The sequence below is a fragment of the Plecotus auritus genome, assembly GCF_963455305.1.
Source record: "Plecotus auritus genome assembly, chromosome: X".
Classification (NCBI taxonomy): Eukaryota; Metazoa; Chordata; class Mammalia; order Chiroptera; family Vespertilionidae; genus Plecotus; species Plecotus auritus.
The window spans coordinates 61477924-61550012 of record NC_137784.1 but is presented as its reverse complement, the minus strand read 5'-3'; the positions used below and the strand labels follow the sequence as shown (position 1 = coordinate 61550012).

Here is a 72089-nt window from a genome sequence, read left to right as displayed (position 1 = left end):
AGCTAATAATTTGGGACAGTGTTGAATAAATAACCCAGGTCCCCAAAGAAAGACCTAATATGCAATATAGGGCATGTTTCTATCACTATATGTCATGAAGTTCTGAGGCCTGAATTAAAGTGCAAACCAAATTCAAGCAAAAATACTTTATTTTCCAGTTCATTTTTGTTCTGTGAACTAGACTGCCAACTCATTTTCTTGCATCACTGGCACCTTAATCATTTGTTTCAGACAGCAAAATAAATATTTACATTAAAAGTAGCTCGAGAGCTAAACCAGCCTATTCCTATGTATTAAGCCCCAATAAATCAGAACCTTCTGAGGCTCAAATGCTATAGTCAGGATTGGTTCTGGAATATAAAAATATAGATTTTGGGAGTGAGAAAAAAATGGTGGCAGAATAGGCAGGCATGTCCTGAGCCTTGTCCTGGAGCAGATGGAATGAGCAACTAAGTTGAACAACATCCACCCCGAATTGGCAAGTAGACACAGCTGGTGAGACAATTCGCAGCCAGGAAGGGCAGAAAATGCCTGGATAACGGTAAAATCAGGGATCTGAGCTGGATAGAACTGTGAAAATTCCAAGCCCAGAGGGTCAGAGGGAAACCACATAGCAATGAGGCCATATCCCTTGGGTCAGGCACAGCATCTGACTGTGGAAAGGAGGTCTGCAGGACTGCTGGCAGCAGGGGATTCTATATCTGGGTCCACAGCCAAGAGAGACTGAGCCCAGAGGGAGCAGCCTGGATGGCTGCCCAGGCCACGCTGTGCGGGGGGGGGGGGGGTGGTGGTGGGGGAAAGGGGCTCACAGTGGCACAGCTATCCACCCTCTTTTTGGTCTTTGCTTTTGTTCACTGAACCTAGTTCATGGGACCTTTCAAATACAGACACTCACCCATGGCTGAGGTGCAGGTGGAGGTGTGGACTTGTGGAGTCTGGGGAGAGGCCAGGGAGAGGAGAGTGTTGGGAAGAGGTGGCCACAAGTCTGGCACTGAGCCACACCTGACATGCTGGACCTAGGCAGCCATTTTCTCCTGAAGAGATAGCCCCTCCCTGCAGTCTCCAGGCAACCAATACAGCCACACTCAGACTACACCCTGAGTGGCACAAAGGATACAAAATAAATCTGAGTAGTCCCTGAGAGCCCACAGGGACTGGCCTAAAGAGAGGCCTTCAGTCCCAGCAACAGGAAACTGAGGAGCAGCAGACAGTACAGAAGAGTGGGATCTAAAACCAGCCCCCATCGGGAACTAAACCTTGGCGGAAAGAAACAACACTTCACTTTTTCATTTTTATTTTGTTTTATTATTATTTTGTTATCTCTTTTTTTTTCTTTTTTCTTTATTTTTATTTTTTTGTTTCTTTATTTTCTATTACTTTTTGCATTATTTTTCATCATTCTAATTTTTTTTATTTTATCTTGTTTTTTAAATTATTTTTTCTTCTTTCTCTTTCTTCTTATACACTCATCCTCTTTTTACTTCCTTTATACTGAACTGAGGTCCTCCCCATATTCATCCACTTCCTTAACCTTACTTTCTGTATATAAGCTCGGCCTCTACAGATGCTGCCCCACCCTCTTTATTGAGTATTTGGTGTTTCTATGTTTTGGTTTATCTGTTTGTTCTCTGGTGTTTTCTCCATATGTGTGTGTGTGTGTGTGTGTGTGTGTGTGTGTGTGTGTGTGTGTATATATATATACATATATATATATATATATATATATATATATATATAATTTCCTTTTTCTTACTTTTTCTTTTTCTCTACTCTCATACCATTTTTCTCTCTTTGATATCATTGGTGCTCTCTTTTCTTTCCCCTAATTCTCCTTTCTCTGGTGGTCACTTATATTGGGGTAATCGGTGTTGTGAGTACATTCATGTCTTGTCAAGTTGCATTTTGTCCTGTTTGGCCAATGTGGTAGAGACCAAGCCCCATAACCAGACACCTGGAGAGGACACTCCATCCATGAATGGGTCAATAGCACTCCAGACCCAACTACAGAGGCAGGAAGAAGGCGGCACTGAGGGAGAGAGCGAGAGTAAGTGAGGGAGTTAAAGAGGAGTGTGTGGACATGTGGTGTGTGTATGTGTGTGTGTGTGTGTGTGTATGTGTGTCATAGTTAGATCCCGCAGGACCTTCGGGGGCAGGTTGACTGAGATTGCCTAACCAGGCAGCCTCTGCTACCATTGCAAACTGTCCCAGAGTGGCTAGCATTGCCACACAGGCCATGCCTTTTTGAAGGGGAGAGCTGCTGTGATTGGGAGCCCAGCCTCACCTACACCCAGGAGGCCCTCAGACAGCACCTGGAACTCTACAGCTACCCCTGCCAGGGATCTGCTGCCTTGGCTACAGTCCCACAGTCACCGAGATTCCAGCTACCCTGGGCATGGGCTGCTGTGTGTTTGGAAGTGTGCTCCCCTCTGGATGTCCCAACGCTTTAGCCCAGGGCACCATGACCATTTGAGCAGCAGCCCCATGAGCAGCTCACCCCCTCTGAGGAGCAGAAGCCCTGTGAGCAGACTGCCCTTATCCGAGGACCAGCAGCTGTGTGAGCAGCATGTCCCAGTCCAAGGAACAGTAGCTGCACGAGCAGCACACCCGTGTCCAAGGAACAGCAGCCACGCAAAGCTCACCTCCATCTGAGGAGCAGCAGCAGCAGCACACAGCCCACCGCTATCCAATGAGCTGCAGCTTTGTGAGCAGCCTGCCCCCATCTGAGGAGCAGTAGCTGTGCGAGGAGCCTTCCCCTGCCAGCAAAAGGAGCCACCACTGCTGCGAGCAGCACCCATCAGAGGAGCTACCACCAAATGAAGAGCAGTCACTGCCACGACTGCCTGAGGAACAGTTGCTGCCCCAGGAGCCACTGCCACCCAAGGAGCAGCCCCCGCACTACTCGATACCTAGATCCTTTGGTGAGAGCCAAAATGAGGAGACAAAGAAACCCCCAAAGGAAAGAAAATGAGGAATCACCAGAAAAGGCGCTAAGTGAAATGGAGGCATGCCATATGTCAGAAATAGAATTCAGAATAAGGGTCATAAAATTCATAAACTGGTTGGATGAAAAAATCAACAACTTATGTAAGAATGAAGAAGAAATTAAGAGTGATATAGCTGCAAGACAAAACAATGTGGAAAGTTCCAACAGTAGACTAGGAGAAGCAGAGGACCGAATTAGCGAATTAGAAGACAGGGAAGCAAAACACACGCAAACTGAACTGCAATTGGAGAAAAAACTAAAAGACAGGAGGAGAGCCTAAGGGAGCTTTGGGACAACAGGAAACGAAGCAACATACTAATAATAGGGGTGCGAGAATGACAGGAAGAGAAACAAGGGTTAGAAAACTTATTTGAAGAAATAATGTCAGAAAACTTCCCTGATGTGGGGAAGAAAAAAGTCACACAAGCACAGAGTCTCAAACAAGATGAACCCAAAGAGACCCACACCAAGACAGGTCATAATTAGGATAGCAAATGTTCAGGACAAAGAGAAAATCTTAAAGGCTACGAGAGAGAGACAGAAAGTTACCTATAAGGGATCTCCCATTATATTGTCAAATGATTTATCAACAGAAACACATCAGGTCAGAGAGCAATGGAAGGAAATTTATAAAATGATACAAAGCAAGGGACTGAATCTAAGAATACTCTTTTCAGCAAGGCTATCATTCAAAATTGAAGGGGAAGTAAGGAGCTTCACAGACACAAAAAAAAGGCTAAAGGAGTTTATCTCTACCATGCCAGCAATGAAAGAAATGCAAAAGGGACTGGTGTAAAAATAAGAAATAAAAAGGGAAGAAGGAACACAGGCACAAAAAATAAAAATGGCTAAAAACGAGTACCTATCAGTAATAACTTTAAATGTAAATATACTAAATGCTACAATCAAAAGACATCAAGTAGCTAAATGGATAAAAAAACATGACTTGCCCTGACCAGTTTGGCTCAGTGGATAGAGCGTTGGTCTTTGGACTGAAGGGTCCCAGGTTTGAGTCCGGTCAAGGGCATGTACCTTGGTTGTGGGCACATCCCAAGTAGGAAGTGTTTATGGGGCAGCTGATTGATATTTCTCTCTCATCAATGTCTCTAACTCTCTATCCCTCTTCCTTCCTTTCTGTAAAAAATAAATGAAATATGTTAAAAATACATAAGCCATATATATGCAGTCTACTAGAGACCCACCACAGAAAAAGGGACTCAAACAGACTAAAAATAAAGGGATAGAAAAATATCTTTCAGGCAAATGGAAATGAAAAAAAAGCTGGGGTAGTAATACTTACATCTGACAAAATAGACCTCAAAGTAAATGCCATAACAACATATAAGGAAGGCCACTTCGTAATACTAAATGATTGATACCACAGGAAGATATAACGCTGGTAAACATATATGCACCCAATGCAGGAGCTCCCAAATACATAAAACAACTTCTGGAAGATATCATGGGAGAGATCGACAACAATACAATCATAGTAGGGAACTTTAATACACCACTGACATCACTGGATAAATCCTCTAGACAAAAAATCAGCAAAGAAACAGCAATCCTAAATGACTAACTAGATCAGATGGACTTAATTGACATCTTCAGAACATTTCACCACAAAGCCATGGAATATATATTCTTCTCAAGAGCACATGGGACATTTTCAAAGATAGACCACATACTGGGTCACAGGCAAAGTATCTCTAAAGTCAAGAAGATTGAAATCATATCAAGCATTTTCTCAGACCACAATGGCATAAGATTAGAAATAAACTAGAGTAAAAACAATCAAAAAAATTCAAACACTTGGAGGCTGAATAGCATGCTATTAAACAATAATTGGTTTACCAAAGAGATCAAAGAAGAAATTAAAAACATCCTGGAAATGAATGACAAGGAAAATATAACAATCCAAAATCTATGGGACACTGTGAAAGCAGTCCTGAGAGGGAAGTTTATAGCTCAACTGAAAAAAACAAAACAAAACAAAAGCAAAACAAACAAACAAAAAAACACAAAACAAACAAACAAAAAACAACAAGAAAAATGGTAATAATTTATCTAACTCTACAAGTTAAAGAATTAGAAAGAGAGCAACAAGAAAAGCTCAGAGTGAGTAGATGGAAGGAGATAATAAAGATCAGAGCAGAAATAAATGACATAGAGACAAAAAAAAACACAAAACAAAACAAAACAAAAAAACGAAAACAATACAAAATACCAATGAAACCAAGAGCTGGTCTTTGAAAGGATAAACAAGATTGATGAATCTCTAGCCAGGCTCACCAAGCAGCAAAGAGAGAGGACCCAAATAAACAAAACCAGAAATGAAACAGGCGAAATAACAACAGACACCACAGAAATACAAAATATTGTTAAAACTTACTATGAACAACTCTATTCCAACAAACTAGACAACCTGAAGGAAATGGACACATTCCTAGAAAAATACAACCTTCCAAAACTCAAACATTCAAAGAAGTTCTAAAATCTATCCTCCTCAGACTATTTCAAAAAATTCAAGAGGAAGGAAGACTTCTAAGCTCCTTCTATGAAGCCAGCATCACCCTAATATGAAAACCAGATAAAGACAACACAATGAAAGAGAATTACAGGTCAGTATCCCTCATGAACATAGATGCCAAAATCCGCAACAAAATTCTAGCAAATCAGATGCAGCATTGCATCAGAAAAATCATACATCATGACCAAGTATAATTTATCCCAGGGATGCAAGTTTGGTACTATATCCAAAAATCAATAAACATGATACATCACAAAAAAATTGAGAGATAAAAATCCCATAGTCATATCAATTGATGCAGAAAAAGCATTTGAAAAAATACAACATACTTTCTTGATAAAACCCTTAGCAAAATGGGAATAGAGGGATCATATCTCAAAATATTAAAAGCCTTATATGACAAACCTATAGCCAATATCATACTCAATGGGCAAAAACTAAAACCATTTCACCTAAGAACAAGAACAAGACAAGGAAGCCCACTTTCACCATACCTGTTTGACATACTACTGGAAGTGCTAGCCACAGAAACTAGACAGGAAGAAGAAATAGTAGCAAAAGGTATCCAAATTGTATAAGAAGATGTAAAACTTCCATTATTCGCAGATGACATGATACTGTACAGAGAAAACCCTAAGAAATCCATAAAAAATTATTGGACCCAATAAATGAATTTGGCAATGTAGCAGAATAGAAAATTAACTCCAAGAAATCTATGGCATTTCTGTACACCAGTAGTGAACTCTTAGGAAGACAGATTAAAAAACAATCCCATTTACCATTACATCAACAAAATTATGATACTTGGAACAAACTTAAGTAAGGAGGTAAAAGAAAACTACAGGACACTGAAAAAAAGAGATATAGGAAGACATAAACAGATGGAAGAACATATCATGTTCATGGATTGGTAGAATCAACATAATTAAAATGACCATACTACCCAAAGCAATCTATAGATTCAATGCACTCCCCATTAAAATACCAGTGGCATATTTCACAGACATAGAAAGAACTCACCAAAAGTTCTTCTGGAATAAAAAAAAAAAAGACCCCAAATAGCTAGAGCAATCCTGAGAAAGAAGAACAAAGTAGGAGGGATCTCAATACCAGATATCAAGCTGTATTACAAAGCCACGATTCTCAAAACTGCCTGGTACTGGCACAAGAACAGACATATAGACCGATGGAATAGAATAGAGAACCCAGAATTTTACCCAAAACAGTATGCTCAATTAATATTTGACAAAGAAGGCAAAAACATACAATGGAGTCAAGACAGTTTCTTCAATAAATGGTTTTGGGAAAATTGGACAGATACATGCAAAAAAATGAAACTAGACCACCAACTTACACCATACACAAAAATAAACTCTAAATGGATTCAGGACTTAAACATAAGATGGGAAACAACAAAAACACTAGAGGAATCCATAGGCAGAGAAATCTCAGGCATATGCCAAAGCAATTTCTTCCCTGATACTGCTCTTAGGGCAATGGAAACTAAAGAGAAAATAAACAAATGGGACTACATCAAAATGAAAAGCTTTTGCACAGCAAAAGAAACCATCAACAAAACAACAAGAAAGCCCACTGTATGGGAGAACATATTTGCCAATGTTATCATCAATAAGGGTTTAATCTCCAAAATTTACAGGGAACTCATACAACTTAATAAAAGGGAGATAAACAATGCAATCAAAAAATGGGCAATGGACCTAAATATATACTTTTTGAAAGGGGACATAAGGAAGGCCAAGAGAGACATATGAAAACATGCTCAAAGTCACTAATTATCTGAGAGATGCAAATCAAAACGACAATGTGGTGCCAACTGACACCTGCCAGAATGGCTATCATCAACAAATCAACAAATGACAAGTGCTGGCTAGGATGCAGAGAAAAAGGAAACCTCGTGCAGAGAAAAAGGTAACCTCGTGCACTGCAGGTGGGAATGTAGACTGGTAAAGCCACTGAGGAGAACAGTATGGAATTTCCTCAAAAAAATAAAAATGGAATTCCCATTTGACCCAGTGATCTCACTTCTAGGATTATATCCCAAGAAACTGGAAACACCAATCAGAAAGGGTATATGCACCCCCATGTTCATAGCAGCACAATTTACCATAGCTAAGATTTGGAAACAGCCTATGTGTCCATCTGCAGATGCACGGATTGAAAAACTATAGTACATCTACAAAATGGAATACTATGCTGCGGTAAAAAGAAGGAATTCTTACCATTTGCAACAGTATAGATGGAACTGGAGCGCATTATGCTAAGTGAAATAAGCCAGTCAGATAAATATAAATATCACATGATCTCACTCATTTGTTCAATATAATGAACAACATAAACTGATGAACAAAAATAGATCCAGAGACAGAGAAGCATCAATCAGACCTTCAAATCTAAGAGGAAAAGTTTGGGAGGGTGGGGGTAAGGGGGAGAGATCAACCAAAGGACTTGTATGCTCACATATAAGCCTAACTAATGGACACAGACACCAGAAGTGTGAGGGCCTGAGGGTGGGTGTGGGAGGCAATGGGGGGATAAGGACACATATGTAATACCTTAAATATTAAAATATACTTTGATTTCACCAATCAAGTGATCCAGAATGTATGGCATCCACACATGGATATTCCATTTGGCTAAAATATTTATCTGAAGTCATAATTGAGCATAATTTTATATTTAATAGGTAGTTAAATTGTAGCTTCCTTTTTAAATACATAAATAACCTGCACATTACCAAGTTCTCATCCATTGACAACCCTCATGATAACCCTGTGAGGTGAAGAGGCTAATTATAAATATTATTAGAGTGGCAAAGAAAGGATTTAATATGTTCAACACAGGGCTTTTTGCATTACTAATGTTTTTTCTTTTAATCATGTGTTTCCTTAATATGGTTATAAATCACAAACTTACATTTTCTTGTACTGAAATTATTGAGATTTCCTCTCTACAGAAATTGAAACAATTTGAGTACTACATTGATTAAAGTCTTAATGTGTCAAAGAAATTTAAAGATATAAATTGCCATGTAAGAGTTGAAATTTAGCATAGACCAAAATATATGACTCTGTTTTGTGAACTATCAGAAAGTGAAAATGATTATCTTAATAGTGTAGTAAGGAGGATGAAACCAAGATGGCGGCATAGGTAAACACCTAAACTGCTGCCTCGCACAACAATTTCAAAACAACAACTAAAAGACAAAATGTAAATCATCCAGAACCAGAGGAAGGCTGGAAAAGAGGAAATTCTACAACTAGAAGGAAAGAGAAAAGCACACTGAGACTCAGAGGAGCTGTGGAATGCAGAAGTATGGAGGCATGTGTGTGGAGAGGGCTGGCAACTGAGTACGCAGCTGGCTTTCTCAATTGGGAGGGAGACAAAAGCTCCCGACTGCTCTGAACTCCAGTTCCGGGCAAGACTCTGGGTACCCAGACTCATTCGGGGAGAAACTGCACTGTCTGGCAGCAGGTGAAACTAGACGGTGGCTTTCTCTCAGAGGTGCTGGCAGCAATTACTGCAAGACACTGAGACCCAAGGGCCTCTTAAGGTAGGGCTGATGGGAAGCCATTGCTGTGAGCTCTGCCCTGAGACTCCGCCCCATCCAAGCTGAGCAAAGAGGCTTTTGCAAGTCTTGTCTCATAAGGGTGTCTCCAGCAAAGAAGTTGTCCCAGCGTAGACACAACTGATCCTCACAGCCAATTGGCCTGGAGATCAATTCCTCCCAGTGATATCAACAACAGTCAAGGCTTAACTACAGCAACACTGTGCACACAGCCCACAAAGGAGAGCACCAAGAGTGTCCACATCAAGTCACTGGGGAGGCTGAGCCACTGGGCCCTATAGGACACCTAGCACACAAAGCCACTCTATCAACTCAGGGAAGCAGCCAAAATGCGGAGACAAAGAAACAGGTCACAAATGAAGGAAATGGAGGAAAGCAAACTGCTGGATATAGAGTTCAAAACCACAGTTATAAGGTTTTTCAAGAATTTTCTAGAAAAGGCCAATAAATTTTGCGAAACTCTTGAAGATATAAAAAAGGACTAACTAGAAATTAAGCATACACTGACTGAAAAAAATACATAAAGATCCAACAGCAGGCTAGAGGATCCCAAGAATCAAGTCAAAGATTTGAAATACAAAAAAGCAAAAAACACCCAACTGGAAAAGCAAAAAGAAAAAAGAATCCAAAAATATAAAGATAGTGTAAGGAGACTCTGGGACATCTTCAAGTGTACCAACATCTGAATTATGGAGGTGCCAGAAGAAGAGAGCGAGAAAGATATTGAAAACCTATTTGAAGAAATAGTGACAGAAAACTTCCCCCACCTGGTGAAAGAAATAGACTACAAGTCCAGGAAGCACACAGAACCCCAAACAAAAGGAATCCAAAGAGGACCACAAGAAAGACACATCAAAATTAAAATGCCAAGAGCAAAAGACAAAGAGAGAATATTAAAAGCAGCAAGAGAAAAATAGTTAGTTACCTACAAGCGTGCACCCATATGACTGTCAGCTGATTTCTTAACAGAAACTATGCAGGCCAGAAGGGAGTGGCAAGAAATATTCAAAGTGATGAACAGCAAGTACCTACAACCAAGATTACTCTACCCAGCAAAGCTATCATTCAGAATTGAAGGTCAGATAAAGAGCTTCATAGATAAGAAAAAGCTAAAGGAGTTCATCACTGCCAAACCAGTATTATTTGAAATGCTGAAAGGTATTCTTTAAGAAGAGGAAGAAGAAGAAAAAGGTAAAGATAAGAATTATGAACAACAAATACATATCTATCAACAAGTGAATCTAAAATCAAGTGAATAAAAAATCTGATGAACAGAACAAACTGGTGAATATAATAGAATCAGGGGCATAGAAAGGGAGTGGATTGACAATTCTCAGGGGGAAAGGGGTGTAAGGGGTGCGGGAAGAGACTGGATAAAAATTGTATACCTATGGATGAGGACAGTGTAGGGGGGTAAGGGCAGAGGGTGTGGTGGGAACCGGTGGAGGGGAGCTATGGGGGGGAAAAAAGAGGAACAATTGTAATAATCTGAACAACAAAGATTTATTAAAAAATATAGTGTAGTCAGTTACCTGAAGAATTACAGGGGAATATATGCTGTAAAATCTGTGTTCCAACTTAATATGTTATAAACTAGAGCCTCAGTGCACAAAATACGTGCACTTGGAGCGGGGGGGGGGGGGGGGCGGCGGGGGGAGTCCCTCATCCAGGACTGTACCTTCTTGCAGTTGGGAGCCCTCAGGGAATGTCCCACCACTGCTGCTTCTGGCTGAGTGGCACTCACCCTGTGAGAGCACACTGACCACCAGGGGACAGCTCCTGCATTGAGCATCTGCCCCCTGGTGGTCAGTGCATGTCATAGTGACCAGTCGTTCTGCTGTTTGGTCGATTTGCATATTACCTTTTTATTATATAGGATAATGGATTTTGGGCAACGCCTCTACTTCAATTTTTTTTTAGGTAGTTAAAGGGAGGGGCAGAATTTTCACTTGAGCCTGAAGCCAAAATTGCCCTTAGCTCAAAAATCTGCATACCACTGAGACACATCTTGGTGAGGCTCATTCTGAACTCCCACACTGTTCTATTATGTGTATAAGTATTGGGAACCATCTTATCTCTTTAGTGAAAGGAACCTTTTGTTATGTTACAATGACTAACTATATCTCATGAGTTGTGTTTTGACTTCAAGCCTGTATCCAGTATTCACGCAGCAACTTCAGCTCTTCTTTTCAATATTTACCTGGCATATCTTTTTTATTTTTTTTAACATTTTTAAATTTAATATTTGAATGGATAATATATTCACATAGTTTAAAAATCTAACTATAAAAACATATAGAGTGGATGTTCTCTGTCCACCCAGGTACCCTATTAAAGTACACCAGCTTTATAGTTTTTGATGCATCTTTCCAGAGTTTCTTTATGCAGATATAAACATATCTTATTATTTCCCTTATTTTTTTTACCCCACAACACATATATTTTATTTTTTATTTTTATTTATTTATTTTTTATTTTTTTATATTTTCAAATTTTTATTAAGGTATTATATGTGTACATATCTTACCATTGCCCCCCCCCACCCCACTCCCATACATGCCCTCTCCCCCCAATGTTTTGCATCCGTTGGTTACTCTTATATGCATGCATACAAGTCCTTCAGTTGATCTCTTATTTCCCCCACCTCTCCCTAACCTTACCACTGTAATTAGACAGTCTGTTTGATGCTTTACTGCCTCTGTAACTGTCTTTTGGTTCATCAGTTTATAATGTTTTTCATTATCCCCAAATGAGTGAGATCATGTGGTATTTTTCTTTCATTGACTGGCTTATTTCACTTAGCATAATGTTCTCTAATTCCATCCAGGTGCCTACAAATGGTAGTAATTCCTTCTTCTTTATGGCAGCATAGTATTCCATTGTGTAGATGTACCATAGTTTTCTGATCCAGTCATCTGCTGACGGGCACCTAGGCTGTTTCCAAATCTTAGCTATTGTAAATTGTGCTGCTATGAACATAGGGGTGCATATATCCTTTCTGATTGGTGTTTCTGGTTTCTTAGGATATATTCCTAGGAGTGGGATTACTGGGTCAAATGGGAGTTCCATTTTCAGTTTTTGGAGGAAACTCCATACTGTTCTCCACAGTGGCTGCACCAGTCTGCATTCCCACCAGCAGTGCACGAGGGTTCCTTTTTCTCCGCATCCTCGCCAGCACTTGTCGTTTGTTGATTTGTTGATGATAGCCATTCTGATAGGTGTGAGATGGTATTGCATTGTCGTTTTGATTTGCATCTCTCGGATAATTAGTGACTTTGAGCATGTTTACATGTGTCTCTTGGCCTTTCTCTGTCTTCTTTCGAAAATATTCTATTTAGGTCCTTTGCCCATTTTTTTATTGGATCATTTATCTTCCTTTTATTAAGTTGTATAAGCTGCCTGTAGATGTTGGAAATTAAACCTTTATCAGTGATACCATTTGCAAATATGTTCTCCCATACAGTGGGGTTTCTTGTTGTTTTGTTGATGGTTTCTTTTGCTGTGAAAAAGCTTTTTATTTTGATGTAGTCCCATTTGTTTATTTTCTCTTTGGCTTCCATTGCCCTAGGGGCAGTATCGCTGAAAAAGTTCTTTTGGCATATGTCTGAGATTTTGCTGCCTGTGGATTCCTCTAGTATTTTTATGGTTTCCCATCTTATATTTAAGTCCTGTATCCATTTTGAGTTTATTTTTGTGTATGGTGTAAGTTGGTGATCTAGTTTCATTTTTTTGCATGTATCTGTCCAATTTTCCCAACACCATTTATTGAAGAGACTGTCTTGACTCCATTGTATGCTCATGCCTCCTTTGTCAAATATTAATTGCGCAGAGTGGTTTGGGTCGATATCTGGATTCTCTATTCCATTCCATTGATCTATATATCTGTTCTTGTGCCAGTACCAGACTGTTTTGAGGACAGTGGCTTTGTAATACAGCTTGAAATTTGGTATTGAGATTCCTCCTACTTTATTCTTCTTTCTCAGGATTTCTGTAGCTATTCGGGGTCTTTTTTTATTCCAGATGAATTTTTGGAGAGTTCTTTCTAGGTCTGTGAAATATGCTGTTGGTATTTTAATGGGGAGTGCATTGAATCTATAGATTGCTTTGGGTAGTATGGACATTTTGATGATGTTGATTCTACCAATCCATGAACATGGTATGTTCTTCCATCTGTTTACAGCTTCCTCTATCTCTTTTTTCAGTGTCCTGTAGTTTTCCACATATAGGTCTTTTACCTCCTTGGTTAGGTTTATTCCTAAGTATCTTAATTTTTTTGGTGCGATGGAAAATGGGATTGCTTTTTTAGTCTCTCTTTCTGTAAGTTCACTGTTGGTGTATAGAAATGCCATAGATTTCTTGGCATTAATTTTGTATCCTGCCTCATTGCCGAATTCATTTATTAAGTCTGTTAGTTTTTTGATGGAGTTTTTCGGGTTTTTTATGTACAATATCATGTCATCTGCAAATAAGGACAGCTTTACTTCTTGTTTTCCAATTTGGATGCCTTTTATTTCTTCTTCTTGTCTAATTGCAATGGCTAATACTTCCAGTACTATGTCAAACAGGAGTGGTGAGAGTGGGCATCCTTGTCTTGTTCCTGTTCTTAGGGGAAATGGTTTTAGTTTTTGCCCATTGAGTATGATGTTAGCTGTGGGTTTATCATATATAGCTTTTATTATGTTGAGGTATGATCCTTCTATTCCCACCTTGTTGAGAGTTTTTATCAAGAAAGGGTGTTGGATTTTGTCAAATGCTTTTTCTGCATCAATTGATATGACTATGTGATTTTTATCTTTCAATTTGTTTATGTGATGTATCACATTTATTGATTTTCGGATATTATACCATCCTTGCATTCCTGGGATAAACCCTACTTGGTCATGGTGTATGATCTTTCTGATGTACTGCTGGATCCGATTTGCTAGAATTTTGTTGAGGATTTTGGCATCTACATTCATGAGGGATATTGGCCTGTAATTCTCCTTCATTGTGTTGTCTTTATTGGGTATTGGTATTAGGGTGATGCTGGCTTCATAGAAGGAGCTTGGAAGTGTTCCTTCCTCTTCAATTTTTTGGAATAGTCTGAGGAGGATAGGTTTTAGTTCTTCCTTGAATGTTTGGTAAAACTCTCCTGTGAAGCCGTCTGGCCCCGGGCTTTTGTTTGCCGGAAGCTCTTTGATGACTGCTTCAATTTCTTCCATAGTTACTGGCATATTGAGCTGTTTAGATTCTTCTTGATTGAGTTTAGGAAGGTTATATTTTTTTAGGAATATGTCCATTTCCTCCAGGTTGTCCAGTTTGTTGGAATAGAATTGTTCGTAGTATTTTTTAACAATCCTTTGTATTTCGGCGGAATCTGTTGTTATTTCACCTCTTTCATTTCTGATTTTGTTTATTTGGGTCCTCTCTCTTTGCTTCTTGGTGAGCCTGGCTAGAGGTTCATCAATCTTGTTTATCCTTTCAAAGAACCAGCTCTTGGTTTTGTTGATCTTTTGTATTGTTTCTTTGGTCTCTAGGTCGTTTATCTCTGCTCTGATCTTTATTATTTCCTTCCTTCTGCTTACACTGGGCTTTTCTTGTTGCTCTTTTTCTAACTCTTTGAGTTGTTGGGTTAGGTAATTTATTACCCCTGTTTCTTGTTTTTTGCAGTAGGCTTGTAGAGCTATGAACTTCCCTCTCAAGACTGCTTTCGCTGTGTCCCATAGATTTTGGATTGTAGTGTTTTCATTGTCATTTGTTGCCATGATATTTTTTATTTCTTCTTTGATCTGTCTGGTAACCCAGTCATGGTTTAATAGCATGCTGTTTAGCCTCCATGTGTTTGATTTTCTTGGGTTGTTTTTATTGTAGTTGATTTCCAGTTTTATGCCACTGTGGTCTGAGAAGATGCTTGATATGATTTCTATCTTCTTGAATTTGAAGAGACTTTGCCTATGTCCCAACATATGGTCTATCTTTGAAAATGATCCATGGGCACTTGAGAAGAATGTATATTCTGTGGCTTTGGGGTGAAATGTTCTGAAGATGTCAATTAATTCCATCTGGTCTAGTGAGTCATTTAGGATTGATGTTTCTTTGCTGATTTTTTGTTTAGAGGATTTGTCCCATGGTGATAGTGGGGTATTAAAGTCTCCTACTATGATTGTATTGCTGTCAATCTCTCCCTTGATATCCTCCAGGAGTTTTTTTATGTATTTGGGTGCTCCTGTATTGGGTGTATATATGTTTACCAGAGTTATTTCTTCTTGTTGGATTGCTCCCTTTAGTATTATGAAGTGGCCTTCCTTATCTCTTGTTATGTCCTTCAGTTTGAGATCTAATTTGTCAGATATAAGTATTGCTACCCCAGCTTTTTTTTCAGTTCCATTTGCCTGGAAAACCTTTTTCCATCCCTTCACCCTCAGTCTGTGTGCGTCTTTTTTTCTGAGGTGGGTTTCTTGTAGACAGCAGATATATGGGTCATGTTTTCTTATCCAGTCCATTACCCTATGTCTTTTGATTGGGGCATTTAATCCGTTTACATTTAAAGTTATTATTGATAGGTACTTATTTGTCGCAATTCCTATTCTTTACACCTGTGTTCCTTCTTCGCTTCCTATTTCTCTTTTTTTTTTTTTTTTTACAGCAGACCCTTTAGCATTTCTTGCATTGCTGGTTTGGTGGTAACAAATTCCCTTAGTCCTTTTTTGTCTATGAAGCTCCTGATTTCACCTTCAATTTTGATTGATAGCCTTGCTGGGTACAGTATTCTTGGATTCAGACCCTTCCTTTGCATGACTTTGTATATTTCATTCCATTCCCTTCTGGCCTGATGAGTTTCTGTTGAGAAATCAGTTGCTAGTCTAATGGGGGTTCCTTTGTATGTAACTTTCTGTCTCTCTCTTGCCGCTTTTAAGATTCTTACTTTGTCGTTGGTGTTTGCCAATTTACGTATAATGTGCCTTGGCGTCGGTCTTTTGGGGTTCATTTTGCTTGGGACTCTGTGAGCTTCTTGGATTTGTGTGGGTTTTTTCTTCTCTATATCAGGGAAATTTTCTGTCATTATTTCTTCAAAGAGGTTTTCTATTCCTTGCTCAGCTTCCTTTCCTTCTGGAACCCCTATTATGCGGATGTTGTTTTGTTTCGTGTTGTCCCAAAGTTCCCTTAGGCTCTCCTCCTGCCTTTTAATTTTTTTTTCTAGAAGTTGCTCTACTTGGGTATTTTTTCCCATCTTGTCTTCTAGCTCACTGATGCGGTCCTCTGCTTCTTGTAGTCTACTCTTGATGCTTTCTATTGAGTTCTTTACAGCAGCGATGTCATTTTTCATTTCTTCTTTGTTCTTCTTCATTTCCTCTTGGTTCTTGCTCATATTGTCGAATTTGTCTTCCATTCTTTTCAGCCACCTTATGACCATTTCTCTGAATTCTTTTTCTGGAAGGTTGCTTGCTTCCATTTCGTTTACTTCCTTTTCTGGTGATGCCTGCTTTTCTTTCATATGCGGGCTGTGTCTTTGTCTCCCCATGGTCTCTCTTCTCTGGGTGTCTGGTTATGTAGTTCTCTCTCTCCTGCGTTGATTTAAAGGCACAAAATACAGCACTACTAGGTACAACACACAAGGCACTGAACAGAAATGTATTCACGATATTAATAACCTCCTTTAAAGGTGACCACAAGAGAAAGGCAAATTAGGGGATAGGAGAGAAAGAAGAAGAGGAAAAAGAAAGAAAGAAGAAGAAGAAAAAAAAGGAGTGTCAAAATGAAATTGGGAAAACGGAAAAAAAGAAGAAAAAAAAAAGTAAGAGAGACAAAAAAGAGACTAAGAGAGAAAAGAAACAGACTATATATATTGGGGATAAAACTCCAATAGAACAATCACTTATCCCAGCAAATGCCAGCAACAAGTACCTGGGGATTAATACAAACTACAACACCAACTAATATTGAGTGAGGCAAGGGAAAACAGAAGCACTAAACAAACAAAAAATAAACAAAAGAAGAATAAGCAAAACAATCTCACAAAAAAGCATAAAAATTCGATATAATCTACATTCTTTTTTTAATAAATCTTTATTCAGATTATTACAATTATTTCTCCTTTTTCCCCCCATAGCTCCCCTCCACCCAGTTCCCACCCCACCTTCTGCCCTTACCTCCCCCCAATGTCCTCATCCATAGGTGTATGATTTTTGTCCAGTCACTTCATGAACCCCCCCATACCCCTTTCCCCCTGAGAATTATCAGTCCACTCCCTTTCTATCCCCCTGATTCTATTATATTCACCAGATTATTCTGTTCCTCAGGTTTTTAATTCACTTGATTTTTAGGTTCACTTGTTGATAGATATGTATTTGTTGTTCATAATTTTTCTCTTTACTTTTTTCTTCTTCCTCTTCTTTAAGAATACCTTTCAACATTTCATATAATGCTGGTTTGGTGGTGATGAACTCCTTTAGCTTTTTCTTTTCTGTGAAGCTCTTTATCTTCCCTTCAATTCTGAATGATAGCTTTGCTGGGTAGAGTAATCTTGGTTGTAGGTTCTTGCTATTCATCACATTGAAAATTTCTTGCCACTCCTGTCTGGCCTGCATAGTTTCTGTTGAGAAATCAGCTGACAGTCGTATGGGTGCTCCCTTGTAGGTAATTAACTGTTTTTCTCTTGCTGCTTTTAATATTCTCTCTTTGTCTTTTGCTCTTGGCATTTTAATTATAATGTGTCTTGGTGTGGTCCTCTTTGGATTCCTTTTGTTTGGGGTTCTGTGCGCTTCCTGGACTTGTAAGTCTATTTCTTTCACCAGGTGGGGGAAGTTTTCGGTCATTATTTCTTCAAATAGGTTTTCAGTATCTTGCTCTCTCTCTTCTTCTGGCACCCCCATAATTCTGATGTTGGTACGCTTGAAGTTGTCCCAGAGTCTTCTTACACTATCTTCAACTTTTTGGATTTTTCTTTTTGCTTTTTGCTTTTTGCTTTTTCGGTTGAGTGTTTTTTGCTTCTTTGTGTTTCAATTCTTTGACTTGATTTTTGTGTTCCTCTTGTCTGTTTTTGGGTCTCTGTATAATATTTTTTATTTCAGTCAGTGTATGTTTAATTTCTAGTTGGTCCTTTTTCATTTCTTCGAGGGTCTCGTTATATTTATCGGCCTTTTCTAGGATATTCTTAAAAAGCCTTATAATCCTGGTTTTGAATTCTATATCCAGTCGTTTGTTTTCCTCCATTTCTTTTGTTTGTGATCTGATTCTTTGACGCCGTATTTTCACTGCTTCCCTGTGTTGGTAAGGTAGATTTGTGTGCTAGGTTTCCAATATGGCCCAGTGGGTCTACCTCCCCAGTTAACCTGAGGTGGACACTCTTGGTGCACCCCTTTGTGGACTGTGTTTACAGCCTTGTTGTAATTAAGTCTTGATTGTTGTTGGTATCACTGGGAAGAATTGACCTCCAGGCCAGTTGGCTGTAAGGATCAGCTGTGTCTATGCTGGGAGAAGTTCGGTGCTGGAGACAGCCTTATAGGATTAGACTTGCCAAATTGCAATAGCCTCTGTGCTCAGTTTGGATGGGGTGGAGTCTCAGTCTTGGCTTCCTGTCAGCCTTACCCTTGCGTGCACATGTGCACCTTCAGACCTCCACCTTCCCTGGCTCCTGAGTCTCTTCCCGAGAGTCCAGACTCCCCCCACAACAGCATGGGTCCCCAGGGGCTTGCCTGGAACTGGGGTTCAGTGCAGTCAGGAACCTCCGACTCCCTTCCACTAGGGAAAGCCTGTGGCAACCTCCACAGCCTTTGTGCACACTGGCACGCGCGCACGAGCGCTTTCAGTCCTCCGTTTTCCCCGGCTCCCGAGTCTCCGCCTGAGAGTCCAGACTCCCCCCACAAGAGCGTGGGTTGTAATCTACATTCAATCGAACAACAACAAAAGGACAGAGAGAAAAACAATTTTTGGATAGTTAAGACAGCGAAGAGAGAGGTGTGTATGGACTTGGAGCAGGGGATTGGAGATTGGATATATAAGTAGGGTGAAATTTTAAAAGGGGGTAAACAGAAAGAATAGGGAAAATCTAAAGCAGGAAAGGGGTAAGGTAAACAGGACACCGAAAAGGGAAAAGTGAGGAAGAGAGTGATGGCATAAAGGTAGAGTTGAGATAGAGGAAAATGATGCTAAAAGAAAGATAAAAATAGAATGTAGAACATTAATCCCAAAACAAAATGAAGAGAAAATAAAATGACACTTAAAAAAAAAAAGATAAAATAGCAGTATTAATAATACGGATTGAAAATACAAATGTAATAATTAAAAAGGTAAAATCAAGTGAGGAAAAAAGGAAAAAATTAGTTTCTAGAGTAAAAGATGCAAAAAATGAAAATAAAAAAATAAAAAATAAAAATAAAATGTGGAGTAGTGAAGGTCATTCACTTCCTCTGTTGTTCTGTTTGGCACGCCTGTTTCTCAGTCCGGACAGTATTGCAGTTTCCTGCGTTCCACTGCTCTTCAGTGATGTAAGCCAGTCCTGATTTTAAGCAGGCGGTGTGTCTTAATTCGTATTCCTTTATTTTTGATTACACAAGAGTCAATTTGTGATTCAGCCCCTGGTTGGCAGTGTTTCTGGATTGACTTCCGGGTCTATCTATGGCCTCTCTAGGGAGTGTTAGAGCCTTCTTTCCCTGTGGCACTCACTACTGGTTTGTGGGAGTGGGCTGCCTCAGAGCTGGCTTTCTGATGGTCACTCCCTGCTCCAATCCCCAGGTTCCAGAAAAACAACTTTCCCCTGCAGTCTCCCAGGGTGTCCCCAACTGGGTGATCCTATGTATTGGGCTTAGTAATCAGAAGCAAGAATTTCAAGAGGAAAAAGCCCAAGTGTGCGCACTCCGTGGCTGCGCGTAAGTCTAGCACACCCTTGAAATTCTTAGGGTGTCCCTGCAAGTCAGATCAAAATGGGTTGCTTTTTAGAGAGCCCTTCTGTTAGCAGCTCTGAGGACCCCCTTCCACATTCACAGATCAGGCCAGCCCCAACAGCCACGGGGATTTTTCTAGGCACAGACTTCCCTGGTCCTCCAGCTCCCGCAAAACGCACGTTCCTCTCTAGCTCTGGGACCAGAGACCTCACCTTATCCCAGGCGAAATCTGACCTTTCCGTGGTGGAGTGTAGAGCTCCTCTGAATCCGTGTGTTTGCGCCAATTGGGGAGTGTTGTTCTGGGGCTCGCAGCTGTTCCGTGGGTGCCGCAGTTGTGGATTCTCAGGCTTCCGATAAGCTCCACTTTCCGGTTCCAGATGGCGCAGACTCCATGTCCAAGCCTGCAGCTCCGGGAGGGGACCCAGCTGCAGTGGGAGCTGCCAGGTCAGGGGAACCCCGTCTAGCAGTCTCCCACCTTCTTCTGGAGTTCAGCTGTCCCCCAACTTGCCAACAAACAGTCCTAGTGCGACCCTCAGCTGTTCTTTCTTTCTGCTCCGGGTCAAGGCTCGGAACACATCTGTCTATTCCGCCGCCATTTTTCCTCTCAACCTACCTGGCATATCTTTTATTTTATTTTCTCTAAATCTTTCTAGATTTTTATGTATTACCGTGTTTCCCCGAAAATAAGACAGTGTCTTATATTAATTTTTGCCTCCAAAGACATGCTAGGTCTTATTTTCACGGGATGTCTTATTTTTCCATGAAGAAGAATACAGTACACATTTATTGTTAAATGAAAATAAAGGAAATTTATTACCTGTATACGGTACAGTAGTACGGTAGTTGTCAACACAAACCAGACAAACTGTGAATCCTACAGTATCAAGAATTTACTCATTTATTCAATGACAATCATGTCATCATCTTCTGGAACATCATCATAACAATCCAATTCCTGAATTTCCTGGTGAATTTCTTGTGACTCCATTTCTTTCAGAATCAGTGGACCAAATCTCTCATGTTTAGCAATAGCACTGTCTTTAAATGAATACTTCTTGTCAAGGTAGCCTGATCGCAGTGCATTTGCAATGCAACTGTCAGTGATTTTCTCCCATGAATTCTTCACCCAAGTCACAACTTCTTGCAGTTTAGGTTTCACAAAGTTTCCATGCTAATTTCTCTCCATTATATTTTCAATGTAGTCATTAATTTCCATGCACAAATTGTCTTTGAATGGCTTGTTTATTGCAATATCAAGAGTCTGGAGATAGGCTGTCATTCCTGCAGGAATCATTATCTGATCTATTTTTCTTTCATGAAGAAATGTCTTCATGTCTTTAGCGCAGTGAGTGCTGGCTGCATCCCAGACTAGGAGACCTCTTTGAAGTCTTTGGGGGCTATGTCAAACTGTGGTGCCATTGCAAGGGCAAATTCTTCCATCTGAGCCCTATTCACAACCAAAGCCTTTGCTCTCCTGTCAACAACCATTCACAGATCAGGTCTTCCAGCTCGGAAAATAATGTTTGCTGACCTGATCCACACTTGCGCTTTTTAGCATTTCCCTTGTCCACTTGTTCAATGAGGTTACCATACTCTGCTCGCCATTTTCGGACCAATCGGATACTCAACATCTTCTCTTTGCAGAAAGCAGTAAGATTTTGGCCCCAAGAGTCTTCCACGATTCCTTTCTTGTACTCCACGGAGTAGCTTTTTCTTTTTGCGCTCATTTCTAGGGGTAAAAAAAAAAAGGAATTGGGGTATCAAGGTGGGGGGAGGGGGATCACTCAAAATGACACAGGGGGGATCAGAAGGGGGAATCAAAATGGCACAGGAGAATCAGAGGGGGGATTACCATTTTAGTAACCCCTTTTGATCCTCCTGTGTCATTTTGATTGTCCCCTCTGATCCTCCTGTGTCATTTTGATTGTCCCCTCTGATCCTCCTGTGTAATTTTGATTGCCCCCTCTGATCCTCCTGTGTCATATTAAGTGACCCCCCTCCCCCCACCCCTGTGCCACTGAACACCTTCACCAGACATCCCCCCTACCCCCTTATCAGACATTTACCCCCTGGGGCCTGCCTGGGGACTGTCACTGGGCTTGCTGGGGCCTGGATCTGGGCTGGAGCAGGGTCTGCCACTGACTGAGAACCTTCAGTCATCATGAAGGCGGCCGCGAGCATCAGGTAGTGTCACCAGAGACAGACCAGCACTCACCACCTTCGCCGCGTCCCATCCGCTCTAATCCTCCTGTTCTTCTACACGCATCTGCGAAAGTCTCCTCCTCTCTCCCGCCCCTTGCTCACCGCTCACTCCGACCTCCTCTCAGCCTCCACACAGCAGTGACGTCAGGACTCCGCGTAACATCACTGGTTGCTAGAAGCCAGTCGGGGCGGCCCTAGCGACCAGTTTACGGTAAATTAATTTTCATTCTGAGACAGAGCCTGGGGGCCTTATTTTCTGGGGATGTCTTATATTTCACGCAGAAGGAAACCTGTAAGTAGGTCTTATTTTTGGAGGATGTCTTATTTTCGGGGACACACGGTAGATAGGAATAGCCCATGGACACAGATAATAGTCTGGCGAAGGCCTGGAAGGGGCGGGTGCAGGGTGGAGGAGATCAATGTGGAAAAAAAAAACTAAAACAGAGAGACACCTGTAATACTTTCAACAATAAAGATACATTTTAAATAAAGAGTTTTATGTGAAATAATATAATTGCTCTACACTGTACTTTATATTCTCAACTCCTCTTAAAGAGATATTAATTGACCCTATGTTCATTTAACATTAATTGATCCTATGTTCATTGACTGCAGGAATGACTTTCACCACGCCGACCCTGCACTGACTGCCATTGGGGCTGCGATCAGACCCTGCTTTTCTCTCCCTGCCTGCTCCAGGCCAAGGGTTTGGTCTCAGTGAAACCCAGGTCAGTCTTTGCATCAGACAAGTGGAATCACTGAGGCCTATTTGAGAGTTGCCAAGGCTGGGAGTGTGATCTCAGAACAGTTAAAAACACGTTCATGAAGGGATGTTATGGGTTCTCATCAAAAAGCCCACACATGTCTGTGCTAGACCATCAGGGTTGCTTTAACATGGAAGCCTCCATCTGCAAGCTCACCCGCCTCCAGGAGCTGGCGGGAGGTTGAAAGTAGCTGTGGGTAAATGAGGCCAGTTCCAGGGGACCTGGCAGGTGTCAGCGGCTGGGCTGTCTGAGCCCCAAGTGCGGGGAGACAAGCTCTGACGTCACCACCACATGGAGGATTTGACAGCAGCAGTGGCTTCAGAGCTTGTTGCTATTTTGTTTTATTTATATCTCATTTTTCCTTTAAACCTCTCCAGGTTTCATTTGTTCAAGAGAGGAGCAGCCTTTGCAGCCTCCTCGGTGGAGATCAGGGCTTCCATCTGGGTTCACACGCAGCTAGACAGAGTCCTGTTTAGAAACACATGTAGGTCTTGCATTATTTGCTCTATTACCGATAAAGAGGGTTTTATATTCTGGCACTTAAATATGTTCCCTGCTTATCCATGAGGGCAGGATGCCGAGCACAGCCACAGCTCTTCACTCCTTAACAGGCCTCCATCCAAGGGCAAAGATGCAGGCGCTGCACACATGGAGGGGGAGGGGGAGCAGGGTGGGGCAGCCCTGCTTTTCCCAGACCTTCTGTCTCAGTCCCGTTCTTCCTGCTCCGGGTCTGTAGCATCTTCCTTTGGAGGTGGATTCAGGAGTCTGGGGGACATGATGTTTATCACACGCTGTTTTCCGTGTGGGTGGTCAGCATGGGGGTGTTCCTGAATCAGACTTCCTTCACCATTGCAGTTGGGGGTAGGGGAGAGACAGCATGAAGGTGCAAACACAATCCATGGGGACTCCTCACTGAGATCCTTCTGTATACCTTCTGTATACCTGGTGGGCATCTCCCTTCAGAAGGGGTGCTCCCTGTGTCTGCGACCAGCAGGTGGGTGGCGGGGGCAGATCAGGCTGGTGGGCTGCCTCAGTGCCCTCATAGCCACAGTGTCAGCAAGTGGGGTAGTGCCGGGAGCCATAAAAGCAGTTCGGTCTCACTTCTTGGTCAGCCCTACTTCCTGATTGAGCAAGAACAAAGAAAGCCCGCGCGCGCCAAAAGAAAGCCCACTCGCGCGCCAAGGGCCAGAAGAACCTCCCACATCAGAATAACCAATCAGCTAGGACAGATACCCAGTCCCCAACCAATCATCCCATGGCAACTCCTTATCCTACCCCTCCCCTCCTGAGTGCTTATATACCGCAACACTCGAAGGAAAAAACGTGGCTTGATCAGAACCCTGTCTTGCCTCCGTTCTTCGCGTTCCTTGTTTGTTTCATTCTCTTAGGTGGTTCCTGCGTGCCCTCGTTGCTGCCCTGCGGGCCGGGGCAGGGCAGAGTACCTGGGACCCTGGATTCCCTCTAGGGTTTGCAGAACCACCCCCTCCCTTTGTTCTTCCATTCTCCACAGAGGCGGCTCTTGGCAGATGGCACAACTTATGATCCGCGATCAGACTTACCACCGACCTCCAGGGAGGTTTCCTGACCCCTCTGCGTCCCCTGCTCACCTGAAGCCCCTAAAATAGTTGGAGTTCCCAGTGCTCAGAGGCTCCCATGAGCTTGTGGGGTTGGGCCCTTGGTCATCGGTTTTTATTTTTTTTACTACATTTCTTCCATTTGTACTGATCACACTTCGTCTGGAGTGGGGCAGGCTCAAGTGACCTCGTGGAGCATCTAGGGAGGGGAAGCGGGCACGAGGCCAAGTTCCAGGAGGCCGGCAGTGCTGTCAGGATCATGCTGGCAACTCTGGTCCATTGGTGCCTGGCCTGTCCTCTTGAGATTGAACCTAAAGGACTGCTAAGGAAGCCAGTCCCCAGTTCCACCCAGCCTCCACCACCGATTGATTGGAGTCTGAGGGCTGAGAGGAGGGAGCAAGAGGTCTACCTTTTAGCCACTCGCCAGTCACGCTCGCCAGTCACCGCTGCCACTGATTGATCAGCTCCTACTCCCTCAGCTCCCTAGCCCGGCATGGTCAAACCTTCGGTCATTGGGGATGTTACAACCCTGGCTCTTTATTATTATAGACTAGAAGCCCGATGCATGAAGATTTGTGCTAGAATGGGCTTTCCTTTCCCTGGCTGCCAGCACCACCTTTTCACTCCAGCCCAGCCCCTTTCTGCTCAGACCCCTCCTTCCCATGCTGCCAGAGGCCCTGAGAGACCAGGGGTGGGGCAGGACGCCTGTGTCATCACCATGGCAATCACACAAGCTTCCTGCGCCGTCACTCTGCGGCTGAGTATGCAAATTAACAGCCATCTTTGTTAGGTTAATTTGTATATCACTCCTGATTGGCTGGTGGCGTAGTGGAGGTACAGTCAATTTACATGTTTGTCTATTATTAGGAAAGATGGGAGAAAAATACACGTAAAAACTGATGACTAAAAAGGGGTTGAGAAAAATAAAAATATGTAATATTTTGGGATATGTGCAGAAGAGAAAGTTCATAATTGTGTTAATAAAACAAAATGCACAGAATGGTAATATGTCTCAAAACTTCATGTTCTCTAAAAAAAAAAGCAAGACCCACAGGATTAAGAATGGTGGTGGAGTAAGTGAATGCTACACAGACATTCCCAGGACCAAACTGAAATTACAACTACAATACAATACAAAACAAAACAAAACAAAAAACCATGCTGAATAACCAACTAAAGACTAGCTGAGAACCTTGATAACCAGGGATGGAAAGTGGAGACCACATAAGAAGACCACATAGAAAGCTCAAAAGTGCTGGTCAGGCTCCCACAAACAGCAACTGAAGTTCTGTAGAGATAGCTGAGCTGTGAGAGATTGCCATTGAAAACTTTGTATCTAATCCCCAATCTGCTCCCCTCTCCTACCCATGGAGAGATCACCAGAACTGAGAAATGTGCCCACATAATATCTGGCTGTGAACAGCAGCAGGACTGCTGTCTCCCAGGGAGAGATAGATAGAAATCCAGGCACCCTCTTAAAAGGCCAACACACAAAATTTTGAGTGCTGCCACTCCACCTTGGGCTCCAGCTGAGGGAGGCAGAATGGACTGGAGCTTTGTAAGAATAAGCCAGGGTTGGGGGCTCTGGGATTAGAGCGAGGAAGGCAGCCACCCTGGAGCTTTCACTCCCTCACACTGCAGAGGTCATCTTTCTGAGGCAGACCTTTGCTATACAGGCCATTTTTGCCTGGGGGAAGACAGTTGACCTAGAATATTGGAAAACCCCTTGCCCCACCCTGTGGAGTTTCTGAGGCCAATTAAGAGACTGAGAATACCAATTAGCCTCCAGGGAATCACCAGAAAAGCAGCTAAGCAAAACAGAGGCAAGGAATATGTAAGAAAAAGAATTCAGAATAAGGGTCATATAGTTCATAAACCGGATGGAGGAAAAAATCAACAACTTATGCAAGAAACAAGAAGAAATGAAGAGTGATATAGCTGCAATAAAAAACACCACGGAAAGTTTCAACAGTAGACTAGGAGAAGCAGAGGACCAAATTAGCGAATTAGAAGACAGGGAAGCAAAACACACCCAAATTGAACTGCAATTGGAGAAAAAAATTAAAGGACAGGAGGAGAGCTGAAGGGAACTATGGGACAACATGAAACGAAGCAACATATGATTAATAGGGGTTCCAGAACAACAGGAAGAGGAACAAGGGTTAGAAAACCTATTTGAAGAAATAATGTCAGAAAAATTCCCTGCTGTGGGGAAGAAATAAGTCATACAAGCACAGAGAGTAACAAACAAGATGAACCTGAAAAGACCCACACCAAGACACATCATAATTATGATGGCAAATGTTCAAGACAAAGAAAGAATCTTAAAGGCTGCAAGAGAGAGACAGAAAGTTACATACAAGGGAGCCCCCATTAGATTATCAAATGATTTCTCAACAGAAACACATCAGGCCAGAAAAGAATGGAAGGAAATTTACAAAGTGATGGAAAGCAAGGGACTGAATCCGAGAATACTCTATCCAGCAAGGCTATTATTCAAAATTGAAGGGGAAATAAGGAGCTTCACAGACAAAAAAAGGCTAAGGGAATTTATCACTACCAAGCCAGCAATGCAAGAAATGCTAAAGGGACAGGTGCAAAAAGTAGGAAAAAAAAGGTAAGAAAGAACACAGGCACAAAAAATAAAAATGGCTACAAACAATTACCTTTCAATAATAACTTTAAATGTAAACGGACTAAATATTTCAATCAAAGGCATCGAGAGAATGGATGGGTAAAAAAAATGACCCATATATATGCTGTCTACAAGAGACCCACCTCAGAACAAGGAACTCACAGAGACTGAAAGTGAAGGGTTGGAAAAATATCTTTCAGGAAAATGGAAATGAAAAAAAAGCTGGGGTAGCAATACTTATATCTGACAAAATAGACCTCAAAGTTAAGGCCATAACAAGAGATACAGAAGGCCATTTCACAATACTAAAGGGATTGATACAACAAGAGGATATAACCCTGATAAACATGTATGCACCCAATCCTGGAGCACCCAAATACATAAAAAAACTCCTGGAAGATATCAAGGGAGAGAACAACAACAATACAATCATAGTAGGGGACTTTAATACACCACTGAAATCACTGGATAAATCCTCTAGACAAAAAAAAAAAAAAAAAAAAATCAGCAAAGAAACAGAAATCCTAAATGACTCACTAGATGAGATGGACTTAGTTGACATCTTCAGAACATTTCACCCCAAAGCCTGGAATATACGGTCTTCTCAAGTGCACATGGGACATTTTAAAAAATAGATCACATATTGGGTCACAAGCAAAGTCTCCCCAAATTCAAGAAGATTGAAATCATATCAAGCATTTTCTCAGACCACAATGGCATAATATTAGAAATAAACTACAATAAAAACAGCCCCCAAAATTCAAACACTTGGAAGCTGAATAGTATGCTATTAAAAAGTGATTTGGTTACCAAAGAGATCAAAGAAGAAATTTAAAACATCCTGGAAACTAATGACAATAAAAACACAACAATCCAAAATCTATGGGACACAATGAAAGCAGTCTTGAGAGGGAAATTTATAGCGCTACAGGGCTACCTCAAAAAAAAAAAAAAAAAAAAAACCCAAGAAAAAATGGTAATAAATCATATAACTGTACTCCTCAAAGAATTAGAAATAGAGCAACAAGAAAAGCCCAGAGTGAGTAGAAGGAAGGAGATAATAAAGATCAGAGCATAAATAAATGATATAGAGACTAAAAAAACAATACAAAAGATCAAGGAAACCAAGAGCTGGTTCTTTGAAAGGATAAACAAGATTGATGAACCTCTAGCCAGGATCACCAAGAAGCAAAGAGAGAGGACCCGAATAAACAAAATCAGAAATGAAAGAGGCAAAATAACAACAGACCCCACTGAAATACAAAGATTGTTAAAAAAATACTATGAACAACTCTATTCTAACAAACTAGACAACATGGAGGAAATGGACACATTCCTAGAAAAATACAACCATCTAAAACGCAATCAGGAAGATTCTAAAAATCTTAATAGGTCAATAACTATGGAAGAAATTGAAGCAGTCATCAAAAAGCTTCCAGCAAACAAAAGCCCAGGGCCAGACGGCTTCACAGGGGTGTTTTACCAAGCATTCAAGGAAGAATTAAAACCTATCCTCCACAGACTATTTCAAAATATTCAAGAGGAAGGAACACTTCCAAGCTCATTCTATGAAGCCAGCATCACCCTAATACCAAAAGCAGATAAAGAAAACACAATGAAAGAGAATGACAGGCCAATATCCCTCATGAACATAGATGCCAAAATCCTCAACAAAATTCTAGCAAATTGAATCCAGCAGTACATCAGAAAGATCATACAGCATGACCAAGTAGGATTTATCCCGGGGATGCAAGGATGGTACAATATTCGCAAATCAATAAACGTGATACATCACATAAACAAATTGAGAGATAAAAACCACAGAGTCATATCAATTGATGCAGAAAAAGCATTTGACAAAATCCAACACCCTTTCTTGATATAAACTCTCAGCAAGGTAGGAATTGAAAGATCATACCTCAACATAATAAAAGCCATATGTGACAAACCCACAGCTAACACCATACTCAATGGGCAAAAACTAAAACCATTTCCCCTAAGAACAGGAACAAGACAGGGATGACTACTCTCACTACTCCTGTTCAATATAGTACTGGAAGTACTAGCCATTGTGATCAGACAAGAAGAAAAATAAAAGGCATCCAAATTGGAAAAGAAGAAGTAAAACTGTTCTTATTTGCAGATGACATGATACTGTACATAGAAAACCCTAAAGACTCCATCAAAAAATTATTAGACTTAATAAATGAATTTGGCAATGTAGCAAGATACAAAATTAACGCCAAGAAATCTATTGGATTTCTATACCCCAATAATAAGCTTACAGAAAGAGAGACTAAAAAAGCAGTCACATTTACCATCACAAACAAAAGAATTAAGATAACTAGGAATAAACTTAACTAAGAAGGTAATAGACCTATACTCGGAAAACTACAGGACACTGAAAAAAGTGATAGAGGAAGACATAATCAGAAGGAAGAACACACCGTGTTCATGGATTGGTAGAATCAACATCATTAAAATGTCCATACTACCCAAAGCAATCTATAAATTCAATGCACTTCCCGTTAAAATACCAATGCCATATTTCACAGACCTAGAACAAACCTTCAAAAAATTCATCAGGAATAAAAATATGACCCCCGAATAGCTGCAGCAATCCTGAGAAAAAAGAACAAAGTACGTGGGATCTCAATACCAGATATCAAGCTGTATTACAAAGCCATGGTTCTCAAAACTGCCTGGTACTGGCACAAGAATAGACATATAGACCAATGGATTAGAATAGAGAACCCAGAAATTAACCCAAATCATTATGCTCAATTATATTTGACAAAGGAGGCATGAACATACAATGGAGTCAAGACAGTCTCTTCAATAAATGGTGTTGGGAAAGTTGGACAGATACATGCAAAAAAATGAAACTAGACCACCAACTTACACCATACACAAAAATAAACTCAAAATGGATAAAGGACTTAAACATAAGATAGGAAACAATCAAAATATTAGAGGAATCCATAGGCAGCAAAAGCTCAGACATATGCCGAAGCAATTTCTTCACTGATACTGCTCCTAGGGCAATGGAAACTAAAGAGAAAATAAACAAATGGGACTACATCAAAATGAAAAGCTTTTGCACAGCAACAGAAACCATCAACAAAACAATAAGAAAGCCCACTGCATGAGAGAACATATTTGCCAATGTTATCACTGATAAGGGTTTAATCTCCAACATTTACAGGGAACTCATACAACTTAACAAAAGGGAGATAAAGAATGCAATAAAAAAATTGACAATAGACCTAAATAGATACTTTTCAAATGAAGACAGAAGGAAGGCCAAGAGACATATGAAAACATGCTCAAAGTCACTAATCATCAGAGAGAGGCAAATCAAAACGACAATGCGGTACTATCTCACACCTGTCAGAATGGCTATCTTCACCAAATCAATAAATGACAAGCGCTGGCGAGGATGCAGAGAAAAAGGTAACCTCGTGCACTGCAGGTGGGAATGCAGACTGGTGCAGCCCCTGTGGAGAACAGTATGGAGTTTCCTTAAAAAACTAAAAATGGAACTCCCATTTGACCCAGTGATCCCACTTCTAGGAATATATCCCAAGAAACTAGAAACACCAATCAGAAAGGATATATGCACCCCTATGTTCATAGCAGCACAATTTACAATAGCTAAGATTTGGAAACAGCCTAACTGCCCATCAGCAGATGACTGGATTAAAAAACTGTGGTACATCTACACAATGGAATACTATGCTGCGGTAAAAAAGAAGGAGTTCTTAACATTTGCAACAGCATGGATGGAACTGGAGAGCATTATGCTAAGTGAAATAAGCCAGGCAGAGAAAGATAAATATCACATGATCTCACTCATTTATGGAATATAATGAACAACATAAACTGACGATCAATAATAGATCCAGAGACCGAGAAACATCGATTAGACCATTACACCTCAGAGGGAAGGTAGGGGAGGGTGGGAATAAAGGGGAGAGATCAACCAAAGAACTTGTATGTATGCATATAAGTCTAACCAATGGACACAGACAACAGGGGGGTGAGGGCATGAGGGAAGTATTGGGGGGGGGTAATGGAGGAATAAGGACACATATGTAACACCGTAATCAATAACAAAATTAAAAAAAAAAATTAGCTTCCAAGCAGAAGCAATTGCCCCACTCTCTTAGAAAACCTCTCACCCGACCCGTGGATGACTGATGGAGGCTACTCAAGGCTGATTCCAATCAGTGCTTAGGCAGAGGCTGGTCTCTGGAGAATCTGACACTTTTTCTGATTTAATTAGTCAGAAACAACATTTGATTCCCTGCTGCAGACACTGCCCCAGACAGCAGTGGAAGGCAATCACAAGCAGGACCTAGCATGTGCTCACCCCTCCACCCCCTGCCCCCACACACAATCCCAGACCACTCAGTGAACCAAAGGTGGTAGGACCCCAAGTGACTGCATATGAAACCTGTGGGACCAGCTCCATGGGTGAAGGGAGTACAGCTCAGAACAGGGATAATCAAGGTATGAGATTAAAAGTATACCCAGCTTCTGAGCTAAGGGGTCCGCAAACACTGAAATACTAGCGGTTTTAACCTCTCAGACCTTAACCAGGTTGCCCAGGGCCAGAAAGGGACAATGACTCACATTCACCTGCACAAGAGAAGCTCCAGGAGGCCCCATATAGACACACCAAGGGACAACATTCAACAATATCAGAGCAAAATCCAGGGAGCTGCACAAATAGCAGACCCGATGCACCTGTATAACAGCTGGCACAACAACATTGGGTTTGAACCTCACTGTCAGCAAGTTGGAAGGGAGACCCCTCCCACAAACGGGGCATCAACAATCAACTCCCAATTATAACAGGAGAGCCCAAATAATGCAAACAAGGGACATTCTTAGAGCATCCAGCTCTGGTGAACAAAGAAACTGCATCACTGGACCTCTCAAGACACTTTCTACATAAAGCCATCCCACAAAGACTGGGAGGCATAACTTTTCTATCTAGTACATAGAAACAAATAAAAAGAGACAGCTAAAATAGGGATACAAAAAAACAACCCCCAAATGAGAGAAAAGGGTGATCTCCAGAAAAAGAACTAAATGAGATAGACACAAGTAACCTATCAGATGGAGAGTTTAAAGCAATGCTTATATAATGCTTAAGGAACTTAGTGGAAATTACAACAGCATGAAAAGGGTAATAGAGTCCATGAATAAGAACCAGACAGAAACGAAGAATGATATATCTGACATCAAGAACACACTGGGAGGTATTAAAAGTAGATTGCATGAAGCAGAGAATTGAGTCAGTGATTTGGAACACAAGGTAGAAATAAATATTCAATTAGAGCAGCAAATAGAAAAAAAGAAGGAAAACGCAGGAAGATAGCTTAAGGGAGCTCTGGGACAACATGAAATGTAACAACATCAGCATTATAGGAATACCAGAAGGGGAAAGGGGTGAGCAAGGAACAGAGAACCTGTTTAAAGAAATAATGACAGATAACTGCCCCAACCTGGTAAAGGAAAATGTTACACAAGTTCAGGAGGCACAGAGAGTCCCAATTAAGATAAACCTAATTGGAAAGGAGGAAATAAAACATTCATTATTCTCAAAGGACATCATATTGTACATAGAAAACCCTTAAGACTCCACCAGGAAACTTCTAGGCTTAATAAATGAATTCAGCAAGGTAGCAGGATACAATATTGACATCCAGAAATTGATGAAATTTTTTATACAACAATAATGAACTCTCAGAAAGTGAATTTTTTTTAAAAAAAGCACTCCCATTTACCATTTCAACAACAACAACAACAAAAATAAGATACCTAGGAATAAACTTAACCAAGGAGGTAAAAGACCTGTACTTGGAAAACTATAGGACATTGGAAAAAGAAATAGAGGACGCTACAAAGAAGTGAAAACCTATGCCATGTTCATGGATTGGAATAATTAACATCTTTAAAATGTCTATACTGCCTAAAGCAATCTATAGATTCAATGCAATTTCTATTAAAATACCAATGACATACTTCACAGAACTAGAACCAATACCCCCAAAATTTATATGAAACCATAAAAGTAACTGAACAGCTGCAGCTATCTTGAGAAAGAAGAACAAAATGGGAGGGATCACAATACCAGATCTCAAACCATACTACAAAGCCATTATAGTTAAAACAGCCTGGTACTGGCACGAAAATAGGCATATAGACCAATGGATCAGAACAGAGACCCCAGAAATTGACCCAAATCATGGCTGTCAATTAATATTTGACAAAGGAGGAAAGAACATACAATGGAGTAAAGATAGTCTCTTCAACAAATGGTGTTGGAAAAACTGGACAGACACATGCAAAAAGATGAAACTAGACCACTAATTTACACCATACACAAGAATAAATTCAAAATGGATAAAAGACTGAAATGTAAAGCATGGAACCAATAAATCTTAGAGGATAACATAGGCAGCAAAATCTCAGACATCTCACGTAGCAATATGTTTACAGATACATCTTCTAGGGCAAAGGAAACTAGGGAGAAAATAAACAAATGGTACTACATAAAAAAAAAGAAGAAAACACTATCAAAATGAAATGGGAGCCCATTGTATGGGAGAACATATTTGCTAATGATACAACTGATAAGGGGTTAATATCCAAAATATATAAAATAGTCATACAATTCAATAAAAGGAAGACAAATAATTCAATTTAAAAATGGCCAGAATACTTGAAAAGACATTTCTCCAAAGAGGACATACAAAAGTCCAAGAGACATATGAAAAAATGCTCCATGTCACTAATCATCAGAGAAATGCAAATTAAAACCACAATGACATATCACCTCACACCTGTCAGAATGGCTATCATCAAAAAAATCAACAAACAAGTTCTGGCGAGGATGTGGAGAAAAAGGAACTCTAGTTCACTGCTGGTGGGAATGCAGATTGGTGTAGCCTCTATAGAAAATAATATGGTGTTTCCTAAAAAATTAAAAATTGGACTTCCGTTTGACCCAGTGGTCCCATTTCTGATAATCTATCATCAAAAATCCCAAACACCAATCAGTAATAATATATACACCCTTATGTTCATAGCAGCTTTATTTAAAATAGCTAAGATTTGAAAATAGCCCAAGTGCTCATTAGTAGATGAATGGATAAAAATTCTGTGGGACATTTACTCTATGGAATACTATGCAGCTGTAAAAAAGAGGGATTACTTATCCTTTGGGACAGCATGGATGGACCTGGAAAATTTATGCTAAGTGAAATAAGCCACACTTAGAAAGACAAATATCACATGATTTCACTTATTTGTGGAATCTAATGAACAAAAGAAATTGACCAAAAAAAAAATAAACTGATGAACAAAAACAGACCCAGAGACAGAGAAGCATCAATCAGACTGTCAAACTTCAGAGGGAAAGTAGGGGAGGGTGGGGGTAAGAGGGAGAGATCAACCAAAAGACTTGTATGGATGCATATAAGCCTAACCAATGGACACAGACACCATGGAGCTGAGGGCATGAGGGGAGGTGGGGGGCCAATGAGGGGGTAAGGATACATATGTAATACCTTAATCAATAAAGAAAAAAAAAAAAAAGAAAACAAGATCCGAAGCATGGAGGTGTGGAACAGACTAACATATCTTGATGTGGGGTTAGGCAGATGAGAAGAGTTAAACCAAAGAACATATATACTTACTAGAGGCCTGGTGCATGAAAATTCATGCACTGGAGGGGGGTCCCTCAGCCCAGCCTGCCCCCTCTCACAGTCCAGGAGCCCTCAGGGGCAGGAGACAACCCGGCGATCAAGGGAAGGTGACGCCCCATCACACCTCTGCTGCTGCCACTGCCGGCAACGCAAGCCTCAGCTGGCCCTGGTTACCTGAGCCTCAGGCGGCCCTAGGTGGCTGGGCAGCTGCCATCTGAGGCTTGCCTGTGCCTCGGGCTGGCCCTGGGCGGCTGGGGGACTGATGGGACTGGGGGACTCTGGAGACAGGCATGTGGAGCAGCTGGACCTGCCTGGGGGGTAAGCCTGGCCTTGCCACATCCCTGCTGCCCCAGTGGGGCTGAGGGTACTGGGTGCCGCCATCTTGTGGATGTGGTTGCCACCATCTTTGAGGGTGTGGCAGTCAATTAGCATATTCCCTCCTATTGGCTGTGGGGCACTGCCATCTTTGTGACAGCATGAGGGTCAATTAGCATATTCCCTCTTTATTAGATAGGATATTCATAGCCCATGGACTCAGGCAATAGGCTATTCAGGTCCTGGGGGGGGGGGAGGTGGTAGGGACTGAGAGGAGGGGAGAAATAAGGGGAAAATGGGAGACATGTAATACTATCAACAATAAAAAATATATTAAAAATAATAAGAAAAAAACTTTCTGTTCTCAAAGAATAATGCAGTCTCCCCATTGTTGAGAGATTATTTCAATCTATCCTCTCATATTTTCAGTGGTACCTTCAGGGTTTATAATTGATCATGTCACATCCTATATAATAAAGATGTAATATGCAAATGGTCATCATGCTGTGAAGCGTAACAACCGACTGTGTAATGATTGGATCATGGATCAACAGGAGGGTGGGGCAGTGAGCTATAAGCGGGTGGTGGAGAACTACAGGAGGGGGCAGGGCAGCAAGCTATGAGGGGGGATGAGGGGGCAGAGGGAGCTACAGGAGGGCAGGGCAGCTGGCATAGAGCTACAGGAGGGCAGCAGTGAGCTACTGGCTACAAGTGGTCCCCGGAGAGCTACAGGAGGGGCAGGCAGCAAGGTATGAGGGGGGGCAGGGAGAGGGGGATGGGGGAGCTACAGGGGGGTGACAGCGAGCTACTGGCTACAAGCGGACAGTGGAAAGCTGCAGGAGGGAGCAGGGCAGCAAGCTATGAGGTGGCAGGGGGAGCGGAGGGAGCTACAGGACGGTGGCAGTGAGCTACTGGTGAGCTACTGGTGCACGGATTCATGTGCAGGGCTACTAGTATACTAAATAATATTATAGTTATACTGGTGGTGAAACTGCCACATAGTCTTCAAGAGACAAAATGCTTAATTAATCACTATTCAAGCAATAATGTTACTACATAGAAGGGAACAAGTTGGTTAATTAAATAAGAAGTGGCATGCCACATTTCTCTATAGCAACACTTAGGGGTATTTTCCCACTTCTTGGGAAAATGAAAAGATAGAAGAAGACCTTCCCAAACCTATAATTCTTTGAGGAAAATGAAAACTTATAACATGTTTACATGCTAAACAAGCTTACCTTTATTTCTAATTTACTGACATGTCAATTTATAAAGACACTCAAACATGGCCTTTGCCGGATTTGACATGCAAAACAGTTACCTTTTCACAATGATCAGCATAACAACATCAGTTACCCTACTGGACCTTGAAAGCACAGATGGTCAAGAAAGAGTCTAGTTTTTCTGAATGTTCCTAGAAATGGAACTGATATGTTGAGATATATTATCACTTCTTAGTGCTTTAGGTTTTAGGTCTCAAGGATGAATGGTGGAAGGATCAACAAACAGAAACGGAAGGTGACTTGTAGAGATGTTTTGTTCATTGCTGTATCCCTAGCATCTAGTCTAGATTACTGAATAAATACACTTGGGAAGTGAAACCCTGGGTTTGAAAAGCAGGTATCACTATTGTTTCAAAAAGAGACTATTTTGTAGAAGGCATTTTTGCCTTAAAGATTTCAGAGAGGTCCTTGACTATTTTTGAAAGAACTTCTAGATCCCAACTTTGGGAGTATTGCCCCAACCTGAGTATTTTCAAAGATGAAAAACTGAGGCAAATTTTATATATTCGTATTTAAGGATGTGAAAATGAAACAACAAGCTAAAAATGTGCATGCTTTCAAAACCATTTTGTCCTACTTTGTTCTGATGGATGAAAACATAAACATAAAATATACAAAGGTGGTTCTTCCATTTTTTTTAGCTACAGATTTCTTTGAGAATCTTATGAATGCTAGAGATCTCCCCCCCCCACCACAAAATGAGCATGCACATACACACACACACACACACACACACACACACACAGATATTTTCAGGCAACAGAGCATTCCCCAACTCCTCCCTAAGTTCATTTATGAATCAAGAATTTAAAAACTACTGAATTAAGTAAATGTTTGAGTATACATGAGGATATACTGTATGTACATATTTTACATATGTAAATATTTAATGACCATTTAATAATTGTTAAATCTTATATGGTATAAAACTTCCTCCTCCACTTCGATATGAAATTGTCAGTGACCAAGTTCTAGGAAAGCAGTAAACCAGTATTCTGAGTATTGAAGTGACAAATGCTCCTATAGTGTTCTGAAAACACAATTTACTTGAAGTTGTTTTACAACTTCTATGTGTTTACAGCAGGGTTGAATTCAATAAGACAACTTGGCTTGGGGGGTATTGTACACAATTTCCTGTGGAGCTTGTGTCTTGGGAGATAAGGTAATCAGCCAGGGAGTTCACTCATCTCTCATTCTAACAGTATAAAGTTGACCAACATTCTTTTCACATCACTAGTCCCTTTCTCTGCCTGTTCTAGGAGACACGGTATTCCATCAAAGGCAGAAATGACACACTTTTATAGTGGTTACCCTGAATGAGTGATTTTTATCATGAGTATATTTTACAGTTCAGCTAATAGCTTCATAGGAATTACATTTAAAAATTACAGTAGACAATAACAGCTCACACTTCAAACTGAGAAAAATATTTGACAGTAACAGTTGCTACAGTATTTGCTAGTCTATGAATTTTACTATTCTAATTGGGGGAAGGGGGGAACCAGGAAAAGATGGCTAAAGAAACTTCAAATTTTAGGGTTTAAGCAAAGTTTTTTTTAAAAAAAATATATTTTATTGATTTTTTACAGAGAGGAAGGGAGAGGGATAGAGAGATAGAAACATCGATGAGAGAGAAGCATTGATCAGCTGCCTCCTGCACACTCCCTACTGGGTATGTGCCCGCAACCAAGGTACATGCCCTTGACTGGAATAGAACCTGGGACCCTTCAGTCCCCAGGCCGATGCTCTATCCACTGAGCAAAACCAGCTAGGGCTAAGCAAAGTTTTGATATGTGCCCAGGATATTGATAAAAAGTAGAGATTCATATGAAAATCTCTCTATTCAGTAAAAAGCATAAATTTCAATAAATAAAAGCATAGGAAAACTGTTTCCTTTTTTTGTCCTTCAGCAACCTGACACTGCATCCCTCCTAGAAGCTTTCAGCTGGGCAATTATTTTCATTTTAGATTATTCCCCAACTCATCCCAATTTTATTTCTGAATTTAGGGGTGGAGAGCACCCACAAATAGTCAACTTCTCTCTCCAATTGCAAAGATATTGACATTTTATTGCCTTTGTCCACATTCCAGTTTTTTATGTCCTAACTAAAAACAAATAATTTATTTTTCCCTTTCTCCTTTGATCACTAGTTTCACTCCTAATCTCTGAAATATTGAATTTCTATGATTTAGAAGAGTTGTGGTGTCTTCATTTTGCAGGTTCTCAGACTGTTCTCCCTGAAGTCTGGTATGTTGCCTTTACCTGCCTGCCTCCCTTTCTTTCTTTCCTTCTTCCTGTGGCAATGTTAAGGCTCATGGTTGTGATACCATTGAATGTGGCTTGCTTGGAAACTACCTTGGGTAGCTCTGGAAATCTCAGGGACCTTCTACAGGGCCACAGTGGGAGATAGAGCCTTCTAAACAAAGACTCTGAAGAGAGGGAATTCAGCCTGACTGGGCTGCAGCAGATCAATCAGAAAGCACACTGTCCCAGAGAAGCCTTCATACAAGCTGTGAGAACCGGCCTTGAATTCCTCAGTAAATAAAAACTCAGCAAACCTAAAAGAAGAAGAAAATATGAATAGTTTTAACGTTAGTGTTTCCACATAATTGGCTTTGGGTTGCTTCTTCCTCCTCTCTGCTAAGTTAAAATTTTAGCATCATTTTATTTCCAGAATTGTACAATATTTTAAGAATGTTCCTTTAAAAAATGAATATGCTGTTTTTCTGCAGGCATATTATTTCTGAGCTAGGTTTCACTTATATGTGACAGACAGCAGAGACTGTAAAACTACATGGGCAAGATTTTATATAATATGTGCTTTGGATAAACAAAAGGATAAGATAAATGAGAATAAGCAAACCACATTTTATAGTCATGGCATCAAATAGCAAACTCAGCTATAAGACAGATTGCTTTTAGGACATCTGCCTTAAAAATAAATCACTGGCATCTAAATTCCCTATGAAAAAGCTTTATCTTTTTTACTGATATTTATAACAAATCCTATTGAAATTATTTAGAATGAGTAACATTTTTTAAATTTTATTTTATTTTTTAAAGTATTACATATAGTAGTACATATATCTCCTTTTTTCTCCCCATTGACCTTCCCCCAGCCTCCCATACCCCCTGGCACATGCCCTCATCCCACCCTGCCCCCTCAGTGTCTTGTGTCCATTGGTTGTGCTTATATGCATGCATACAAGTCCTTTGGTTGATCTCTTTCCCCCCCTCCCCAACACTCCCCAGCCTTCCCGCTGTAATTTGACAGTCTGTTCGGTGCTTCACTGCCTCTGTATCTATCTTTTTGTTCATCAGGTTATAATGTTCTTTATTTTCCATAAAGGAGTGAGATCATGTGGTATTTTTCTTTCATTGCCTGGCTTATTTCACTTAGCAGAATGAGTAACATTTCTAGTAGTTAACAGCATTTAAAGTGCGGTTACTTATGCCATCTTTTTACTGACTTGTTATTATTCCCATCAACAACAAAAATAACCACCAATTCAGAGGCTGGAGCTCATGGAGTGGTAAGGCTGGACAGATTATATTGTCATAAATTTAGATAATTGCTACTACATAGGGGATCTTATGAAGAGTAATTACTTATTGTATCTTTTAAAGGTTCTTGGAATTATTGATGGCAGATTAAAATAAATCAGCAGAACACCTATTGCAATTCTGTTTAGTGTAAGTTTTCTATCAACTGTTTCCCTATATATGCAACAATTTATAAATAAAATTAAAATATTTAAATAGTAGAATAATGATGCCTCCTTATGAGTTAATTAAAAATTTGTAATTGTACAATGAAGCTTCATGGTATCGTTTCAAGGAATCTTGGCCTTTTTATGATATGTACCCAGGATGTTGATAAAAAGTAGAGATTCATATGGTATAGCTTCAAGGAATCTTAGCAGGGGATCATTGGGCAGTTTGAACTCCATCTCATAAAAAAGCCTTCCAATACATAAAATAAGATACATAGGATTCCAAGGGGAATTCATTATATTAAAAAGAACAGCAAAAATTTTAAAACCAAGCTTGTGATATAATAATACATGTTTTCCTTATTAACACATTAAACAGTAGTAGAGCTAATAACTATGGACATTTCTAAGTAGTGATGGAAGTGAAATAAATCTCACAATATCAGTAACAAGTGTAATATGACATGTGAATATCTGTGACTTTTATTGGTGACAGAGTCACAGCTACTGCTATTTTCCTGTGGCTTATTACCTACATTCAGAATTCAAAGAAATGCTACATTTCAGTTTGAGATGTAATACTTTTCTCAAGTAAATTCACAAACCCTAGATTAAGAAGCTCTGGTGTAGTAGAAAGAGGAAGAACTTTGAAGTTGCAATACCCAACTCTGGTAATTTCATGTTATATGACCTTTGGCAAATTTTAAAATCTGACTTTAAAATTATGAAGTTACAGAATTGCATATAATTACCTGTAAAGATTAATGATACTATATGTTAGGTTCTGAGCATATAGCAAGCATTCAGTACATGGTAAATTTCATTTTTTCACATAAACACATTAGAGCAGAGCATTTGTAAAACAGAGATAAACATTCCACCATACTTTAGAAGTAACCCATAGTTAATTTTGCTTTCTCTTCTTCCAACTTTTCCCCCCTAAGTTTAATTGATTTATTACATTGTTGAAATTAGTGTGTATAATATTTGGTATCATATATTGTTTTACTTAATAATTCTCTGATAAACTTTTTTGTGCTTTTCAAAATAATTTCTAAATGATATAAAGCAATTTACAAGCTGTATCAGCAATTTATGAGAGTGGCAGTTTAATTGTATATAGTGTGTTATCATATTAAAGTGAAAATGATTGTTTCCACACAATCTACACAATGGTGCAGAATTCAAACTAGCAAATTCCTTTTACTAAAAAAATTCTGTCAAAACAGAAGTCAGAATGGTAATATAGAACTAAAAACATGTAGACACTGAGATCATGACATATCAAAACCTGATGATTATGACCAAAACTAAATCCAAAGGAAAATTCATTGATCTGAGTTTTTAATTAGAAAGATGGAATTATTCTAGTTAAGATTTTTTTAAACTGTTGAAAATAACAAATTAAAGGAAAGGAACACTGGAAAGTCAAAACATAGGCAGAAAATAATGAATTGGAAAGCAAAAGAGAAAAACAAATAATTAATAAACAAAACCAAAGCCAGTTCTTTGAAAGCATGAACAACATAGACAAAATGCTGGTGTGTGTGACCAAAAAGGAAAAAGGATTAGGAATTCAAAGGGGCATATAAGCAATGATATGGAAGATTTAAAATATCATAGAACTATATTGTTAGAGCTTTACCTCAAACATTTGAAAATCTATATGAACTAGATGTTTCTAGAGGAATACATTTACTTCCAAAAATTAATTCAAGAGATGTTAAACCTGAAAAAATAAATATTCATAGAAGAGAAGGAAAAGGTTGCTAAATATTTTTCTGTGGCCATCAATTCCAACTGTTGGTTAAGAGTAACAGGTGATGACCAAGTAATATTTATTCAGACGTACATATTGTTTGACATTACTGTCTTAGGAACTGCCAAAATGAAACAAGTCTCCCCATTTTGGGCCAAACCATATTTAACTTTGAATTACAATAAAGTGGAAATTTTAGTATTCTGTGCAATTAAATGTAATGTTCACATAATATTCAGGTATTACCTGACAATTTTCATTCTATGACTGTGAGAAATTTAACTTGTCAAAAGGGGCCTAGACTCCAGAACCTTATAACTAAGACTCAGTAAGCTAGAACTGGTCTGCCAGAAAAATAAAGGATTGTTCTGACTTTTTAAATAGACTTTCTAGGGCTTGACAACCTCTGATGAAATTTATCCCAAAGGTGATATAGCATTAACCTAGATAAGATCCAAAATGACTTTCTTTTTCTACATTTGGGAAATTAAGGGTCAGGCTGCAACCTGAACAGATTAGGGAGTCATGAATAAAACTATGTTAACAGAATTCCTAACAATGGAGCTTCAAACAGAGGACTTACATAAGTTAGTATTTTTTTTCTTCAGTGCATACACACAAATATCATAAAGGATATTTTATGTTTAACACTGAATATTAGATAAGTTGGCTTAGGAAGGCCTCTCAGAGAAAATTACTTTTGAGTGAAGTTCTAAATGAAGTGAGGGCACTGGAAGATATATGTAGAAAGTGAGTATTACAGGTAGAATTAACCAAATTTCAAAGGCATCGAGGTAGATTGTACCTGGCATCCTAACAAAATCACAAGGAAGCTACTATGGTGGAAACAACTAAGAAGAAGAGTAAATAGGGCATGGTATCAGAGAGGCAAAGGGAGGCAAATCCTGTAGGGCATTTTGCTCAAAGGATAGACTTTGGATTTTACTCTGAGTCAAATGGAAAGCCACTGAGTTATCATGAAAAGAGGCATGTCATAATCTGACATGAATATCCTATATAATAAAAAGGTAATATGCGCCCTAACCGGTTTGGCTCAGTGGATAGAGCGTCGGCCTGCGGACTCAAGGGTCCCAGGTTCGATTCCGGTCAAAGGCATGTACCTTGGTTGCAGGCACATCCCCAGTAGGGGGTGTGCAGGAGGCAGCTGATCAATGTTTCTCTCTCATCGATGTTTCTGACTCTCTATCCCTCTCCCTTCCTCTCTGTAAAAAATCAATAAAATATATATTTTTAAAAAAAGGTAATATGCAAATTGACCTTAACAGCAGAATGATCAGAATGACTGCTGGACCAGTCAATATGAGGCACACTGACCACCTTGTGGTCCCTTCCCCTGGCCATCAAGCACCAATCACCTGATGGCGAATGGGGAACCGGGGGTGGGTGATGGCAGGGGGGCGGGGCCGGCTGCAGGCAGCTGGGGAAGATGGCTCGGATCACAGGCCAGGCCTAGGGACCATACCCACACACGAATTTCGTGCGCCAGGTCTCTAGTACATCATAAGAAGAAAATTTAAAAGATCTCTGTGATACAGAAAAGTATTCCTAATTAAATCAACATAAAGGCAAGGCCGTTTACTATCCCTCTTATTATTGAACACTGATTTAGAGATTCTGACCCATGCAATAAAATATTTTTTTAATTATATATATTTTTTTATTTTTTAAAATTAAATCTTTATCATTCAGATTATTACAGTTGTTCCTCTCCCCCCCACCCATAGCTCACCTACACCCGGTTCCCACCCCACCACCTGCCCTCACCCCACCCCCAGTGACATCATCCATAGGTGTATGTTTTTTGTCCAGTCTCTTCCCACACCCCCCACACCCCTTTCCCCTTCTATGTCCCTGATTCTATTATATTCACCAGATTATTCTGTTCATCAGATTTTTTATTCACTTGATTTTTAGATTCACTTGTTGATAGATATGTATTTGTTGTTCATAATTCTTATCTTTACCTTTTTCTTCTTCTTCCTCTTCTTAAAGAATACCTTTCAGCATTTCATATAATACTGGTTTGGCAGTGATGAACTCCTTTAGCTTTTTCTTCTCTGTGAAGCTCTTTATCTGCCCTTCAATTCTGAATGATAGCTTTGCTGGGTAGAGTAATCTTGGCTGTAGGTTCTTGCTATCCATCACTTTGAATATTTCTTGCCACTCCCGTCTGGTCCGCATAGTTTCTGTTAAGAAATCAGCTGACAATCGTATGGGTGCTCCCTTGTAGGTAACTAACTGTTTTTCTCTTGCTACTTTTAATATTCTCTTTTTGTCTTTTGCTCTTGGCATTTTAATTATGATGTGTCTTGGTGTGGTCCTCTTTGGATTCCTTTTGTTTGGAGTTCTCTGCACTTCCTGGACTTGTAAGTCTATTTCTTTCACCAGGTAGGGGAAGTTTTCTGTCATTATTTCTTCAAATAGGTTTTCAATATCTTGCTCGCTCTCTTCTTCTGGCACCCCCATAATTCGGATGTTGGTACGCTTGAAGTTGTCCCAGAGGCTCCTTACACTATCTTCCTACTTTTGAGTTCTTTTTTCTTTTTGCTTTTCCGGTTGGGTGTTTTTTGCTTTTTTGTATTTCAAATCTTTGACTTGATTCTTGGGATCATCTAGTCTGCTGTTGGATCTCTGTATATTATTTTTTATTTCAGTCAGTGTATGCTTAATTTCTAGTTTGTCCTTTTTCATATCCTCAAGGATCTCACTAAATTTATCAGCCTTTTGTAGAAAATTCTTGAAAAACCTTATAACTGGATACATGTGTCCAGGTATTGTGGTTTTGAACTCTATATCTCGTAGTTTGCTTTCCTCAATTTCTTTCATTTGTGACCTGTTTCTTTGTCTCCACATTTTGCCTGTTTCTCTGAGTTGATAGAGTGGCTTTGTGTGCTAGGTGTCTTATAGAGCCCAGTCCCTCAGCCTCCCCAGTTACCTGATGTGGACCCCTTTGTGGGCTGTGTGCACAGTCTTGTAGTTAACCCTTGACTGCTGTTGGTATCACTGGGAGGAATTGACCTCCAGGCCAATTGGCTGTGAGGATCAGCTGTGTCTACGCTGGGAGAACTTCTGTGCTGGAGACACCCTTATGAGGCAAGACTTGCTTCAGTGGGGCTTTGGTGCTCACTGAGCCTGCCCCCTGAGTGTGTCCCTTATGGATTTGAGGAGTTGTAATCTGGATGGTCCTACTCTGACCCCTGGGTACACTGGCTCTTGGATCTCCAAGGAGGTGCTAATTTAGCCTCTGCCTGAGGCCACCCAGCAGGAGCTACAGAGAGATCTGCAGATTTCTCTTCTTTGGGTTTTGGAGGTGCCCAGATGAGGCCCAGTTGTGAAGCAATGCAAGCTGCTGTGCGGCCTTGGGCCTTCTTTTGGATGTTCTTGGTCTCTCTGACTCAGCTACAGTTTGTTAGGTAAGTTCAGATTTCAAAGGACCAGGCCATTCATATGCAAAAGCCTCTGTGCACAGCTTGATGAGGCGGAGTCTCAGGGTGGAGCAAACAGCAATGGCTTCCTGTCAGCCCTGCCCTAAGAGGCCTCTGGGTCTCAGTGTCCCTCAGTAATTGCTGCAAGAACCTCTGAGAGAAAGCAGCCCTCACATTCTGCCTGCTGCCAGACAGTCCAGTTTCTCCCTGTATGAGTCTGGGTCCCCAGAGTCTTGCCCGGAACTGGAGTTCAGAGCAGTTGGGAGCTTGTGTCTCCCTGCGGATTGAAAAAGCCAGCCGTGTACTCAGTTGCCAGCCCTCTCCATGCACATGCCTCCATACCTCTGCACTTTACTTCTGCAGCTCTTCTGAGTCTCAGTGTGCTTTTCTCTTCCCTTCTAGTTGTAGAATTTCCACTTAGCCAGCCTTCCTGTGGTTCTGGATGATGTCCGTTTTGTCTTTTAGTTGTAGTTTTGAAGTGGTTGTACGAGGCTGCAAGTTCAGGTGTTTACCTATGCCGCCATCTTGGTTTCTCTGTAATAAGACATTTTTATAAAAAGAGTATATATATATATATATATATATATATATATATATATATATGAGAAAGGAAGTAACAAAATTTTAATTATTTGCAGATAATATGAATGTCTATTTAGAAAACCCAGTTAAATATAATGTAAATCTCATAGAAACAGTAATGTAGTTCAGTAAAGTGGGCAGATGTATCATTATGATATTTATCAAAGCTAAGGTGGTTATAAGATGAAATGCAGATTTATGTGAAAGAAATGCCTCTTAGATTGCTAAACTGCAATAATATGTATGTTTTAAAATGCTTTCATAAATACCAGTAATAAATGACATGAAAATATAGTAGAGGAAATGATTCCCATAACAAACTTGGAAATAAAACACTAGGAATAAAAGTAACAAGAAATAGACATGATCTTCATAAGATCAAAACTTTACCAAATGACATTTTTAAAAATTGCAATAAATATACAACATACCAGATTCCTGGATGGAAAAAGTCAGTATTCTAAAAATGTTAATTCTAACTAAAGTAACCTATTAATTCATTTAAATTCTAATCAAATTGTCATAGGATTTATTTTAACTTGAAAAATGAATTCTAAAGTACAATTGGAAGAATGAGAGAGTAGCTAAGAAAAATTAGAAATAAATGAATGATAAAATATAGAAAGTCCAGAAACAAACCCATATATCAATGTAAATTAATATTTTCCCCTTTTTTATAATCTTAGAGTGGAAAAGGTCTTTTTAAGAAAAACACAAAATTCAGAAATCTTGTAACTTCGACAACTCTGACAAGAAAAATACTTAAAATTTTGGTCTGCTGGAAGACCATGAACTAAATTGAAAGATAAATAACAAAGTAGGAAAGTATTGACAGAGTATACTGACAAAGAGTTACAATCTTCAATATAAACATCATAATAGGAAAAATGGGCAAAAAATGAGCTAGAAATAAAGTGGGTCTAATGACTTCAATTCTAAAATTTCTCTTACAAGTAATGCTTGCAAAAAAAAAAAAAAGAAATGCTTGCACAAGTGCATAGAAATGTACTAGTATGTACTGAATATTTGGGACAATTTAGTTTGTATTAGTGAAGACTGAATATGTACAAATGTCCACTACTTAAAGATTGGTTAAATTAATCATGGTACATCTATAGTTAGTAACTATATAGTCATTAAAATTATGAGATAGATCTATACAAACTGAAAAGGGATCCCTTAAACATAGGTTGCAAACAGTATACATAATACTGTTAAGCATTTGTTTAGAGTGCATAGTTGATGTATTATTTTTACATTTTTAAACTATATAACTCTATTACCTATTCAGAATGTCAGTTAAATTATTATCTGCAAAAAATACATGTGAAGAATGGCTGACCTTTGGGCTCGGTAGATATATTTAGAGTTTCCTGTGAGCTGATAAAATAACAGGAAGACATAGGCACTTTCAGCTACACTGTGGCAAATTCCTGGCCCCTTCTTTAGCAGGCCCTTCTGCCATGTGAGTTCCGCACACCAGATACATGTGTCCAGGTACTATGGTTTCTTGGAAACCAGATAAGCTTTGCAAACAGATAGGCAATGCCTGTGAAAATATCCAAGACATTAGAGGTTACTTTCAGTTTTTAATACTATAGAGCAGAACTTCTCAAACTGTAAAAGGCTCACAAATCACCAGTGTATTGGTAAAATATCCATTCTATTCTTCTAGGTCTGAGATGGGGCCTGAGATACTGCATTTCTAACAAGTGTACTGCTGGAGACCACATTTTGAATAGCAAGGCTATAGAATTTCCTATAAGGGAGTCTTATTTTACCTGTGAAATTTATTTTAAGTTGTTTGAATTACATTGTGGTGTTAATCCATGGAGAAAAAACAAAAATTACATGGATTGATAAAAATTCATAATCCTATATAATAAAGAGGTAATATGCAAATTGGCCATCACACTGTCACAAGATGGCTGCCTACAACCAGGCCAGCAGGGGGGGTTAGTGAGGGATGACCAAATGACTGAACAAGCAGACTGCGTGGGGCGACCAGGCCGGCAGGGGCATTAGTGAGGGAAGACCAAATGACTGAACATCAGGCTGCATGGGGTGACCAGGCCAGCAGGGGTTTAGTGAGGGACTACCAAATGACTGAACAGCAGGCTGTGTGGGGTGACCAGACTGGCAGGGGGGTTAGTGAGGGGAGACCAAACGACTGAACAAGCAGGCTGCATGGGGCAACCAGGCCGGCAGGGGGGTTAGTGAGAGATGACCAAACAACTGAACAAGCAGGCTGCGTGGGGCCACCAGGCCGGCAGGGGGGGTTAGTGAGGGATGACCAAATGGCTGAACAAGCAGGCTGAGTGGGGTGACGAGGTCAGCAGAGTGTTAATGAGGGATGATCAAACGACTGAACAGCAGGCTGTGTGGGGTGACCAGGCTGGCGGTGGGGCTGTGAGGGGAGACCAGGCTGGCAGAGGGATCAGTTGGGGGCCATTAGGCTGGCGGGGGGAAGTTGGGGAGAACAGGCTGGCAGGAGGTGTGCGGTTGGGGTTGACCAGGTGGCAGGGGGGCAGTTGGGGGCAATTAGGCTGTCATGGGGGACAGTGAGGGAAGACTAGGCCAGCAGGGGAGGCTGTTGGGGGCAACTATGCTGGCAGGGGGGGCATTAAGGGGTGACCAGGCCAGCGAGGGGTGGGGGGGAGGCGGTAGTTAGGAGCAACCAGGCAGGCAGGCAGGTGAGCATTTAAAAGCCAGCGGTCCAGGATTTTGTGAGGGATCGGGCCTAAACTGGCAGTTGGACATCCCCCAACGCGTCCCAGATTGGAGAGGGTGCAGGCTGGCCTGAGGGTACCCTTCCCTGCACGAATTTCGTGCACCAGGTCTCTAGTTTATAAATATTTAATAATGCATACTATGGTAAGTATTATGCATATCTGGCTATTTGGAATGGCTAAATATTTATGGTTTGCCCATTCTCCTCCTTCTCCAAGGTTCAGAATTTGTAATGTTAAAGTACTTATAACTATACACCTTTGAAGAGCAAAACTGGTAGTCCTGACAAAAATAATAATGATCCCAAATGACTTAGCCAAGACTTCTACTGCAGCTATGAAATTAGTTCTTCTCAACTTGATTGTTCCAAGGAAGAACATTTTCTTTCAAAACTTCTCAACAGAGGCAATCTCAATTACACAGGCAGGAACAGGAATAAGAGAAGTGACAACTATTAATAGAAACATGTCCCTTAAGTTTTTGGTGCTCATATTCATAGAGGAGATTAGTTACCCAAGATCACTCTCTCCTGCATGGCCTTCCTTATCCTATCTAATAAAAGAGTAATATGCAAATTGACCGTACTTCCGCTACACCCACAAGCCAAGCCCACAAACCACACCCACCAGCCAATCAGGAATGAATATGCAAATAAACCCAACCAAGATGGCTGCAGCCACAGAGAGTAGGAGGGAGGCTTGGGTTTCCCCGGCAATGGAGGAAGCCAAGCTTTCTGCCTGCCCTTGCCAGCCCAGGCCTCCACTCCAGGCTACAAAGTTTCAATTATAGAAGATAAATAAATCCCAACAAAAATGGCTGCCCCCACGGAGGGAGCAGAAGGCTTGGCTCCACTCCAGGCTACAAAGTTTCAATTGTAGAAGATAAATAAATTCCAGATACCAGGGCCTCCGCTTGGGTCGCCGGGGGGCATGGCTGGCCTGCAAACCACCACAGGCCCCTCGCCCAGGCTGCCCCATGCCCCAAAGGAACCTCCACCCTGATCCAGGACACCCTTCAGGGCAAACCAGCTGGTCCCCACCCATGCACCAGACCTCTATCTTATCTAATAAAAGAGTAATATGCAGATTGACCATCACTCCAACACACAAGATGGCTGCCCCCATGTGGTCAAAGATCCTGCCCCCATGTGGACACAAGATGGCCACCACAAGATGGCCATCAGGGGAGGACAGTTGGGAGGGACCAGGCCTGCAAGGGAAGGCAGTTGTGGGTGATCAGGCCATCGGAAAAGGGCAGTTGGGAGGGACCAGGCCTGCAAGGGAGGGCAGTTGGGGGCGATCAAGCCTGCAGGGGAGGGCAGTTAGGGGTGACCAGGCCAGCAGAGGAGTGAAGTTGGGGGTGACCGGGCCTGCAGGGAAGGGCAGCTGGGGGGGACCCAGGCCTGTAGGTGAGAGCAGTTGGGGGATACCAGGCCTGCAGGGGAGGTCAGTTAGGGGTGACCAGGCCTGCAGGGGAGGGCAGTTAGGTGCAATCAGGCTGGCAGGGGAGCAGTTAGGCATCAATCAGGCTGGCAAGGGAGTGGTTAGGGGGTGATCAGGCTGGCAGGCAGAAGTGGTTAGGGGCAATCAGGAAGGCAGTCAGGCGAGCAGTTGGGAGCCAGCAGTCCTGGATTGTGAGAGGGATATCCGAATGCCCGTTTAGTACTGATCCCACCAGGATCAGGCCTAAATGGTCAGTCGGACATCCCTTGAGGGGTCCCAGATTGGAGAGGGTGCAGGCTGGGCTAAAGGACACCCCCCATGTGCACGAATTTCGTGCACCGAGCCTCTAGTTCTTATATAAAGTAGAAAAGACTGGAAGTATTTTACTAACTCATCAAGATTCTTTGTACCTTTCATTTTCTTTGACTGGGCTCTTTAAAATTCTGCAGAAATAGGATTACTGTGTAGAAAACTGGTAGCAATATATAAAGAAATCCTGTCCCTAGAAACTCAAATTCTGCCTGATAGAGGTTGGATTGACTTTCCTCAGCCTTTGTGGAAGCAGCAAGTTTTGCATCTACTAAACAAATTCATGTCAGCATTCCTAATGGCCTATAAATATATCTGCTTTTTGGATTTTCCTTTGAGCCAGTTGTAATACCTTTCTGGTTGCCTTATAAATTAATGAGCATATAAAATCATTCACATGTTTATTTTATATTTGTCTGAGACTCATGACTTTATTCTCTTTTAAAATTTATCCTTTAACACTCCCTATGATTAACACTTACATAACAGGCTTTTTTCATCTAATGCTTTCCAATCAACCACTGAAAATGGTCATCTATAGAATTGTTCTTCAGTTTTAGGAACAAAGTGTCTCCCGCTGACTAAAAGATGATTTTAAAAGAAATGAACTTATTTAGTTATATATACAGGGTGTCTCAAAATATGTATACACACTTAAACAGCTGATAGCTCAATTTTGAAAATGAAATGTATTTCAATGAAAACTGCCCTTACAATTATTCAAAGAGTGTGTACACATTTTGGGGAACACCCTATATATTCATTCACTGTATCCGTTCATTTGAAAGTGTTCATTGATTATCTACTGTATGCATAGCATGACTGGCTTCATGGGCATGTGATCTGTACAGTCTCACAAGGATCTGATGCTATGTTGAATGCTCTGCTATTGCCATCTTGAAATTCTTAATAATTTTTAAAGTCATTTTCAAATTATGTAGCAAGTCCTGGCCCTGGGTGATACAAAATAAGTGCTAAACATGACTCTTGCCCTTCAGAAAGGCAGTGTCTAGAAAGGGAGAGAAAATTATATACATGTGACTAACACATAATAGGACATGTAGTTCATTATGCTTTTGGAGAATAAAATGAATGGTACTGTCAATTATACTAGAGGGACCGGAAAAGTGCAAGTTCCCTGAGGGAGACAGTCAGGTGAAGTATGGCTTTTTTCAGGACTTTGTAGGATGCATAGGAAATTCCAGGCCCAAGGTTAGGGAGAAAGCATTTTAGGCAACAAGATCAGCAAGGGCAAAGATTCAGAGCCTGGACAAAAAAGCTACATGAAGACCAGTGGAGTAGTATTCTAACCAACAGGACAGAGGGTTGGAAGGGTAGACTAGGTTCACATTAGGAATGGTCTTACAAATCAAATTAGGCATTTGGACTGTATTCTGTGCGCAACAGGAAACTAACCAGTGGGAGTGTTTTGGTTGGGAATTGGCTGCTTTTTATTTTTAATAATGTGATTTGTATTATAGACAAAATGGCCCACACTGGTGTCAGGAGATACGTAAAGAAGGGCAATGGGGTAGCTATGAACTATCATGTTGGCAGAAAGATGGCAAAGAGGCTAATGAAACAGCTCACAGGATTTGGTGGCTGTTTAGATATTCATTGAATACATACTATATGCCAGGCACTGTAGTATATGCTAAGGTTTTAAAAAGTTTCTGCCTTCATGGTGTATACCACCTAATTAGAGGCATTAATTAGGCTTTGGCTATATGAAGGGGGAAATGTTGAAGCACACAGGAAGGCTCCTAACCCACACTTGCAGGTATGAAAGGCCCATGAGGGGGAGTGGCACCATCTAGCCTGAGTACCAAAGGTTGAGGAGAAATTAGCCAGGTGAATTGAAGGCCCTTGGTGCTCTGCTCGATCCCCTTGACCTTGCCAGCAGGTGCACCCATCTCCCAGTTGCTATGAGCTGGCTGCTAACAAAGTTCACAGCTTCCCTCTTCTTGGAAGATTTGCCCTCAGCCAAATGGGAGGCTAGGTGCCCAGGGGTTCTCAAACTTTTTAAACAGGGGGCCAGTTCACTGTCCCTCAGACCGTTGGAGGGCCGGACTATAGTTTTTTAAAAAATCTATGAACAAATTCCTATGCGCACTGCTGGCCCGGGACGGGTCGGCTGCTAAGCAGGACAGGCAGCAGCACCCGGTGGGCCGGATAAATGTCCTCAGCAGGCCGCATGTGGCCCGCAGGCCATAGTTTGAGGACCCCTGGCTAGGCTATGTGCCCATCCCCCAGCAGATTTGAGCCAATGACTGACACAGGGTTACAGAAGATTAGCCTCAAGACAAACCACTTCTGTGGTGTAATCTGTGCCTCTTAGCTTCCCCTCAAAATCCAGGTGAAGCTAGTCTCCAGATGAGACACAGAAACCCCTTTGTGACCCAGCTCCCTACTCTGTTCTCATTTTTTCCCTCTATTCCCTACTTAATGCTTTCCACTTTGGTAAAACTAAGCTATTCATAGTTCCTGTTCCTTCACTATGTGGTCTCATGCCCCTGACTAACTTTTATTGAAACAAATTTTCCTCCTTTCTTGGCCTGGTCAACTTATCTCAGGTATCACCTCCTTCAGGAACCGTTCCCTGAACCTGGAGGAACACCAGGAATCCCTTCTCTGAGCTCTTATCACTCCCTCTACAAACCTTAGCACTTATATAGTATCATATTAAAATTTTCTGTGTGCATATCTGCCTCACATAGTGCAAATTTCCCAAGGGCTGGACCTCTTTCTTGTTCAATTTTGCTCTCCTAGTTTGTAACATATGGCAAGGGGTTCACAAATGTCTACTGACCCTGTAATGTCTCATTTCTCATCCCAACACAGTGAAGATGAGAGATGTGGAAGGAAGAAGGGATGAGATGGTCCAATTACTATACCAGGCCATTAATCCCAGACAGCTAATAGGTATTGATCCTATGGTTCTGGCAAGAGAGAAATGTCCTCTTCCTGCAGTTTGGGTCATGGAATGGTACATGGAAGGAACCTTGGAATTCTTCTAAATCTGTTGTCTCCTAACCAGACCTAATGAAATCCACAATAAGACTGATTAGTCTAAAAGGAAGGAATGTTGGATTTCTTTGATTTTTATGGGAACTGTGACATTTCATCATGGGAATGCTAAGGTGCAGTGATGATAATATTAATAAAAAAATCCCGAGTCAGCAACAATATATGCCTTTGCCAAAGACAATTAGAGAAAGGAATTATTAGGTAAGAACTATGATTTTAGAGACTAGATATTTGAAAACATGCAATTTAGCACAGCCTTGTGACAGCCAGACTTGGCACATACAGTTTCAACATACTGGGGATCATCAGGCAGGTCCATCCTGTGATCAGTAATTTCGTGGAGTCAGGTATTGCATTGCACTACAAAGCTTGGTAACAGTGACATCTGTACTACACAAGCCCTTCTTATTCTCAGTTCAAAGTTACCTACCCAAGTGTCCTTATGAAATTATTTTTAAAAACAGCCACACCTGTGTTTCACACAGAGGAAAGGAAATGCCCTGTTGGTGTTACCACAGTGATGATGTAACATAATGCAATATAGAGTTTATTTTAGCCACAGAATTTGTTTTAATGGTGTGGACAAAAGGGGCCACATGCTGACCTGACAAACTCAGGGAAGGCCTGCATAGCAGTCTTGCAAACTCAGAGACCTAAAGTAACCACAAAGGATGGTCTGAAATTAAACTTTAACTAAATGCAGTTATGGTGGGCAGTTACATCCTAGGCTAGTATCTTCACTGACAAGGTCAACCTTTACCTTAACTGAGCCTATCTGTCTTTTTGCATCTATGATAACATACCCTTGAAATGTCTGGGTAACTTGTAACTTCCCTTTTTCTGGAGCCCCTGGGGCACAACCAAATGTGGTAGGTGCCAGGACAGATACCACAAATTCCTTCATTATCATGTTAATTGTTCCTGCACCCACCTAAGTATGTGTCCATCATTTTACTTCTTATCCAATCCCAGGTGTTTCCCCCGTTTTGCTTTATCCCACCTCCTTAATCTATCACCAATAAATTTCATGTAACCCACCTATGACCCTCCTTTGTTTGCAATGTATAAATTCTCAACTAGTGCAAATTTCCCAAGCATTCTCTGGAGCATTATCTCAATTCATTGAGGTTCTGCTTCCCGGCATATATTGACAGTTTGGCTCAAATAAACTCACAAAAATTCTTTACAGGTTTCAATGTTGTTGTTTTTTTACGTTAACAATGGTTTTTAAATGACTTTTGTCCTGTATTTCAGAATCATCAAGGCTATGACGAGGTCATATGAATATGCCTACTATACTTAATTGCATTTAATGAGAAAAAGTATATGCCACACTGTCTTGTGATAGAGGATTGGATAAAAGAGATCTGGTACATACACACAATGGAATACTACTCGGCCATAAGAAAGGATGAAATAGCACCATTTGCAACAACATGAATGGACCTTGAGAACATTATGAAAAGTGAAGTAAGTTAGACAGAAAAAGCTAAGAACCATATAATTTCACTCATATGTGTGACATAAAATTGAAGCTTATGAACACAAACAGCAGAGTGGTGGTTGCCAGAGAGAAGGGGATGGGGGGAGAAGGGAGTCCTAAAATGAAGTGACAGGAGAAGATTTGACTTTGGGTGGTGGCTACATGGTGCAATATAAAGATCTTATAACATAAAAATCAACACATGAAACCTATATGTTCATGTTTACCAATGTCAGCCCAATCAATTTAATAAATAACATTTAAAAAATTTTTCATATTGACCTTTTTATCTCATGTAGTAATGACACAAGATAAGAAATAACCTCACTTTTCAGAAAAGACACCTTTCTTTATCTAAGCTTGATGAAAGGCAATGTTTTCAGTTAATAATGAGTGTGAGACCTGGGGCGCCATGGCACCAGTGCACCAGCTCATTCTCTCTCTCAATGGCCTTGCCAAGCTCAGGTGGCCAGTTGCAGTTCTGTTCCTGCTCCATGAGGAAGTCCACACTCTGCCATACCAGCTTCTGATCTGAGGGCTTGATGTGCTCATAGTAAGAAAGAAGCACCTGGAGAATGGATGATAGGCTACAACCTGTTCCTATATTGACAAACAAAGCATAATTAATACACACAGTTTAATTTAGTATAAAGACAATCATCTATATATATAAAAGCCTAAGCAACAGCCTGACCGGCTGATGGCCAGTAGCTATGATGTGCACTGACCACCAGAGGTCAGATGCTCAACACAGGAGCAGAAACCACAGGCATGGAAACATGGAACAGACTGATGAATCTCAGAGGGAAGGGGGGAGTGGGGAGGGCGGAAAGATATTAACCAAAGATCTTATATGCATACTAGAAGCCTGGTGCCATGCACAGGTGGGGTCCCTCAGCTTGGCCTGGGGGGATTGGGCCTAAATCTGTTCTTCGACATCGCGAGAGGGGTTCCAGATTGCGAGAGGGTGCAGGCCAGGCTGAGGGACCCCACCGGTGCACAAATTTGTGTACCAGGCCTCTAGTAGTATAAATAAAAAGAATGGCAAATTACTTCCAAGCACACATAGTGATATAATAGTTGAGTTGCCAAAAAACTAGGCTTCTGGGAAACATGGGTTAGAGCAGAGGTCAGCAGCTTGCAGGCCAAATCTGGCTCACTGCCTGTTTTCTTAAATAAAGTTATTTTTAAACTTTTTAAAAATTAATATTCACCCAAGGATATTTTTTTCCATTTCATTTTAGAGAGAGTAGAAGGGAAGGGTAGAGACAGAGAGAGAAACATCAATGTGAGAGAGACACATAGATTGGCTGCCTTCCACTCGTACCCTGACTGGGGCCAGGGATTGAGCCTGCAACAAAGGTACGGCCCATGAATGGAATTGAACCCATGACCCTTCTTTAGTCCGAGGGCCAATGCTCTAACCACTGAGTGTAGAGGTGTTCTCTCTTTTCCGCGTCCAGCACGGAAAAGGAACAGGTCTGGTTCCTGAGTGGAGGAGCTGGGGATTAAGAAATAAAAGAAAGAAAGAGACAAGAGGCAGAAATAGAAGCAAAGCTGGGAGCCAGGTGGGATGCTGCTTTCTCTGATGGAGGGGCAGGTCGCCCAGAGCCGACACAGCACATTTATTTATATTCCAAAGTACAAAGGGGGTTTCACCGAAAAACTTAGGATCAAAGGAGCTTGGATGGGCCCAGGTCCTATTCATTCCCTAAATTCCCAGTGCTAGGTGCAAGACTGGATTTACACCTCAAAGCCCACTTCCTGGCACTTGGACAAAGGTAAAAGTCAGTACTGATAACACCCCCACCTTCTTGGGGAGGGCGTAACCGAGACCCGGCTCTGCCAGTCGCCTCGGGCTCAGCTGACAACAATTTAAAGAATGTCCATGTGCCTTCCCAGGGGGCCCTCTACATCTCCCCCATTTTTCATTTTTAAATGCAGCCTGTGGACATCTAGTTGGACCCTTCGGACTTGAGATCGCAGGAGCTTGCTGATGACTGAAAAAAAGCAGCATAAGATTAGTAGTACACAAAGGAATCCAATTAGGTATGAGACAGTGTTTTTTAACATATTCCAAGGATTAAATTCTTTTAAATCATCCAGCGATTCTTTTGCTAGTTTTGCTGGAGATATAATTTCATCATGACTATTCTGAATGGCTTGCACATGTTTGTGTAGCCGCACTAGGTCTATACTGATATTATGATGATGCCATATTCCCTGTAGGTGCATCTTGATTTTATTCCAATCCCATAGAGAACTGTTATGTTGGGCTGAAGTCACACAAATATATGTAAAAGCGGCATGGCATTGCAGCTGCTGTCTAATCTTAATACTTTCTAATTGATTGCCTAGTCCTATCACTACAGCTTCCAAAGCATTTAGCTTTGTTTCTAGCCATTTGTCTATATCTTCTTGATCATGAAATGTAGTTGAGGTGTTCTGAGCCAATTCATTGACAAACTTTGCATTCTGGATGCTTTGGGTCAAAGCAAGAGAAGCAGTCACAGCAGATGCAATAACAGTAACTAGAGTAACAATACCAAAAATAATAAGTCCCAAAGCACGTTTTTCCCGGGACAGCTGATTGTGTAATTCCTGCAATGCCTGGAGGCCTGCATCATGATACCATTTTCCTGTTATATTGGTAGGAAGCATAATAAAAGGAGGCTGCTTTAAAATCAATATATCTTCATTCAGGTTATGCCTGGAAACACAGCTGGTAAGGTTACAGTAATGGCATTGGACAGCATAATGGGTGTCCAATCTAGTGATATTCACATTTCCAGTCACCAATACATATGGGGGCTGGACACAGGCTCGTAAGCCATAACAAGGGCTCAATGTACATGCTCCTTTAGTATTAGCTGAGAAAGAGCCAGTAAAATTAAGAAAATCAAGAGCAGCGGCTAAGCGCCACAGATCTTTCTGTAAATTTCCTGTTTTTGTGGTTAGGGCATTACCTACAAAACCTCCCGGTGACATAGGCTCGTGATAGGGATATTTAGCATCAAGCCTGTGGGACCAATCCAATACATACAAGTCAGAGCCAGAAATATTATGTCTCACTGGTACTGGATTGGCACAATCTTGCCATTGAGAAATGCTCCCCTCAGTAGTGGTGCTATTAGGGCAGGAGGGGAGCGGGGGATGCTTATCAGACAGCCATCGGGTGACCTTAGGAAATCCTAGTTTAGTAACTGTCTGAACATATTTTCCCATATCCCAGGGGCCTTCAATGTTAGCAATGTTTGTGCCTCCATAGGACGTCTTATTTTCTTGGCCAAGCTGTAAACATCCTGAAGTCCCCCTTTTTGATAAACAAATAGGGAGCTCCCCACTAAAGCCATTATAAGTATAATCACCTTGGGAGGAAGGAGTTATGTGCTTGTCGGAGCTACCCCCGACCATATTAGTGTTGTTAGTAAATGCTGACACTGAATCTCCAGTCCAGGTGGCTGGATTGACCATAGGAGGGTCTGGAACATAAGTCCAGTAAGTTTCTGCTGCAGCCATACTTCCCTGGCAGCTGATAAGTGCCATCATAGCAAGAAAAAGGTTGGAGGGTATTACCTGAACCCCCTGTTCTTTCACCATTTGCCGAGCATCGGTGGTCAGTTTCTTCAGTTGACCCCCATGTGGGGACACTGGCTTCCTGGGTGGTTTTAGCCTGCTGCCTTACTCTTCTCTCCTTCTGTGGGGTCATTGGCTGAGCTGGCATTGTCACCGGCGGTGTGATCTTCAGCTTCTTGAATGGTGGGATAAGTTGTTTTCCCAGGTCCATGGTGGTGACGCACTGCTCGCTCTGGCACCCAGATGGGGTTAGAAGCACCTTCTGGAAAGATACAAACGTGGCCTCTTCCCCACTTCATTACTGGATCTGGTCCTTTCCACTGTCCTGTTTGCAAATCCTTCCATCATGCCATACCAGCAGATGCTATGGCACCAGGAGTTTGATGCCTCTCGGCTGCTGTGTGACCATCGTCACAATTTAAAAAATTTAAAGTGTAAAGGGCATGATTTAACTGATTCTGTGGAGTAAGATTATACCTCTCTCCCCCTTTTTGTTTTTGTAATTGAGTTTTTAAGGTTCGATTAGCTCTTTCTACAATTGCCTGTCCTTGGGGATTATAGGGAATTCCTGTTTTATGCATAATTTTGTATTGCTTACAAAATCGCTGAAAGGAGGAGCTAGTATATGCAGGTCCATTATCTGTTTTTATTTCTAGGGGCCGTCCCATGACTGGAAAAGCCACTAGGCAGTGATTAATTACATGCTTTGCACTTTCCCCTGTTTGGGGAGTAGCAAAAATGAAACGTGAGCATGTGTCTATAGAGACATGGACCCACCGAAATCTGCCAAATTCAGACACATGAGTAACATCCATTTGCCAGATTTGATTAGGTTTAAGTCCTCGGGGGTTTACCCCTAGTGCTGGCACAGGGAGGTGGATAACACACTGAGGGCATTGTTTGACAATCTGGCGAGCCTGCTCTCAAGAAATGTGGAATTCCTTGCACAAGGCAGAGGCATTTTGATGATGCAGGGCATGCAAGGCCTGTGCCATGGAAAATGGGGTGGTCTCCTCTACTGAGGCAACGAGACAATCTACTTCTTCATTACCTGCAGCCAAAGGACCTGGAAGACCAGAATGGGATCTAATATGGCCAATAAAACACGGGAATTGCCGTTTTTGAATAACTCTTTGCAAGGTGATAAACAGATGGAACAGCTCTTCAGAGTTTGTATGCCCAATGGTAGCAGTTTCAATAATTGTAGCCATTCCAACTACATAAGCACTGTCACTGTAGATGTTGACCGGTTCAGAGGCAAAGTTTTCTAAAGCATAAATGAGAGCTTGGATTTCCACTGGTTGTGCAGAAGAGTAATTTGTCTGAATTACTTTAGAACTCTTTACACTATGAAATCTGGCTTTCCCTGAGCTGGACCCGTCAGTGAAGACGGTTAGTGCTTGGGGGAGAGGTTGCTGCTTAACTATTTTTGGAAAGATAAAAGTTGTAACAGACAGAAACTGTAAAATTTTATTAGCAGGATAATGATTTCCAATTTGACCAGGATAGTTAGCAAGGGCTGTTTGCCAATTAATAGAGTATTGCCATAGCCAACTTTGTTGTGCTGTGGTAAATGGCACTATAATGAGGGAAGGCTCTTGCCCTACTAATTGAACTAGTCTGTACCGTGCTTTCGCTATGAGCTGAGAAACCAAATCATGAAAATGTGTTAATACTTTAGTTGGAGAATGGTCCAGGTGGAGCCATTCTATTACTCCTGGGTCCTGCCAAATGACTCCCGTGGGAGTGTGAGTAGTAGGGAAAACTAATACCTGAAGGGGTTTAGTTAAATCTACTCTTACAAGCTGAGCAGCTTGAAGGGCAGCTTCTACTTTGGTTAAAGCAGTACCAGCTTCTGCAGTTAATTGTCTAGGAGAAGATGGTGAGGAATCTCCTCGAAGAATACCATACAAAGGAGCTAAATCTGCAGTAGTCAATTTTAATGAGGGACAGACCCAATTAATGTTCCCAAGTAATTTTTGAAAATCATTTAAAGTTACTAATGAATCCGTCCGAATTTGTAAACGTTGAGGACGCACAGTACATCCTTCAATTAAACTGCCTAGATATTGAAAAGGAGAACTTCTCTGTACCTTTTCTGGTGCAATACACAGCCCCATAGTTAAGAGAGAATGTTGTAAGTCTGCAAAAGCTTTATGAAGAGTGTCCACATTCTCATGAGCCAACAAGATGTCATCCATATAATGGATGATGTATGCCTGGGGGTGCTGCTGCTTTACGGGGTGGATAGCTGCATCCACAAAGTCCTGGCATAGCGTAGGACTGTTAGCCATTCCTTGTGGCAGCACTTTCCAGCAGTATCTCTTCGCTGGCTCTTTAAAGTTTATTGCAGGAACACTAAATGCAAATCTTTTACAGTCATTTGGATGCAAAGGTATAGTGAAAAAACAATCCTTTAAATCTAGAATGAGTAGTTCATAATTAAGAGGAATAGCAGTAGGTGAGGGCAGTCCCGATTGAAGGGGGCCCATAACCTCCATGGTTTTATTTATTACTCGGAGATCTTGCAAAAGTCTCCACCCACCTGATTTTTTCTTAATTACGAAAATAGGTGTATTCCAAGGACTATAAGTAGGTTCAATATGACCAGCTTCAAGCTGTTCTTGTACTAGAAGCTGTGCTGCTTGAAGCTTCTCTCCAGTTAGGGGCCATTGATCAACCCAAACAGGGTCGTTAGAGAGCCATGTGATTTTTGCAGCAGTCTTTTTCTGGGTCGGAGAGACGACCAAGGCCCCTAATGAAAAGGCTGTGGCTCCCTGTATCCTAACCCTCTTCTCCCTTGCTGGGTGGACATGGGGATAGGAGATAATCTGCCTTGCTGCTTTTTTCCTACTCCTTTAACGGGATAAAATCCTTGATTTAACATTTGAGCTGTAACCACAGCATTGGGACTCATTAGTAATACCCCCATTTGCTCTAGAATGTCCCTTCCCCAGAGGTTAATAGGTAAATGATCAAGCACATAAGGTGTAAAATATCCTGTATTTCCCTTTAAATCTTCCCATTTGATGAGCTGCACACTCTGTTGAGGCTGAGAGACTTGGCCAATGCCTTGCAAATTGGCAGTAGCTGTATTAAGAGGCCATGCAGGGGGCCAGTGCCTGGAGGCAATCATGGAAACATCTGCCCCGGTATCTATTGTTCCTCGGAAAAATTTCCCATTTAATTTTAACTCTAGCTCTGGGCACCCCTCGTTTAACTAGCTGCGCCCAGTACATTTGATTAGAGGATCCAAATCCTCCTTCTCCCCGAAGCTCTGTGGAGAGAAGTTTCCCTGCTGTGTAATAGGGCAAAATTATAATCTGGGCTATCCTAGTTTCTGGAAAAATTTGAATTATGGTATTTGTTGTTTGTGCCATAACTTTAATTTCACCAGTATAGTCTTGATCTATTACACCTGGTAAAACTTGAAATCCTTTCATAGTTAAGCTACTTCTTCCTAAAATAAGTCCCATGGTGCCTTTAGGTAATGGTCCATAAATCCCTGTAGGGATTGCTTGTGGCCCCATATCGGGAGTTAGTACATATTCGGTGGTGGGACAAAGGTCCAATCCTGCACTCCCTGGGGTGGCGTGGTAGAGTTCCCTGACAGTGGGCCGATCGAAGGCTGTGCCGGGTTGAGCGACAGTGCCCCTACTGTTTGGTGGGGCCGTGGCCGGCCCCACTTGCCATTTCCCTGATGTGGGCCAAGAGGCTGGCCATCAACGTCCCTCTGGGAGCGGCAGTCATTGGCCCAGTGTTTCCCCCTGCGGCAGCGAGGACAAAGACCTGGTTGCCGAGCTGGGAGACTAGGAGTGGAACTTCCCTGTCCCCCTGAGGCAGCCCGTTGCCTGCAATTCTTTGCAAAGTGAACTGGCCTCCCGCAAGTGAAACAAGTTCTTTTCTCTTTGCTCCCTGAATGGTCTCTCTGCAGTCTCCTTCAATGCAGCAGCCAAAGTCACTCCCTGAACATAGGCAGGCCCAATATCAGCACAAATACGGATGAACTCAGGAATTGACCCCTTTTTTCTGTAGGGGCGTAGAGCCTCCTGACATGTTCTATTGGCATTTTCAAAAGCCAGTTGCTTCACTAGTAGAGATCCCGCATCAGGATCTCCAACCACTCTGTCTACCGCCTGAAGCAACCGTGCCACAAAGTCTTGATAGGGCTCCTCTGGCCCCTGTATAATTTTTGTAATGTCCGTAGTTTTTTCTCCCTTAGTGGGCAACTCCCTCCAAGCCTTAGTGCCACAAATATTTATCTGCTGATAAGCTTGCAAAGGGAACATCATCTGAGCCTGTAAGTTGTGATATGCCCCGGTTCCTACTAACATTTCAAGAGTGATAGGCACACCATGCTGTTGATTTCTAGCCACTTGTTCTACACTAAGTTCAGTCCAATTGGATTTCCACATTAAATAATCTCCAGGGGAAAGACATGCCTTAGCCAGTGTTTGCCAGTCGAGAGGAGGCAGAGCTTCACTAGTTACAGTGTCAAGCAAGCTCAAGACAAAAGGAGAAGTGGGGCCATACATGGAAACAGAGGTTTTGAACTCCTTGAGGATTTTAAAAGGAATAGGCTCGTGCACTCGTAGTATCTGCCCTGGGTTGGTAGGGTCTGGCCTTTCTACGACAGGATACATTGAAAATCCTGTAACATCCTCTCCAGCTCGTCTCGCCTCCCGTAAGGTCTGCTGTAAAGGGGACAGTATCCGTGCAGGAGTTACTTTCACATTTGGCTGTGCGCCAGCTTCTAGCCATAAAGGCCAGGTGGCGAGGGCCATTTTTGCAAAACTGTGATCAAGATCTTCCTCATTATCTGAATCATCCCGCTCACGGTGATGCTTGCCTCTCTTTACCTCAATCTCTGGCTCCTGCTCATATTTAGGAGGTAAATCCTTGTTAGGTGGGCTCTTAACTACAGATGTAAGAGCAGCTGCAGGAGCAGCGGGTGGAGGCAGAGGAGGTGAAGGAGGCGCGAAGGATGGGGGTGGTATTTTTAGAGATTCACCCTCCTCAACTGTAGGCTGTAAAGCCTTGGCTGCACCCTGCTTAGGCATTCTTGAACTCGCCTGCGCAGGGTCAAGACAATCACGAATCAATGGCCATAGTGTAAACGTGGGAATAGGAATCTTTTCTGGACCTTCTGCTGTGTATCAGTCACGCAACTGCTTTCCAACCTTTTCCCACATTTGAATATCGACGGTTCCCTCTTCGGGAAACCAGGAGCACGTTTCATTAATAAAACTTAAAAATTCAAGGATCTGACTACGCTTAACAGAACATCCTTGAGCTTTGAACATAGTTTTAAGCATTTGAGAGTAGAGATCTCTTTCCTGAGACCCTGAATTACCCATATTTTACACCCAGTTGATTCAATTCAATTCACAACAATACACTCCTCTTCTTACCTTCAATCTGTGGTGCGCACACTTCTAGGAGTGACCCCCTCGCTTCTTGCCTCTGTACTCAGTCCCTGTTCCGGGGCACCAAATGTAGAGGTGTTCTCTCTTTTCCGCATCCAGCACGGAAAAGGAACAGGTCCAGTTCCTGAGTGGAGGAGCTGGGGATTAAGAAATAAAAGAAAGAAAGAGACAAGAGGCAGAAATAGAAGCAAAGCTGGGAGCCGGGTGGGACGCTGCTTTCTCTGATGGAGGGGCAGGTCGCCCAGAGCCGACACAGCACATTTATTTATATTCCAAAGTACAAAGGGGGTTTCACCGAAAAACTTAGGATCAAAGGAGCTTGGATGGGCCCAGGTCCTATTCATTCCCTAAATTCCCAGTGCTAGGTGCAAGACTGGATTTACACCTCAAAGCCCACTTCCTGGCACTTAGACAAAGGTAAAAGTCAGTACTGATAACACCCCCACCTTCTTGGGGAGGGCGTAACTGAGACCCGGCTCTGCCAGTCGCCTCGGGCTCAGCTGACAATTTAAAGAATGTCCATGTGCCTTCCCAGGGGGCCCTCTACACTGAGCAAAACTGACTAGAGCTGTAAATAAAGTTTTATTGAAACACACCATGCTCATTCATTGATCTATTGTCTATGGCTGCTTTTGTGCTACAATGGCGGAGTTGTATTTGTGAAAGAAACCATAGGGCCCAAAAAGCCTAAAATACATATTATTTATTCTTTTAAAAAACAGTTCAGCCCTAGCTGGTTTGGCTCAGTGGATAGAGTGTTGCCTGAGGACTGAGGGGTCCTGGGTCCGATTCTGGTCCAGGACACTTTCTTTGGTTGTAGGCTTGATCCCTGACCCTGCAACCAATCGACACGTCTCTTTCACATCCATATTTCTCTCTCTGTCTCTCCCCCTTCCTTCCACTCTCTCTAAAAAAATCAATGGAAAAATATCCTTAGATGAGTATTAAAAAATAATAAATAAATAAATAAATAAATAAATAATAAATAAAACAAAAGTTCAGTAATCAACCAAATTTAGAGAAAATATTTTTAAATTGTAATTAACATATTGATAGCTTGACTTGATTCTAGCGGTCTTCTACTCTGCTGTTATTTCTCTGTATAATATTTTTCATTTCAGTCAGTGTATGTTTAATTTCTAGTTGGTCCTTTTTCATATCCTCGAGGGTCTCGCTAAATTTATTGGACTTTTCTAGGAAATTCTTGAAAAACCTTATAACTGTGGTTTTGAACTCTATATCCAGTTATTTGCTTTCCTCCATTTTTTTCATTTGTGATCTGTTTCTTTGTCTCTGCATTTTTGCTGCTTCCCTGAGTTGGTAGAGTAGCTTTGTGTGCTAGGTGTCCTATAGGGCCCAGTGGCTCAGCCTCCCCAGTTACCTGAGGTGGACATTCTTGGTGCACCCCTTTGTGGACTGTTTGCACAGCCTTGTTGTAGTTAAGTCTTGATTGTTGTTGTTATCACTGGGAGGAATTGATCTCCAGGCCAATTGGCTGTGAGGATCAGCTGTGTCTACGCTGGGAGAACTTCTGTGCTGGAGACACCCTTATGAGACAAGACTTGCAAAATTGCAAAAGTCTCCATGCTTAGCTTGGATGGGGTGGAGTCTCAGGGCAGAGCAGACAGCCTTGGCTTCCCGTCAGCCCTGCCCCATGAGGCCCCTGGGTCTCAGTGTCCCTCAGTAATCGCTGCAAGCACCTCTGAGAGAAAGCCGCCCTTGAGTTTCGCCTGCTGCCAGACAGTCCAGTTTCTCCCCGAATGAGTCTGGGTTCCCAGAGTCTCGCCCGCAACTGGAGTTCAGCTCAGTCAGGAGCTTCCGTCTCCCTCCTGCTTGAGAAAGCCAGCTGTGCACTCAGCAGTGAGTCCTCTCCGCGCGCGTGCGCCTCCGGACCTTTGCCTTCCACAGCTCCCCTGAGTCTCAGTGTGCTTTCCTCTTTTCCTGACAGTCCAGATTCCCCCCGAATGAGTCTGGGATCCCAGAGTCTTGCCCGGAACTGGAGTTCAGCACAGTCGGGAGCTTTTGTCTCCCTCCCACTTGAGAAAGCCAGCCACGCACTCTGCTGCCAGTCCTCTCCACGGGTGCAGCACCTCCGTACCTCAGCCTTTTGCAGCTCATCTGAGTCTCAATGTGCTTTTCTCTTTCCTTCTAGTTGTAGAATTTCCACTCAGCCAGCTTTCTTGTGGTTCTGGATGTGTCCGTTTTGTCTTTCAGTTGTAGTTTTGAAACTGTTGTGCGAGGCAGCAGTTTAGGTGTTTACCTATGCCGTCATCTTGGTTTCTCTCAGCTGGGACAATTATGATACATGTTCTATAAAATCTCTAAGAATCCCCAGTGGCACTGAGTCTCAGTTATCCACAATTGCTCATTACTACATACTCTCTTAACTTATTTGTCTACCCTGTCTCACTGCCTCATTCTTCTACCAACACTTTCTCTGATCACCTCCCAATTAAACCATTTACATCTTGTCTCAAGGTCTGATTCTAAGGAAAGTTGGACAGGAACTTAAAGATTATTTTAGAAAACCCTCAGAAAACTGCTGATCTATAGCTCATAGTTTATCAGCCATTTATTCATTAATTTGGGTACCCTCATTTTGTACAGGCTCTTGGTAAAGGTCACAAAGATAAACAAAAGAAAGGCCTTATCCTGAAGGTGCACAGAGCCCATTAAGGCAGTTGGACAGGTAAGCCACTAATTGTACAGTCCATGTGATAAGGGCTCCAATAGAAATGTGGCAGGGTAACATGATATGAGCCAATTTTGCTTCACCGCAAAACCTGAACTGGTGAACATTTCTCTAGAGAGGGTTCAATAAACCCATTTCCCCAAAGCACAAAATTTCTCAACAGATCTAATGATGTTTGAACAGAGTCTTGAAGTCTGGGTATAAGTATTATGGATAGATGAAGGGGTTAGAGGAAGTCAGACATTCTAGGCAAAATAAGCAGGCACAAAGGTTAAGGTATGAGAAGATTTTGCTTATAGTATACTATACTATAAGTATAGTCTGGACAGAACTAGCAAGGGGAAGAGATAAAGTCTGAGTTTGGAGAAGGAGACAGATGATCTACAAAAGGCCTTCCAAGTTATGCTCAGAGGTAAGGAGAGCAACTAATTTTCAATTACATGCTCCATAGCTCAAAAGTCACCATTGTTATTCAGCAGTCTTTTATTAATCCACTAATATTAAAACTTGAGAATGTTAATGGCTGAATCCTATTTCCCTGTACAAAGGCACTATTTGCAATAGGTGTGTAAACTGTTCACAAACTCAGCAAAATTAGGCCAATGAACTCACAACTTAGAATAAGGAAAGCAATTGTTAAAATAGCTATGTTTACATCAGGTAGACTGTGGAAACAAATATTAAATTTCAATTTGTAAAATTGATCACTATTTGTTTTTAATGGCATTTTAATATATTTCTACTTAAATGAATAATGATGAGCTATTTCAAAAACAGATTTTCCAGTCTTTAGTCAATGCTGATATTAGAGACTCCATCTTTTGCCAGCACCTTCACTCACCCAAGTATTCAGATTCATAGTAAGAATACATCGGAGGAAATGGTTTCCTCTTTTTCATGGCATATTGCTTTCCAGAGTCAAGAATTGCTTGGCAAATTGTTTTGTTCTGTGCTGGGGTCAGCACCTGTGTAAGGAAATCAAGAAGCAGAAGACAAATCAGTATCATTTTTCCTTAGACACCGGATTTTCTTGCTTAAAAATCAATGAGCATATCCCCCAAATATCTTTTCCTAGGTCTGTGGTTGGCAAACTGCAGCTCGCGAGCCACATGCAGCTCTTTGGCCCCTTGAGTGTGGCTCTTCCACAAAATACCACAGCCTGGGTGAGTCTATTTTGAAGAAGTGGTGTTAGAAGAAGTTTAAGTTTAAAAAATTTGGCTCTCAAAAGAAATTTCAATCGTTGTACTGTTGATATTTGGCTCTGTTGACTAATGAGTTTGCCGACCACTGTCCTAGGTGTATATAAGCTTTGCCAACCATAACTTTTTTTTTAAACCATTGATTCTCTCCTTGTCTTTTATCTACCCTCTTGAGAAAATTTGCTCAGAAAAGAACAAAGACTGGTCCTAACCGATTGTGCTTTTACTCCTGGTGTACGGTGCAGGTCTGGCTCAGACAATGGGCTTTCAATTTTTGTCATTTAGACAGTGCTCATAAAGCCACAATTCTATGATAAGCTGCTGCCTGACAGACTCACTTGTGGCCTTTGGCATTCCTAAATGAAACCAAAGTCCAATAAGTACCAAAACAAAATAACTTTTTAAAAAAAAAAATATTTTATTGATATTTCACAGAGAGGAAGGGAGAGGGATAGAGAGCTAGAAACATCGATGAGAGAGAAACATCGAACAGCTGCCTCCTGCACACCTCCCACTGAGGATGTGCCTGCAACCAAGGTACATGCCCTTGACCGGAATCGAACCTGGGACCTTTCAGTCCGCAGGCTGACGCTCTATCCACCGAGCCAAACCGGTTTTGGCCAAAATAACTTTTTAAAAAATATATTTCTTTATTGATTTCAGAGAGGAAGGGAGAAGGTGAGAGAGATAGAAACATCAATGATGAGAAAGAATCATTGATGGCTGCCTCCTGCACACCCCCTACTGGGGATCGAGCCTGCAACCCAGGCGTGTGCCCTTGGCCAGAATCTAACCTGGGACCTTTCAGTTCGCAGGCTGACACTCTATCCACTGAGCCAAGCTGGCTAGGGTGCAAAATAACTTTTAATATCAAAATGATGCAATGATTTGCAGTTGTTATTATTTTATTCAATCTAACCACAGTCTTTTTTAGTACTATAGAGATTAAAATGTTCTTAAGCCTACAAAGCACCAGTGAGTTTATTGGGATTACTAGAGGTCCAATGCACGAAATTCGTGCAAAGGTAGGCCTTCCTTCCTGACTGCTGGCTTCATGGCTTCATGGGCCTGCCCCCGCCCACACCCACCTTGGCCTGGTGCTGCCCGCATCTGCCACCACACGTCCCCGGTTCCACAGTTCCGTGGAGCCCCCCCAATCAATTGCCCCAGAGAGGGTGGTCTGGGACTCCCTCTTTGGGGTGATGGAGGAGCCCCCCAATTGATCGCCCTGCTGGCTGGTGGCCTGGGCCTTCCTCTGTGGGGTGATCGTGGGGCAATGGCAGGACCCCCCAACCAATCACATCATACCTGCCTTGGCTGGCCTGGCGCCAGTGCATGTCATAGTGTGGTCATCCAGACCATTGTTCTGTAGTTTGGCCGTTTGGCCAATTTGCATATTATGCTTTTATTATTATAGACTAGAGGCCTGGTGCATGAAATTCATGCACAGGGGTGTGTGTCCCTCAGCCCAGCCTGCACCCTCTTGAATCTGAGACCCCTCAAGGGATTTCCAACTGCCCATTTAGGCCTGATCCCAGTAGGCATCGGACAGTCAGACATCCCTCTCACAATCCAGGACTGCTGGCTCCCAACTGCTCGCCTGCCTGCCTTCCTGATTGCCCCTAACCACTTCTGCCTGCCAGCCTGATCACCCCCTAACCACTCCCCTGCCAGCCTGATTGATGCCTAACTGCTCCCCTGCCAGCCTGATTGCACCTAACTGCCCTCCCCTGCAGGCCTGGTCCCCCCAACTGCTCTCCCCTGCAGGCCTCGGTCCCCCCCCCCAACTGCCGTTCCCTGCAGGCCCAGTCGCCCCCAACTTCCCTCCTCTGCCAGTCTGGTCACCCCTAACTGCCCTCCCCTGCAGGCTTGATTGCCCCCAACTGCCCTCCCTTGCAGGCCTGGTCCCTCCCAACTGCCCTCCCCTCCTGGCCATCTTGTGGCAGCCATCTTGTGTCCACATGGGGGCAGAATCTTTGACCACATGGGGGCAGCCATCTTGTGTGTTGGAGTGACGGTCAATTTGCATATTACTCTTTTATTAGATAGGATACTCAGGTTTGCAATGTTTTCTGCCTCCCATTCTTCCTCTGGGCAGATCAGATGCTCCCTTTGGCACAATCCTGTATCACCACAACTCTTTGGTGTAGCACTTACCACCTGGTGTATTATGTCTCTCTCTACTAAACAATCAGTTATTTGAGGGCAAAGACTATGGCATCTCATCTTTTTGGTATCCTTGTTTCCTAACAGAAACTGAGAAGGGTCTTTGGTAACTGATGAGTAAGTGCCATGTTTACTGGCATGATAGACAGAGTCCTCCCTCCCCTCTTTCCTTTATTCCCTCTCTAACCTCACCAGTGCATCCTTCTTTCCCTTCCTTCCACAATTATTTCTTAAACCCTTACTATAAGACAGAAAAGCCTACTCTAGGTGCTGGAGATACAACAATGAACAAAATAGACAAGACCTCTGCTTTCATAAAGTCAATCTTCCCAAAAGGCAGACCTGAACAAGTAAAGTACCAGTCAGAGTTAAAACACACACACACACACACACACACACACACACACACACACACACACACAAACATTATCTAAATTTTTTGAAGTTTGGCCTTGGCCTGATTGATTGAATCTGGGATCAAGGAAAAAAGAGTGTATTGGATTTTTTTCCACCTTTTATTTTTTTAAATAAGTCTTTATAGTTCAGATTATTACAGTTGTTCTTTTTTCTCCCCATAGTTCCCCTCCACACAGTTCCCACCCCACCCCATGCCCTTACCCCCTGCCAATGTCCTCATCGATAGGTGTTCGATTTTTGTCCAGTCTCTCCCCGCACCCCCCACACCACCTTCCCCCAAGAATTGTCAGTCCACTCCCTTTCTATGCCCCTGATTCTATTATATTCACCAGTTTATTCTGTTCATCATATTTTTTATTCACTTGATTTTTAGATTCACTTGTTGATAGATATGTATTTGTTGTCACTTGATTGTTCATAATTTTTATCTTTACCTTTTTCTTCTTCTTCCTCTTCTTAAAGAATACCCTTCAGCATTTCCTATAACACTGGTTTGGTGGTGATGAACTCCTTTAGCTTTTTCTTGTATGTGAAACTCTTTATCTGACCTTCAATTCTAAATTATAGCTTTGCTGGATAGAGTAATCTTGGTTGTAGGTTCTTGCTATTCATCACTTTGAATATTTCTTGCCACTCCCGTTTCGCCTGCATAGTTTCTGTTGAGAAATCAGCTGACAGTCGTATGGGTGCTCCCTTATAGGTAACTAACTATTTTTCTCTTGCTGCTTTTAAGATTCTCTCTTTGTCTTTTGCCCTTGGCATTTTAATTATGATGTGTCTTGGTGTGGTCCTCTTTGGATTCCTCTTGTGTGGGGTTCTCTGCACTTCCTAGACTTGTAAGTCTATTTCTTTCACCAGGTAGGGGAAGTTTTCTGTCATTATTTCTTCAAATAGGGTTTCAATATCTTGCTCTCTCTCTTCTTCTGGCACCCCCATAATTCTGATGTTGGTACGCTTGAAGTTGTCCCAGAGGCTCCTTACACTATCTTCATATTTTTGGATTCTTTTTTCTTTTTGCTCTTCCAGTTGGGTGTTTTTTGCTTTTTTGTATTTCAAATTTTTGACTTGATTATTGGTATTCTCTAGTCTACTGTTGGATCTCTGTATAATATTTTTTATTTCAGTCAGTGTATGCTTAATTTCTAGTTGGTCCTTTTTCATATCCTTGAGGGTCTCACTAAACTTCTTGGAGGTTTTCTAGAAGATTCTTGAAAAACCTTATAACCGTGGTTTTGAACTCTATATCCTATAGTTTGCTTTCCTCCATTTCTTTCATTTGTGACCTGTTTCTTTGTCTCCGCATTTTGGCTGCTTCCCTGAGTTGATAGAGTGGCTTTGTGTGCTAGGTGTCCTATAGGACCCAGTGGCTCAGCCTCCCCAGTCACTGGAGGTGGAGGCTCTTGGTGCATCCCTTTGTGGGCTGTGTGCACAGTCTTGTTGTAGTTAAGCTTTGATTGCTGTTGATATCACTGGGCGGAATTGACCTCCAGACCAATTGGCTGTGAGGACCAGTTGTGTCTACAATGGGAGAACTGCTGTGCTGGAAACACCCTTATGCGGCAGGACTTGCTTCAGTGGGGCTTTAGTGCTCACTGAGTCTGCTCCCTGAGTGTGTCTCTTATGGATCTGAAGAGTTGTAATCTGGATGGTCTCACTTTGACCACTGGGT

At 41.6% G+C, this 72089-nt stretch overlaps 1 protein-coding gene across 1 annotated transcript; it reads right to left on the bottom strand.

Moving 5' to 3' along the window:
• Positions 1–38869: 38869 nt before the first annotated feature.
• On the bottom strand, positions 38870–68118 carry LANCL3 (LanC like family member 3; the record flags this gene model as incomplete). The annotated part of the gene is given in 7 exon segments (XM_080653092.1): positions 38870–39011; positions 47296–47453; positions 47457–47485; positions 47488–47502; positions 55347–55544; positions 67480–67603; positions 68050–68118. Coding segments are annotated over 7 exon segments (735 nt in total).
• Positions 68119–72089: the final 3971 nt, after the last annotated feature.